This window comes from Hordeum vulgare, chromosome 5H, assembly GCF_904849725.1.
Source record: "Hordeum vulgare subsp. vulgare chromosome 5H, MorexV3_pseudomolecules_assembly, whole genome shotgun sequence".
NCBI lineage: Eukaryota > Viridiplantae > Streptophyta > Magnoliopsida > Poales > Poaceae > Hordeum > Hordeum vulgare.
This window is the reverse complement of record NC_058522.1, coordinates 326,035,465-326,107,553: the sequence shown is the minus strand read 5'-3', so window position 1 is coordinate 326,107,553 and position 72,089 is coordinate 326,035,465. Positions and strand designations below refer to the sequence as shown.

At 43.9% G+C, this 72,089-nt stretch overlaps 1 protein-coding gene across 1 annotated transcript; it reads right to left on the bottom strand.

Annotated features, from left to right (window-relative positions):
- Positions 1 to 47,397: 47,397 nt before the first annotated feature.
- On the bottom strand, positions 47,398 to 48,417 carry LOC123395005. The gene is made up of 2 exons (XM_045089914.1): positions 48,126 to 48,417; positions 47,398 to 48,011 (listed from the first exon to the last, which is right to left on the bottom strand). The coding sequence occupies exons 1-2, from the start codon at positions 48,184 to 48,186 to the stop codon at positions 47,782 to 47,784; spliced, it is 291 nt and encodes a 96-aa protein (XP_044945849.1). The 5' UTR covers positions 48,187 to 48,417; the 3' UTR covers positions 47,398 to 47,781.
- Between the last annotated feature and the right edge of the window lie 23,672 nt (positions 48,418 to 72,089).

Sequence of the window (72,089 nt, the reverse complement as noted above, 5' to 3'; positions counted from 1 at the left end):
TGGAGTTTTGTGGCTTCTCCTAATGTGATTTCCATGAAGGTTCCACCGGAGGCGGAGTCCAAGATATTTCTAGAAGCAAAATTCAAACGAGCGTAGAAGATTTGTATAATCATCCAAAGACTCAAGCCATGAGCGGGACAATTTCTAATCATCAATTTCATTCTCTCCCAAGATTGTGGAACATGTTCATGATCAAGTTGCTTAAAATTCATGATATCATTACGGAGAGAGATAATCTTAGCCGACGGAAAATACTTGGATATATAAGCATCTTTGCACTTGTTCCAAGAATCAATACTATTTTTGGGCAAAGATGAAAACCAAGTTTTTGCTCGATCTCGCAACGAGATCGGAAATAACTTCAATTTAATCACATCATTATCCACATATTTCTTCTTTTGCATATCTCAAAGCTCAGTGAAGGTATTAAGATGGGATGCGGCATCTTCACTAGGAAGGCCGGAGAATTGCTCTTTCGTAACAAGATTCAGCAAAGCAGCATTGATTTCATATGATTTCGCACTAGTGGTGGGAGCAATCGGAGTACTAATAAAATCATTATTATTAGTATTCGAGAATTCACGAAGTTTGGTGTTTTCAGTCATGGTGACTTCAGCAAACAGACAAGCACACAAGCGAACACAAAGCAAGCGAAAGAAAAGGGCGAACAAAAAAGGCAAATATTTTTGTAAATTTTTGTTTTTCAGAAGTGGGGGAGAGGAAAACGAGAGGCAAAAAAGTAAATTCAAGAGATGAGTTTGCGACACTTACTTGGATAAGCTTCACTTGATGCTCACCGGCAACGGCGCCATAAATTCTTCTTGCTACCTCTTGAGCTTGCGTTGGATTTTTCCCTTGAAGAGGAAAGGGTGATGCAGCACAGTAGCAGTAAGTATTTCCCTCAGTTTGAGAACCAAGGTATCAATACAGTAGAAGTATCAAAATGAAGCACCGATGTACCTGCACAAAAACAGCAAACTTGCACCCAACGCAAGAAAGGGGTTGTCAATCCCTTCACGATTGATTGCAAGGTGAGATCTGAAGGCGGAAAGTGCAACAAAGTAACAGTGTAGGGCTGAAAATATGATGTGAAGTAGACCCGGGGGCCATAGTGTTCACTAGAGGCTTCTCTCAAGATAGCAAATATTACAGTGGGTGAACGAATTACCGTCGAGCAATTGATAGAACCGCGCAAAGTCATGACGATATCTAAGGCAATGATCATACATATAGGCATCACGTCCGAGAAAAGTAGACCGATACTTTCTGCATCTACTACTATTACTCCACACATCGACCTCTATCCAGCATGCATCTAGTGTATTGAGTTCATGACGAACAGAGTAATGCCTTAAGCAAGATGATATGATGTAGAGGGATAAATTCATGCAACAGATATAAACCCCATCTTTTTACCCTTGATGGCAACAACACGATGCGTGCCTCACTACCCCTTCTGTCACTGGGCGAGGTCAACGCATGGTATGAACCCAAAACCAAGCACTTCTCCCATTGCAAGAATCATAGATCAAGTTGGCCAAACAAAACCCACAACTCGAAGAGAATTACAAGGATGTGAAATCATGCATACAAGAGATCACAAGAAACTCAAATAAGATTCATGGATAATCTGATCAGAAATCCACAATTCATCGGATCTCGACAAACACACCACAAAAGAAGATTACGTTGGATAGATCTCCATGAAGATCATGAAGAACTTTGTATTGAAGATCCAAGAGAGAGAAGAAGCCATCTAGTTACTAGCTATGGACCCGAAGGTCTATGGTGAACTACTCACGCATCATCGGAGAGGCAATGGTGTTGATGAAGAAGCCCTCCATATCCAAATCTCCCCTCCCACAGGGCACCAGAACGTGCCCCAGACGGGATCTTGCGGAGATAGAAGCTTGCGGCGGCGGAAAAGTATTTTCGTGGATCTCTCTCGTGGTTTTGGATTTTTCGGGGATTTATAGGCGGAAGAAGTAGGGCAGACGAGTCACAGGGGGCCCACAAGCCTGACGCGCCTAGGGGGCTTGTGGCCTCCCCTAGTGGCCTCTACCTTGGTTCTCACGCCCTGTGCGTATCTTCTGTTCCGAAAAAAATCTTTTCGGAAGTTTTATTCTGTGTGGACTCCGTTTAATATTCTCCTCTGAAAAAGGTCAAAAACACGGAAAAACAAGAACTGACACTTGGCACTGAGTTAATAAGTTAGTCCCAAAAAATATATAAAAGACATACAAAACATCCAAAGTTTGACAAGATAAAAGCATGGAACCATCAAAAATTATAGATACGTTGGAGACGTATCAACCCCCCCCCCCCCGTACGATAGTCATCCCCATCCCCTCAAAAAATCCCCATCCCCATCAAAGCGACGCGACCACCACATGCACAAACCTTAATCTGGTCGTTGCGAGCCGCCGCCCTGACCAAGCAGTTGCCCGCCGCCCCCTGACTGGTCGCCGCCTCGATGCTACTGGGTCACCACCAGCCCATGTTGCGGCACTACCTCACCTGGTCGCGGTCGTGCCTAGCACCTGCAACGCGAGCCTCCATCGCCTTGACCTGGCCACGATCGACGAGAGCACTAAGGGGTCGACGTTCCTAATGTGGCAACACCTCCATAGCTTGTGGCTCCCTCCTCCATCTTTCCTACTTGCTGGCTTGAAGCGACCATGTCGGTGATATACTTCGAGTAATTTGAGATTACCCAAACTCAAACCTGATTTTCAGGGTACCCGAATTGTTGGATACTAGCAAAAGGGCCCGTGCGTTGCAACGGGAGAAAAAATACCACACGCTTTTAATCTTTTTATAATCATTTTGATTTATTAAAATAATAAGCTAACTAACTAATGTAGTGAGTCATATCCTATTTTGTTGAGAAATCAACCCGTTCATTGCTAATTCCACCATGATGAGAAATTGAGCGGGACAAACAAAGCAAAACAAAGAGGCTACGTGAATTGATCAATGGACTGTTATCTTATTTCACTCATGGGGTAGAGAATGTGGGATCAGATGACAAACTGAAGGTGGTGTTCCATTCTCTGTCTCTACAAACAATACAATCTTACAGTCAATACATTCATTCATCAGCAAACAAATCCCCACAAAACAAAATTTCTTGTCGGTGCTTGGCACACGGTTGGAGGCATGAGGAGGGGATCTCACCAGATGATGAGCTCCTGCCGAAGGAGGGGATACGATGAGGGGAGCAAGGGTTAGGCGCCTCTATCTGGCCATAAGGAGTCGTCGTTGCCGCGCCATAACCTCGAAGTTCCCCATGTGAGCCATGGAGGCCCGCCTCCACCTGCAAGTACATCGCTCCGCCGCGCCTTATCCGTGCGCCGCCGCTTTTCTGCATCTTGCAGACGCATCATCCCCAGTCACTGTAGCTGTCACGTTGATTTGATCCAGAAGCTGTGCTCGAGCGCTGAAACGGGGCCAGCAAGCGGGCAGAGGTACGACCGCGGAGGCGGGTGGGTTGAGATCGACAATAGTGGTGGTTGAGGTCGGCCGCAGCGGCGAGTGGTGTGGCAGCGGCCTGGGCACATGCCAGGGAGGACCAGGGTCGACGCGATGCGCTCGAGCGTCGCAACGGGGGCAGTGAGCGGGCAGAGGTACGGCCGCGGAGGCGGGTGGGTTGAGATCGGCAGCGGTGGCGGTTGAGGTCGACCGCGGCGGCGAGTGGTGTGGCGGCGGCCTGGGCACAGGCCAGGGTGGCCCAGCGTCGACGGGAGGAGGCGATGCGTACAGGTATAATTTTTGCAGCGAATTATTTTTTTCCTTTTGCGTTGCAGATAAATGATGGAGCACGGGTTGGATAACAAAAATTACAGGGGCTTTTTTATAAAAATATCACGGTGGGTTTTCCGACGGAAGCAATAACCGCTTTATTATTAGATAGGTATAGATAAAAACTTTCAGGAAAATTTTGGGTGTTATTTTTAAGAATTTGAATTTCCTATTACCCGAATTACCCGACCCGAATTTTCGGTAAACCCGAACGCCGAGAGTGAGCGTCAAGCCGACGTTCATAGTTTGATCTCCCCATCAAAGTCAACTATCAGATCTCCCTTATACAAACTTTTCAGTGGCCCCTCGTCGAATAGAGTCCTGCCCGTGCTCGTCGACACATGTGTCAAACATGGTTGGAACTCGAGCATGAAAGTCAGATCACCATCGCCGACGAGCGTCCGCACGTCACGCAACTGCGTCTGGGTCAGCCATCAGGAGCGCACAACCACCAGATCGGCGTTGCGCCTCCGGAGTCCCGACTGAAAGCCGAAGGGGGGCGTAGCATAACACGAACCCACGCGACCGCTGGCCAAGTCGGATCCCTGAGGCCTTGTTTGGTTTCTCGAGATTTAAAGGGGTTTGGAGGGTATTCAAAGGGATTAAATCCCGTGCAAGTCAAAATTCACCTTAATCCCCTCCAATCCCTTCCAATCCCCTTGTTGGAGGGATTAACCAAACAAGGCCTGAGCGAGCTCGCGCCCCGACGTCGTCCTGCACCACCACCCGCGCGATTCCATAGTTCAAGGCGGCCACCACGATTCGATCAAACCGCTAGCCACAACTCTGTGCGAGCCACACCTCCCTCCCACACCTTCACTGCACCCTTGTTGCGCCACCGTGTCCACCACTGACGTCACGTCGCGCATCGCCGTTGAGAACCAACAGCGGCACCTTCTGATCGGATCGAGTTCCCATCCGCCTGGGTGTCCCCTACTCCCCTGACACCCGTGGACAGGCTAGAGGGAGGAGATCCACGACCGCCATCGTCAGCCGTGCATCCTTAGCCCGACGACATCCTCCGGCGTGACAAAGGGGGTGGATCGAAGGCGGAAGGTACTAGCGGCTGTGGTTGGAAGCTCCGCCCGTGTTGCCCGTGGGGTACACGACACGGGGCAAAACGGTTTCTCCTTTATCTTAAACTCGGAGAGGAATTTACTCTCCGGTCCCTGCACGAGCCAGCCAAGAATGCACACAGCCTTTTTAAAAAATATATCAATTTTTTTGTTTTGTGGGGCTTTTTAGTTTTGGTTGTGTGCATATTAACTGTCTAGAGGCCGTTTGTCACTCAATTTGATTTGTATCCTCTTGATGCTATCTTTTAAGTTCATAAAAATACCCTTCATTAAAAATGGTTGCTCTCATCACTAGTGGAAAACAGACCTTTCGTCCGGACCTTTAGTCCCGGTTGGGTTTGGGCTCGGGACTAATGTGAGCATTAGTCCCAATTCCAACGGCTATGAGCGGACGAGGGCATGACCGACTTTAGTCCCGGTTGAAATGGGACCTTTAGTCCGAGTTGGTGATACCAACCGGGACTAAAAGGGTTGCGGCAGGCTGGGGCCCCGGCGAGCCTTTTTAGTTCCAGTTGTTAACACCAACCGGTACTAAATATAGATCTTTAGTCCCAGTTGGTGATACATACCGGGACTAAAGTATCTCCTATATGAAGCTCTGCTTCTTCATGTCCGATTCCAAGCTTTCTCTCCTCTTTGTTTCCTTCCCCAAGCTCGAGTTTATCCTTTATTTTTGCCAAGATTTGTCAATATTGAAGGCACCCCATCTATCCAATGTTCTAAAAGGTTAGCAACTTCATCCTTTCATCTCTCATTGCTAGTTTAGCTTGTTTCATGCTCTATAAGTATAGTGATTTGTGGGTTTTGGTTTAGAAGTAATTATGTGAGAGTTTTATTTGATTTATATGCAATTTGACCTTAAATTAACTTCTTAGTTTGCATATGTGTACGTGTGGTTTACTTAGTGCCTTCCCATCCCCGTCCTCACCGCCGTCAATCGTCGGCGCTGTCTCGTCGCCGGCACCACCTTGGTGAGCCTCTTTTTTCTTATCCTTTTTGTAAAAAATTCTAATTTGTACGATTAAGATAGTTACTTGTATAATTTTCTTACTTGTATGATTTTTTATATATATAGTGTCATGGTTTTGATATCCGTCCCGTCGGCCTTCGTCTAGTTTATGATTCAGACTTGGTATATTATGTTTTATAACTATTTGTTTAATTTCTTGTTTATGACATTTATACCCATCAAGTTGGTATAGATATTTTTATCTAGGAGGTACGTGAACCGGAAATTGCAACCGACCCTCTTGTCGAGAAGATAAATTTAGTTGAAAAAGAAAACCATTATTTGAAAGAAAAGTTGAAAACAATTGAAAAAGAAAAGATGAAATTGGAGTTGTATGTTGTCGATGTAGTCGATGATCACAAGATCAATATGGATGCGATGCGCTTGAAGATTAGAAAGATTAGAAAATATGCCATTAATAAAGGGGCTTGTTATCATTATGTTGTTGGATCAATCATTACCTTAGTTGCGATTTTGATCGTATTTATTGTTGCATTTAAATGCTTTAGATAGTTGTATGTTGTTTTATGAGAAATATATATGTATGAACTTTATGTATATATTTTTGCAGTAATAACATTTGGTCACTACTCTACTTTGGTTTTGATGTGATGAACTTGTATTAATTTGGTCACTTCGATGTTGTGAAATGAAGATGAACTGCAATGGATGTACGAAGACCGAAGCTCTCATGAGTTCATTAATGGCCTGCATAATTTTATATGTGTGGCTAAGGCAAAAAAAGCAGAATGGTTTTATGTGTTGTCCATGTGGTGTTTGTAAGAATGATAAGGATTACTCAACCTAAAAAACCCTTCACAACCACCTGCTTCAGTGTGGTTTCATGTCCGGCTATAATTGTTGGAACAAGCACGGAGAAAGAGGGGTTATGATGGAAGACAATGAAGAAGAAGATGATGATGACAACTATACAATGTTCCCTGAATACGCTGATACAGCAACGGGGGAAGCTGAAGATCAAGAGGCACCAGATGAGCCTGCTGATGATCTTGGTCGGGCCATTGTTGATGCACAAAGAAAATTTGAAAGTGAAAAGGAGAGGTTGAAATTGGAGCGCATGTTAGAGGATCACAAAAAAATGTTGTACCCAAGTTGCAAAGATGACAAGAAAAAGTTGGTACCACACTCGAATTGCTACAATGGAAGGCAGAGAATGGTGCATCTGACAAGGGATTTCAAAAGTTGGTGAAAATGACAAAGAAGATTCTTCCAAAGGATAATGAATTGCCCGCCAGTTCGCACGAAGGTTGTCTGCCCTCTAGGATTAGAGGTGCCGAAGATACATGCATATCCTAAATACCGCATCCCATACCGCGGTGAGGAGTATGAGAATTTGAATGCATGCCTGGTATGCGGTGCATTGCGTTATAAGATCAGCCGTGATGACCCTAGTGATGTTGAGGGCGAGCGCCCCAGGAAGAGGGTTCCTACCAAGGTGATGTGGTATGCTCCTATAATACCAGGGTTGAAACTTTGTTCCAAAACAAAGAGCTTGCCAAGTTGTTGCGATGGCACAAAGAAGACCGTAAGAAAGACGTGATGTTGAGGGTACCCGCTGATGGACCGCAATGCAGAAAAATCAAGAGATAGTTCCCAGACTTTGTAGTTGACGCAAGGAACTTATGGTTTGCTCTAAGTATAAATGACATGAATCCTTTTGGGGGTCAGAGGTGCAGTCACAGAACCTGTCCTGCGACTCTATGTATCTATAACCTTCCTCCTTGGTTGTGCATGAAGCAAAAGTTCATTATGATGACACTGCTCATCCAAGGCCCTAAGCAATCCGGCAACAACATTGATGTGTTCCTAAGGCCATTAGTTGAAGAACTTTTACAGTTGTAGGATACAAAAGGAGTACGTGTGTGGGATGAGCACAAAGAGGAGGAATTTGACCTACGAGTATTGTTGTTTGTAATCATCAATAATTGGCCTGCTCTTGGTAACATTTTAGGATAGACAAACAAGGGATATAATGCATGCATGCACTATTTAGATGAGACTAATAGTATATATTTGAATAAACTTGCAAAAGGGCCCGTGCGTTGCAACGGGAGAAAAAATACCACACACTTTTAATCTTTTTTATAATCATTTTGATTTATTAAAATAATAAGCTAAATGTAGTCGGTCCTATCCTATTTTGTTGAGAAATCAACCCATCCATTGTTAATTCCACCATGATGAGAAATTGAGCGGGACAAGCAAAGCAAAACAAAGAGGCTACGTGAATTGATCAATGAACTGTTATCTTATTTCACTCATGGGGTAGAGAATGTGGGATCAGATGACAAACTGAAGGTGGTGTTCCATTCTCTGTCTCTACAACAATACAATCTTACATTCAATACATTCATTCATCAGCAAACAAATCCCCACAAAACAAAATTTCTTGCCGGTGCTTGGCACATGGTTGGAGGCATGGGGAGGGGATCTCACCATATGATGAGTTCCTGCCGAAGGAGGGAATACAGTGAGGGGAGCAAGGGTTAGGTGCCTCTATCTGGCCATGAGGAGTCGCCGTTGCCGCGCCATAACCTCGGAGCCATGAAGGCCCGCCTCCACCTGCAAGTACTTCGCTCCGCCGCGCCGCCGCCATTCTGCATCGAGAAGACACATCATCCCCAGTCACTGTAGCTGTCGCGTTGATTTGATCCAGAAGCTATGCTCGAGCGCCGAAACGGGGCAGCAAGCAGGCAGAGGTACGGCCGCGGAGGCGGGTGGGTTGAGATCGACAACAGTGGTGGTTGAGGTCGGCCGCGGCAGCGAGTGGTGTGGCAGCGGCCTGGGCACACGCCAGGATGGACCAGGGTCGACGGAATGCGCTCGAGTGCCGCAACGGGGGTAGTGAGCGGCGAGAGGTACGGACGCAGAGGCGGCTGGGTTGAGATCGACAACGGTGGCGGTTGAGGTCGGCCGCGGCGGCGAGTGGTGTGGCGGCGGCCTAGGCACAGGCCAGGGTGGCCCAGGGTTGACGGGAGGAGGCGATGCGTACGGGTATAATTTTTGCAGCGAATCATTTTTTCCTTTTGCGTTGCAGATAAATAATGGAGCGCGGGTTGAATAACAAAAAATACAGGGGCTTTTTTATAAAAATGTCGCGGTGAGTTTTCCGACGGAAACAATAGCCTCTTTATTATTAGGTATATATGTAAGAAGAATGTGTAACCGGGACATCGTCAATTTCTTCCGATCAGGCATCTCTTAAGAAAGAAAGGCAAGCATTTCAAAGGTGAGGTGGATCACCGAAAGAAGCCTCACCACCGTAGTGGTGATTATATATTTGATATGATGAAGCTTTAAAACTAATATTTGGAAACGGTCCTGGCGGACAATCTGTTCTGAATGAAGCTAACGGACACGCACCCATGTGGAAGACACAATCTATATTTTGGGAGCTACCCTATTGGAAATTCCTAGAGGTACGAAATGCAATTAACGTGATGCACATGACGAAGAATCTTTGCGTGAACCTGCTAGGCTTCTTGGGCATGTATGTGAAGACAAAAGATACACTCGAGGCACGGGAGGACCAGCAACGTATGAACGAAAAAGACGAAATGCATCCAAAGCAGTATCAAGGTCGTGCTAGCTATGCTCTTACCAAAGAAGAGAAGGAAATCTTTTTTGAATGCCTGAGCAGTATGAAGATAATGTCTGGCTTCTCGTCGAATATAAAAGGAATAATAAATATGGCACATAAAAAATTTCAAAACCTAAAGTCTCATGATTGCCACGTGATTATGACACAATTACTTCCGGTTGCATTGAGGGGGCTTCTACCGGAAAATGTTCGACTACCCATTGTGAAGCTATGTGCATTCCTCAATGCAATTTCTCAGAACACAATCGATCCAAAAATCTTACCAAGGTTACATAATGATTTGGTCCAATGTCTTTTCAGTTTCGAGTTGGTGTTCCCACCGTCCTTCTTTAATATTATGACGCACATCCTAGTTCACCTAGTCAAAGACATTACCATTCTAGGTCCTGTATTTCTACACAATATGTTCCCCTTTGGGAGGTTCATGTGAGTCTTAAAGAAATATGTTCATAACCATGCTAGTCCAGAAGGAAGCATTTCCATGGGCTATGGAACAGAGGAGGTCATTGAGTTTTTTGTTGACTTTATTCCTGATCTTAAGCCGATTTGTGTTCCTGAATCGCGACATGAGGGGAGACTGAGTGGAAATGGCACGCTAGGAAAGAAAGCAGTAATATGTATGCACATGCATTCTTTCACTCAAGCACACTACACATTTTTACAAAATTCCACCTTCGTGGCTCCATATATCGAGGAACACCTGGATATTGTACGTTCCAAGAACCCAGAGCAGTCTGACCCCTGGATTAAACGTACACACATGGCGACTTTTGGTGGTTGGTTGTAAACACATCTCATGAATAACACCATTGTTGAAGATGAGTTGTACGTGTTGGTCAAGTCACCATCTTCAACTGTATTGACTTACCAAGGGTACGAGATAAATGGGAAAACATTTTACATGATCTCCGAAGATAAAAGGAGCACCAACCAAAACAGTGATGTCCGTTTTTATGCGACATACAATAATGGGAAAAAGGACACATATTATGGTTACATAGAGGAGATATGGGAACTTAACTATGGAAGTTCTTTTAAGGTCCCTTTATTTCGGTGTAAATGGGTCAATCTGACAGGTGGCGGGGTAAAGATAGACCCACAGTACGAAGTGACAACAGTGCATCTCAACAATCTTGGGTATAGAGACGAACCATTCGTCCTAGCCAATGATGGACATGTCTACCAAACTGAGAAAAAGAAAAGATAAGGAAGCGAATACATCATACGATGAGCCAAAGCACCACATAGTTCTTTCAGGGAAAATAAACATCGTGGGAGTGGAGGACAAGAAATACATGTTAGAAGATTAGCATAAGTTTGATGAAATTCCTCCCTTCAAAGTGAACACTGACCCAAGTATCATGTTAACTGATGAAGATTCTCCATGGTTACAACACAATCTAAGCAAGGGACATCCGCAAAGAAAAGTCTTATACCCCAAGATCCCACTCTGGGATGTGATCGGCTTCATCGCCATCACTTTGCTACCCCTTTCTCATACTGGAATTTTTGTAAGAGCTAGGGCCTTTTGTCCTTTGAAACATTTAATTAATAAGTGCAAAATTACTTATGCAACTTCCTGTCAAAATTATACTATATTGTTATGCATTTGGTTTATTTTTCAATTCGTTATGCATTTTACAATGGATCAAGGGCCACTAGGTGCGGGACAAAGCTGCTCTTGCTGTCCAGGGTTGGTAAGGGAGGGGTTTCACCCACCAAAAAATGAGCTATGGCCAAGCAAAGTTTACTAGAGATGCAAGGTAACTAGGATGAGCTTTGGTAAAATTTTAAGATCAAGGGGAATAGTAAAAGGGGTTAAAATATGGTTTTACTAAATCACTAGAAGGTGTTTGATGCTATTTTGGGAAAGTAAAAGGGTTCTTCTTGCCTTGAGATTTAGCAGAATCAAAGGGTAGATGGAAATGAGGTTGATCACCCATTTTGGGATTATATGATGACAGTTGCCAATGTAAACTTTATAAACCCTAGAAATGGTTAAAATTAGATTTTCCTAGATCTGGTTATGCAAATCTATTCCCCTAATGCACCACTTGGTGTGCTGGCAATATTTGAGATTTAGAGCATGCCCAAAAAGTTTGGGACCAATTGAGGAAACTGACAATGCAAAATTTCTCAATTCTAGAAATCAGCAGAAAAAGGGTTTCACGGGATTTGGACAAGTGGATCTGTTCTCCTTGATGTACCACTTGGTGTGGATGCATTATTAAGGTATTAGAACATGTCCACAATGTTTGAGAATAATTGGAGAAACTTGGAAGTGTAAACTTGGTCAATTTAGACTTGGACAAAGATGTTTTAGGAATATTTTGGTGAATCAAATCAATTTGGATTGAGATGAAACTTGGCAAGGTCACCATATATACCATGTGTGACTTGCTAGAGTTTTCTTGGAATTATTTGAGAATATTTCTTGTAGAAATATTTCAAATACTTGAAATGAACAAAAAGGGTTTTGAAGGGATTTGTCCAATATTTTGAAATATAATGATAAAACACCTATTTAAAATATCCTACAAATTCCCAAATCAAACATACTGATAAAACACACTAATATTGAACAGAAGGAAAAAGATCATTGAAAAATCTTTTTTCAAACTAAAGTTATTCACAAACTAGTGATTCACACAAATTTCATAGAGTTCAAATTTAAACTATTAAAATTTGAGAACTACTCGCATTAATCGAAATTTGATAATTTTTGTGACCTAAAGCAAAAGATACACTCAAAAATACTAAATATTCTAAAAGTTGTTCAAAATAAAAAAAAAACATTTTTTTGTTTAGAAACATAAATAAGAAAAAAGAACCATTTAGTCCCGGTTGGTGACCAACCGGGACAAAAGTTCACTTTCCCGCGCATAATTTGGGCCGCCAAAAAGGTGGACCTTTAGTCCCGGCTGGTAGCTCGAGCTGGGACTAAAGTGTCTTTAGTTCCGGTTGGTGATACCAACCAGGACTAAATGTCACGCAGTATTTAACCGTTGCTTCTCCCTCCCCTCCATTTCCATCAAAACAAAGGAGATCTACGCCGCCAGCTCTCGCGACGCCGTCAAGCTGCCAGACTGCACCTCGACGTTCGCTCTCACCGGTCTTTCCCCTCTGCATGCCGCTGCGTGAGCTTGTGTCGACGCTCCTCCACACGCCGCCCGACCGCGCCCTCGATGTTTGCTCCCCCCGCTCTCCAGCATGTGCCACCGACCGAGCCTGCGCCCGACGTCTCCTTCGCCACACCGCCGACATCAAGGTATTGTATCATCTCCTTCCATAGTTCTAGTATTTTTTGTAGGATTTTTTGCATAGGATTTTTCGTAGGATTTAGATGCTCTGGAAATCGATAGTTCAATTTCATAGGATTTTTAATAGAATTTAGATGCTCTCGTAATGTAGTGTGGAACTCCTATAGGATTTAGATGTATAAAAAATGTAGAATGTGTATGAATAAAAATTGGTATTAAAACATATATTATGAAAAATGTGAATCGTGTATTTGATAGGTTTGTAAAAAAATATAGACATGTTGTGAGGGAAAAAATAGAAATGTGCAATTGCATGAATCTTAAGTCTTCATAGGTGAGGGGTCCCCGACGATCGTTGGTGAGGAGTCCCCCATGATCGCCGGTGAGGAGTCCCTGACAATTGCCCAAGTAGTCCTCGAGGATCGCCGGTGAGGAGCCCGATGATCGTCGGTGGAGTCCCCGACGATCGGCGGTGATTAGTCCCTAACGATCATCGTAGGAGTCCCCGAAGAACGTCGTCAAGGAGTCCCCAACAACCACCGCATCACGCCATGTCCCGGATGATGTCCGACAAATATATTTATTTTTACAGGAATTTGTTCTCCCATAGTTTATTAAATATGAATAGCACAATAAAATGAAAGTTCGTGCATAGGAATTTGTTTTCATACAAATTTGTTCTCGACGATGATGCCCGACCCGCATCCTCGTCGTCGACTCGGTGGCAACAACCAGTTTGAGAGGCGCCTTGTCCAGGATTGGGCTCCGCCGGGCAGGCACTCAGGGGTACTACCTTTCAGGGGGTTGATGACCCACAAGTATAGGGGATCAATCGTAGTCCTTTCGATAAGTAAGAGTGTCGAACCCAACGAGGAGCAGAAGGCTCTGATAAACGGATTTCAGCAAGGTAATAACTGCAAGCACTGAAAGTAGCGAGGTGAAACGTAGCAAGCAAAGAGTAACAAGTAACAAGTAGTAGCAACGGTGCAGCAAGTGGCCCAATCCCTTTTGCAGCAAGGGACAAGCCTGAACAAAGTCTTATAGGAGGAAAAACGCTCCCGAGGACACACGGGAATTTTTGTCATGCTAGTTTCATCATGTTCATATGATTCGCGTTCGTTACTTTGATAGTTTGATATGTGGGTGGATCGGCGCTTGGGTACTGCCCTTACTTGGACAAGCATCCCACTTATGATTAACCTCTCTCGCAAGCATCTGCAACTACAAAAGAAGAATTAAGACAACGTCTAACCATAACATTAAACTAGTGGATCCAAATCAGCCCCTCACGAAGCAACGCATAGACTCGGGTTTAAGCTTCTGTCACTCCAGCAACCCATCATCTACTTACTACTTCCCAATGCCCTCCTCTAGGACCAAATATGGTGAAGTGTTATGTAGTCGACGTTCACATAACACCACTAGAGGAAAAGACGACATACAACATATCAAAATACCGAACGAATATCAAATTCACATGACTATTATTAACATGACTTATCACATGTCCTCAGGAACAAAAGTAACTACTCACAAAATATAATCATGATCATGATCAGAGGTGTAATGAATAGCATCAAGGATCTGAACATAAACTCTTCCACCAAGTAATCCAACTAGCATCAACTACAAAGAGTAATCAACACTACTAGCAACCTTACAAGTACCAATCGGAGTTGCGAGACGAAGATTGGTTACAACAGATGAACTAGGGATTGGAGAGGAGATGGTGCTGATGAAGATGTTGATGAAGATGCCTCCCCTCTGACGAGAGGAGTGTTGGTGATGACGATGGCGACGATTTCCCCCTCCGGAAGGGAAGTTTCCCCGGCAGGATCGTCCTGCCGGAGCTCTAGATTGGATCTGCTCAACTTCCGCCTCGTGGCGGCGGCGAAACCACGAAAAAGCTCTCGAATAATTTTTTCTGGACCAAAACCCTTCATATAGCAAAAGAGGGGGGCTAGTGGGCCGTCAGGGAGCCCACAAGCCCCCACTCCGCCACCAGGGGGTGGCGGTGGCAGGGCTTGTGGCGCCCTGGCAGGCCCCCTCCGTTACTTCTTTCGCCCAGTATTTTTTATATAATCCCAAAAATATTCACGTAACTTTTCAGGGCATTTGGAGATGTGCAGAATAGTGGACTAAGATGTGCTCCTTTTCCAGTCCAGAATTCCAGCTGCCTGAATTCTCCCTCTTCAAATAAACCTTGCAAAATAAGAGAGAAAAGGCATAAATATGGTACCACAAAGTAATATAACAGCCCATAAAGCAATAAATTTCAACATGAAAGCATGATGCAAAATGGACGTATCAACTCCCCCAAGCTTAGACCTCGCTTGTCCTCAAGCGAAAACCAAGTTCCATAAACATGTCCACATGTTGAGGGATGAAGGTGTCGATAAAACATAATACGGACAAGAGGGCATCATGATCACACATAGAACAACAATGCATCATAAAGATTCTTATGGGAAAGTAACAATTCCTTCACAAAGCAAAGCATGAAGCAAAAACCTTACCGAGAAGTAACCAACAACAGTCCATAGTCATTGAAGCAATTGCACACAACATCAGAAAGAGTCAAATAAGAGCTTGTAAGGCAAACCCACACACTTAATCATCTCTTCGTTTTCCACAATTGTTACAACTCACGTGGTACTCATGGTGTCAAAGTTTCAGCTGGACAAAGAGGAAGATAGGGGCTTATAGTTTTGCCTCCCAATGATTTACCGCAAGGGTAAAGTCAACAATAATAAAGCATAAGTACTCAACTCCAAGTTGATATATGAATATAGATCTTTCCCAAGCATGTGACGGTAGCCAAGACAAAGGAAAAATAGGGAATTGGTGAAGATCACCATGACTCTTACAAGGGCAAAAAGTAAAGGTACAAGATAGGCCCTTCGCAGAGGAAAGCACAGGTTGTCATGCGCTTTTGAGGTTTGAATGTGTGTCCTCTTAGTGCGGAGGAACGCCACTTTATATTGCCTCCTGTGATAAAGAACTTTATTATGCAGTCTGTCGCTTTTATGTCTTCCTCATCACAGGTTCGTACAAAGCTTATTTTCCACACACTAATAGATCATACATATTAGAGAACAATTTTTATTGCTTGCACCGATGACAACTTACTTGAAGGATCTTATTCAATCCGTAGGTAGGTATGGTGGACTCTCATGGAAAAACTGGGTTGGAGGTTTATGGATGCACAAGTAGTATCTCTACTTGGTGCGGGAGTTTTGGCTAAAATGAGGTGGAAGCAATCGTCACATGCTAAGGGATTTCTAATCATATAACATTGTTTGGAACCAAGCAAACACAATTCATTATGTTGTCTTCCTTGTCCAACGTCTACTCCTAAGCATGTAATAGTTTGGTGAGTGCTCACAATTGTAAAAAGTGTCTAACATGATATATTTATATGTGAACCTATCTTTCCTTATTACTTCTTATTAATTGCAAAAATGACTGAGGTCTATGTTGATTTATTCTCAACAAGTTTCAATCATCATACGTGTCATATGTGAAGCTATCACTTTCCATAAGATCGTCTCATGATCTTTCATGCTATCGTTCTTTTCATACTTTTGATCATGGCACAAATCAAAGCCCTTGACTAAGATACTCTTTATTATATAGCTCGTAAGCTCGAATACATTGGGGGAGAGACAAAAGCAAAAAACTCAGACTAAATACTATAGACTTATTCCTCTAAGAGAAGAAATAAAAACTGAAAAGGAAAGAACTAAAACAAAGGTAGAAGCAAAATATATAAAGGTGATACAATACCAGGGCAACTCCCCCAAGCTTGGCAGAAGCCAAGGGGATTGCTCATACCAATGCTTAGTTGTCTTCCTTTGGTGGTGATGGTGGTGGAGTTGTTGGCGTTTTCTGATCCTCCGTCTTCCAAGGCATAGGTACTCCATCATGGCAGGACGAATGAGTCGCCAGAATCCTCAAATCTGTAGCCAACCTTATTGATTTAAATCTATATTCATACTCACAGTTTTGGTTCTGCAGGTCATAGATTTGGCCCTGAAGTTGATCAACCCTGTCATAGAGCCTGGAGAGATGTTTCCCAATGTCAATAGCATCTATCTTGTGATTGCTAGTGAACTCCGTGATCATCATGTGGTTGGCGTTGAGTCCACACTCCACCATCCCTTGGCACTTGAAGACTTGTTGCTCCATTGCTTCGAGCCTCGTCTCCACGCTTCCGGTCTTCTTAGGCCCCTCAACATCACGGATGTGCAACATCCCCTCGCTCATCTTGATAGATTGAGGGTGTATCAGCACTTCCGTGAGGTACGGATTGATGACCTTCTCGAAGATCTTGTCTTTAGGAGCGTTTGGGGAAGTCATGGTGATCTAGATCTGTCACAGAAACAAGCTCGAAACGAAAAAAGAAGAAAACTGCACGATACGGAGATCAAAACCTTCGGGCGAATATATATTGTTTTTTCTGGACCAGAAGGTGTGCTCCGCAAGAAAACGGAGTCCGGGAGGCACACGAGGTGCCCACAAGCTTGCCCTCCGCCACCAGGGGGGTAGGGGCGGTGGGAGGGCTTGTGGCCGCCTCGTTCGCTCTCCGGACTGCTTTTTACTTTTCTAATTTTCCAAAAAATCCAAAACGGAGGAAATTTCCTATTGGAAAAGCATCGGAGTCCAATTTCTTACCGAAACAGATACCTCTTCGTTTTCAGGGTCTGAAACAGGCTGATAAACATCCCTTACGTACTCCTCTGGAGTTATGACATTGATGACATTTGTCTCAACATTTATAGGAGTACCAGAGATGTAATGCTTGATTCTTTGCCCATTTACCACTCCAGGAAAATTTCCTTCCATGTTATTGATTTTGATGGCATCGGAACGATATACTTGCTTGATAACATAGGGACCTTCCCATTTAGAGAGAAGCTTGCCTGCAAAGAATCTCAAACGAGAATTGTATAGTAGGACATAATCACCTACATTGAACTCTCATTTTAGTATTCGTTTGTCGTACCATCTCTTAACCTTTTCCTTGAACAACTTGGCATTCTCATATGCGTGGGCCCTCCATTCATCTAATGAGTTGATATCAAACAGCCGTTTCTCACCGGCAAGTTTGAAATCGAAGTTGAGCTCTTTGATTGCCCAATAAGCTTTATGTTCCAGCTCAAGAGGTAAATGACAGGCCTTACCGTAAACCATTTTATACGTGACATGCCCATGGGATTCTTATAAGCAGTCCTATAAGCCCATAGTGCATCGCCAAGTTTGCTAGACCAATTCTTTCGAGATCTATTGACGGTCTTTTGTAGGATCAATTTGATCTCCCTATTACTCAATTCCACTTGACCACTAGACTGAGGATGATAAGGAGATGCAACTCTATGGTTGATATCATACTTAGCGAGCATCTTGCGGAAAACACCATGAATGAAGTGTGAACCTCCATCAGTCATCAGATATCTAGGGACTCCAAATCTTGGGAATATGACTTCTTTAAGCATCTTAATAGAGGTATGGTGATCAGCATTTTTAGTGGGGATAACTTCTACCCACTTAGTGACGTAATCCACAGCAACTAAGATGTGAGTGTACCCATTAGAACTCGGGAAGGGTCCCATATAATCAAAGCCCCAGGCATCAAATGGTTCAATGACAAGTGAATAGTTCATAGGCATTTCTTGACGCTTACTGATATTCCCTATTCTTTGGCATTCGTCACAAGACAAGACAAACTTACGGGCATCCTTGAAGAGAGTGGGCCAATAGAAACCTGATTGTAATACCTTATGGGCAATTCTATCTCCAGCGTGGTGTCCTCCGTAGGCTTCGGAATGACACTTCTGCAGGATTTGTCCCTGTTCATGTTCAGGCACACAACGTCTAATAACACCATCTACTCCTTCCTTATAAAGGTGAGGATCATCCCAAAAGTAGTGTCTCAAATCAAAGAAGAATTTTTCTTTTGCTGATAGGTGAAACTGGGTGGTATGTATTTGGCTACGATATAGTTTGCATAATCGGCATAGCACGATGCACTATGTGAAGTGCGGATGACATTTAATTGCTCATCAGGAAAGCTGTCATCAATAGGTAGTGGGTCATCAAGGACATTCTCTAGCCTAGACAAGTTATCTGCTGCAGGGTTATCAACACCCTTTCGGTCAACGACGTGCAAATCAAATTCCTGTAGCAGGAGAACCCATCTGATCAGCCTAGGCTTAGCGTCCTTCTTCTCCATAAGGTACTTAATAGCAGCATGATCAGAGTGAATAGTGACTTTGGAGTCAACTATATAAGATCTGAACTTTTCACATGCAAACACGATTGCTAAAAATTCCTTCTCCGTAGTGGCATAGTTTCTTTGGGCACTGTCTAGAGTTTTACTAGCGCAGTGGATAACATTCAACTTCTTGTCTACTCTTTGTCCTAGAACATCACCAACAACATAATCACTAGCGTCGCACATGATTTCAAAGGGCAAGTTCCAGTCAGGTGGTTGAACAATAGGTGCGGTTATCAAAGCCTTCTTAAATATTTCAAAGGCTTCCTCACAATCCTCATCAAAAACAAAAGGAACATCCTTTTTGCAAGAGGTTGGTAAGAGGCCTAGAAATCTTAGAGAAGTCTTTAATGAACCTTCTATAGAAACCAGCATGACCCAGGAAACTTCGTATACCTCTGATATCTGTGGGGCAAGGCATTTTCTCAATTGCGTCAACCTTAGCCTTATCAACTTCAATGCCTCTTTCAGAAATTTTGTGTCCTAAAACGATACCTTCATTAACCATAAAGTGGCACTTCTCCCAATTCAAGACAAGGTTGTTATCTTCGCATCTCTGTAAGACTCGATCAAGGTTGCTGAGGCAATCATCAAAGGAAAACCCGTAAACGGAGAATTCATCCATGAAAACCTCGACAATCTTTTCACGAATGTCAGAGAAGATAGCCATCATACATCTTTGAAAGGTGGCAGGTGCATTGCATAAGCCAAAAGGCATACGTCTATAGGCAAAGGTACCGAAGGGGCAGGTGAAAGTGGTTTTCTCTTGATCAGATTGTGCAACAGGTATTTGCGAGAAACCTGAATAACCGTCTAGAAAGCAGAAGTGTGTGTGCTTTGATAGCCTTTCTAGCATTTGGTCGATAAACGGCAAAGGATAATGATCTTTCCAGGTTGCCTTGTTCAGTTTCCGGAAGTCTATCACCATCCTATAGCCAGTAATAATTCTTTGTGGGATTAGTTCATCCTTATCATTAGGAACGACGGTCATACCTCCCTTCTTAGGTACACAATGTACTGGACTTACCCAATCACTATGAGCAACATGATAAATGATTCCTGCTTCCAGAAGCTTTAATATTTCTTTTCTAACGACCTCTTTCATCTTAGGATTTAATCTCCTTTGATGATCACCAACTGGTTTAAAGTCAGAATCGGTTTTAATCTTGTGCTGACATAGAGTGGGACTAATACCCTTAAGATCATCAAGAGTATATCCAATAGCCGCACGGTGCTTCCTCAGAGTTTTTAGTAACTTCTTCTCTTCGTGCTCTAAGAGGAGAGCACTAATAATGACAGGATATATCTTCTTCTCATCAAGATAGGCATACTTAAGAGTATCAGGCAACTGTTTAAGCTCGAACACAGGATCAACCTTTGGTGGGGGAGGATCCCCAAGCAGTTCAACAGGCAGATTATTCTTGAGAATAGGATATTGTTCTAAGCCAATTTTATCTATCTCATCTCTCTCCTCCATATGCATATCATTTTCATGCTCAAGAAGATATTGCTCTAAAGGATCCGTAGGAGGTACGGCAATAGAGGCAAGAGCAATGATTTCATCTCTACAAGACGACTCTCTTTCATGGGGTGGTCTTCCAAACTTGGAGAAGTTAAATTCATGAGACACACCCTCGAAACTAACAGTGACGGTCTGCTTAATGCAATCAATGTGAACATTGACAGTGTTGAGAAAGGGTCTACCAAATATGATGGGACAAAAGCTATCTTGTGCAGTACCAAGGACGAGGAAATCAGTAGGATACTTCGTCTTACCACACAGGACTTCTACGTCTCTCACAATTCCCACAGGGCAGATAGTGTCTCTATTAGCTAGCGTAATAGTGACATCAATGGGTTCTAACTCAGCAGGTGCAATCTCATCTTTGATTTCACCATATAGAGAACGGGGTATTTGTCACGCCCAAGATGCGACCCTATCCTCAATTTGGCACGAAGGCCTATTCAGGGATAGAAGCGCATCTTGTCGTGTTGCAAGAATGGATATGTACTGAAAAGAAGAGATATAAATATAGAATTGGCTTACACTCGCCACAAGCTACATCAGAGTCACACCAGTACATTACATAATCATCAAGAGTAAGAGCAGGGTCCGACTACGGACGAAAACAAACGACAAAAGAAGAACGACGTCCATCCTTGCTATCCCAGGCTGCCGGCCTGGAACCCATCCTAGATCGAAGAAGAAGAAGAAGAAGAAGAAGAAGAAGAAGAAGAATAAGAAGAAGAAGAAGAAGAAGCAACTCCAAATGAACAATCAACGCGCTCGCGTCAAATAACCTTTACCTGTACCTGCAACTGGTGTTGTAGTAATCTGTGAGCCACAGGGGACTCAGCAATCTCATTTCCAAAGGAATCAAGACTAGCAAAGCTTAATGGGTGAGGTATGGTTAAGTGGTGAGGTTGCAGCAGTGGCTAAGCAAATGTATATGGTGGCTAACTTACGAGTACAAGAAATAAGAGGGGGAAGATCTACGCCTAGCGGACGTGAACTACGGATGATCAAATGAATGATCCTGAACACCTACCTACGTTAGACATAACCCCACCGTGTTCTCGATCGGAGAAAGAACTCACGAAAAAGAGACAGTCACGGTTACGCACACAGTTGACATGTTTTATTTAAGTTAACTTCAAGTTATCTAGAACCAGTGTAAAACAAAGCTTCCACGTTGCCACATAACCGCGGGCATGACTTTCCGAAAGATTTAACCCTGCAGGGGTGCTCCAACTATTCCATCACAAATTACCACAAGCCGCATAGAAATCCTCGATCACGACACTCGCGATCTCGTCGGATTCCTTAGTGGAAAACCTCAACTCTGAGATTACCCAAAGCATCACCGGAATCCCGATGCACAAGATATCTCGTCAAAAGTAAAACTAATCCAGCAAGGCCGCCCGTCAGGTCGACGATCCCGATAGGAGCCGCGTATCTCGTTCTCAGGACACGACGGATGGAACTAGCTACGAGTGCCAAACCTCGAGTTTCCTCGCGGTGGCCCCGCAGGCAGACCCTTTGGGACCAACACCATCAGCACTGGCCCCCCTGTTTATGTAAAATTATTCCTCGGGTAGCGCTAACTCCCTATGCATTTCAGTGTTATCAAAATTATTATGTTGGGAAAATGTAAAACCAATGTTGGGCCTTGCCAGACCAGCTTTAATCTAAAACGAATTATCAAGGGGGTCCCCATAACAACCCCAATCGTGTTAGGAGCGCTCAATTATGGAACATAACACCGGTAGCCGGAAACTAAGATGGCAAAGGTGGAACAAAACACCAGGCTAGAAAGGCCGAGCCTTCCACCTTTTACCAAGTATATAGGTGCATTATATTAAATAACATTAATAGGGTGATATGACAAGGAACCCATGTTTTCACATGGAAGCAACTGCACCTGCAACTAGCAACGCTAACACAGGGTTAAGCAAGCGATAACATAGCCAATAAGTGGTTTGCTAGGTTGAACAGGTGGAAGGTTTCATGGCATTGTTGAGAGGCTGATATTTAACATGTGGTAGGCAACGAGACATAAACGATAGAAGCGGTATAACTAGCATGGCAATGATAGTGATGGTATCTGGGGAAATGATCATCTTGCCTAAGCTCCCGCTTGGAAGAAGAATGTCTCCGTGAAGCAGACGAACCGACGTAGTCGAACGGGTCCTCACAATCCGGCACGCTGCGGAACTCTATCGAGACGAAGCAAACCAGAAACACAAATCAACACACGGAATTCACCACACAATGCACAACACATATGATGCATGAGCAGCTGAACACATGCAAGTCACGGCATGAAAATTCACGACAAACAATCACTACACATTAAGTGAAGTTCAATATGCAACGAGTTGCATATTGACGAAACTCCATGTTAATTATTTAATTCTATCCCGAGTAGATACACGAAAATATTAAATGTGATTAAACATGACAAGAGGTGAAGCGCAATTAATCTACCTATCTAGGCATTTTAAATGAGGTCGGAAATGACATATAGCACCTCCGAGACGACCTCACATGTTAATTTACAATTCTGTCCAGATCTGAACTAATGCATTTAATTAGTTGTTAAACAGAAAAACAAATAGGTTCACGTGATTCTACACGTCATTTCAAGCAATCTACACATAAAGAACATCTCCAACGGAGCTACGGATCAAAAGTTACAAGCACCGCAAGATATGATGGCATGAATGCATTATGTGTGCAACGGCGGTCACGAGCACTTCAAATCATACAACCAGCAAGATAGAATGATACTACACGAGATTCTAAGAAAGTTCCATATAGGGCACGACCAAATCGCAGCTACGGTTCAAAAACTACGGGCAAAACAAGAAATGACTACAATCTGCCAAAATCAGCCACATAGCATTTTCTACGCCCCACAACTACGAGCTACACAACTCCGATAAACTCAAGCAAGGCATGACACGAAAGAGATCCGGAGACGCGTGACCTCGACGAGGGAACAGATGCCTCGGGTGGAGCTCGGGAGGCTGGCCATATGGGCTTCACGGTGGGCCGCGCGCGGGCTCGGGCGGGCCCGGCGGCTGGTGGAGGAGAGAGAGAGCAGGTGGGAGGCGGCTAGGGTTAGGAGGGGCACGGAAAACGAGGTGGAGAGGGAGTGGCTGTCTAATTAATGGCATGGGGGTCTATATATAGACAAACGGGGGGGGCTAGGTTACCCGAAATCGCGTTCCGGATCCAACTGCGGGGTCGGATTCGAACGATCTTGAACGCGGGACGGGATAAGTGGCCGTGTAGAGTAGGTTAGCCGGAGATGAGAGGGAAAACGGGCGGCGCAACAGCACAATTTTAAAACACCGACGAACATCCGACGAATAACCGAAGACGGTGCCGCTATGGTCGACCGTTCGGGTACCACACGGACTCCGATCGCGACGAAATTCGACAGGCGGCCTGGCTATATTAAAACAACACCGCACGTCAAACCTCACCCCAATCATAGAAAGTTTTACGCACACTTTAAAAACAGGGTTTCGACGGTGCCGCGGGCGCGTGCGGTCGGGCTCAGAACGGACAACGACGAGAACCGGCAACTAACAACGGATGCAAGTTTTTGAAAACTGGCGGCAACGGAATGCCGATGCAATGCCGATGATGCGATGATGATGCGACAAAAGAAAATAGACACACGACGAAAACGGAAAGAAGGGGGGAATCTTCTGGAACGCCGGCATCGGGCTGTCACAACTCTCCTACACTACAAGAGGATCTCGCCCCGAGATCCAAGAATGAAAGGGGGGAGAGGAAGAGAAAGAACAAGAGGTAAAATTTAGTCGCTTCTTTGACAAACGAGTGAAACCAACGATCCTTGAAGGTTGCAAAGCGATGAGGAACGATATGAGAAAAGAAGCAAGAATTCATGGAAAATTTCGGCAGCACTTCGCTAGGAAAATGGAACAAAAAATTCGACAAGGTGGAAGAAATAGACAATATTCATAACAAACAACTAAATAGAGCAAGTGAACACCATGATCTAGGTAGAACAACATAATAGACCCAAAAGAGCAACATCACAATGCCACCGGAACAATAGAATAGGCACTAGCTCATACGGAAGAAGATAATGAAGAGAGAATGACAACTACTAACTCTAATGAACTTGGCAAGCATCCTTGCAAGAAGAATTGGACAGAGTTGTTGGAAAAAACAACAATGAAAATAACAAGATAGTAGTGGGCTTATGGAAACCTTTTCAAACTAATGAAGTGACAACCATCCACTAACAGAAACAAGGATTGATTGGGAGAAACAAGATATGAACAATTTCTTACACCAAGAGGATACATTGAGAACTTGGATCAATGATAAACACCACAATAGCAACATCCTTAGACAAGCTTTAGGTGAAGTCCAAACCAAGATAGCTCAATGAAGAAATCATGGGTTGAAATATCTCATGACCATAGAATTGGTGCATTTAATTATCTTATACTTGAAAGGCAATCTCTTCGAGGCTCCTACACTAACAAGAAGGCTATAATACCACCTCAAAGGATAAAGGAAGAACAAATGCACTTGGAAATGCAAGAGAAAGGATACTTGAGGTTCTCCAATAAGAATCTTGAAGAACACTTGAGAATGGATTGAAACCTTGATGAACCACCATGAAGGACCTCCGTATACGAATGAATGATGCAAAGATATCAAGGTAGAAAAGAATAAGATTATGACCTTGACAAGATTTAGATGAAGCACCACAAAGAGATACTTAAAAGAACTTAGAACTCCAAAAAAAAGATAAGCACCTGAGAAAAGAATTGAAACTATGAGCCACTCCGGAAGAAGAAATCAGATTACTATGATCAAGAATAAGAGTTATGTTATGCTTATCCTTCATCAAGTCTAATTGATGACAAGCAACGGATTTAGCATACAACTTATTATTCTTGAAGGAATCTTAAAGAGATAGAGAGATAAGCACCACTTGAAGCAAAATTGAATGAAGCACCGGTAAGAATTCACAATTGAATGGGAACACCGCGAATTAATGGAGATACATGAGAATGAAGAGATCATGATCCACCTGAAATAAAACTAGAAAAATGCACCGGATAAACGAGAGACGAACGAAGAGACAACTATGGAGAAGAATTGAGGATGAAAGCTGAAAGCTGAGAACGAAGAATCTTCTAAAATGATGGCCGTCGGAGGATCGAGAATGAAAACAACTCAGAAATGCACCGGATAGCAAGAAAGGGATTACTCATGATTGGAACAATTAAGATGACGACACCAAGCTGAAATGATGAATCTGCAAGAAAATGAACCAAGATTTGAGAGAAACGCTCCTTCGAGTTACAAACTGAGAATGATGACGAGAAACAACACCAAGAATTACTGAGACCTCCGGAACAAAGAAGAATGAAATGTTGAGCCAAATATGAGAATTAATTCGAATAGATTTTGGAGAAGGGATATGACTGATGAAATTCATACTTACATCATAGTTGAAAATAATTAATGATCTCCGGGAAAAGATTAAAAGAGCCAGGAAAGATCCTGGGAAAGAACCTGTGGGTTATGGGCCCACTCAAAGAAATCACCATTGACAAGATTGCTAGAAAGATTGATATTGCACCGGTATAACGAGAACTAGATGAGGTTGGAACCTCGAAATAATTAAAGAATTGAGAACAAGAATTCTGAGATAACTTCAACGCTCCGGATAGAATAGAGAGAAATGACAACAAGAAGATAGACTGACAAGAATTTTTCACATGGGAAAAATTACAAGGATGAATAGGATATAATGAACACAGATAATTAAATAGAATTCACCAGGAAAATAACAAGACTGAATAAAGATGAACATGAAGCTCCTGAGAATCTTCACAATGAATCACCGGGTAAGAGAGAAAAGAACAGATAGCGAAAGCACCATGAAAAGAAAACTCTTGGATGAAAATCCAATCACTGAAAAAAGGGGTGGGAGGGCGGGGAAAATCAAAGACGACTTGGAACAGATGAGATGAACTCCGGCATAAAAGAGAGAATGATCTTGCAAAAATTGGAGAGGATTGAATTCCCTGAAGAGAAGCACACCGATTGAAAAAGAATTGATATGACGTCTCCGGTTGACAAAATTGATAAGAAAATTGATTGAGCAAAAGGATTAGCACTCTCATATGAATATGAGAACTCTGCTTAGAAAAGATCTGAAATCACCACTTGACATCGAAGCAACTTGAAAAACCATATTCCAACAAACAAAGGGTGAGGCTTATGAAACAAGCCAGAACAAACTCATGAGAAAGATTTCGTCCGATATATTCGTGGACAGGAATTCCCTAGATGTCGAACCCCAACCTAACATCATGCATTTGTTGGAAGATTGTCCTGAAAGAAACTACTTGAATTCCCACCTATGAATTCCCGAAATATCTGGTCATGCAATCTGGTACACGGATACAAGGAGTAATATCACACAACTCCTATACTAACCCGTCACCTGTATCACATCCGTCAACACACAACCAGAATCTCGAACCTTCATCTACAATAGACCCTCGTGATCACAACGATACAAAGTATGGCAGTACTCCCGAACAATCTGCACCAGTACTGGGGACATCGGGGTTATCTCGCCACTACTAGTATTGAAGCAATTACGAACATCCTTCGTTCTGAGATACTAAGAAATCTGAATGATAACGATGTGCTCAAGAATCCCCTGGAGCTCAACTCCCCTGAAACTTAAAGCAGATAGGAGGCACCAAGACAGAACTCCGTCACATCGGCATCATATAGATTCCAAAAATATCCGCGTGATCCTAAATTTTTTTTGAGTGGGAAGCAGAGTAGAATAAATTATTACGTCAAGATTCCTCACCAAAGCATAGAAGAGGAGAAAAAAGAATCCTACTCTCCGATATATAACTAGACTCAAATAGTTTTTCACTAGACTCGACTCGGCCAAGTTCGATCAATCAAGGGGGCTCCTAGGTCGGTACTGCTCTGATACCAACTTGTCATGCCCAAGATGCGACCCTATCCTCAATTTGGCACGAAGGCCTCTTCAACGATAGAAGCACATCTCGTCGTGTCACAAGAATGGATATCGTTACAAGTACATGTACTGAAAAGAAGAGATATAAATATAGAATTGGCTTACACTCGCCACAAGATACATCAGAGTCACACCAGTACATTACATAATCATCAAGAGTAAGAGCAGGGTCCGACTACGGACGAAAACAAACGACAAAAGAAGAACGACGTCCATCCTTGCTATCCCAGGCTGCCGGCCTGGAACCCATCCTAGATCGATGATGATGAAGAAGAAGAAGCAAATCCAAATGAACAATCAACGCACTCACGTCAAATAACCTTTACCTGTACCTGCAACTGGTGTTGTAGTAATCTGTGGGCCACAGGGGACTCGGCAATCTCATTTCCAAAGGTATCAAGACTAGCAAAGCTTAATGGGTGAGGTATGGTTAAGTGGTGAGGTTGCAGCAGCGGCTAAGCAAATGTATATGGTGGCTAACTTACGAGTACAAGAAATAAGAGGGGGAAGATCTACGCATAGCGGACGTGAACTACGGATGATCAAATGAATGATCCTGAACACCTACCTACGTTAGAGATAACCCCGCCGTGTTCTCGATCGGAGAAAGAACTCACGAAAAAGAGATAGTCACGGTTACGCACACAGTTGGCATGTTTTATTTAAGTTAACTTCAAGTTATCTAGAACCATTGTTAAACAAATCTTCCATGTTTCCACATAACCGAGGGCACGGCTTTCCAAAAGATTTAACCCTGCAGGGGTGCTCCAACTAGTCCATCACAAATTACCACAAGCCACATAGAAATCCTCGATCATGACACTCGCGATCTCGTCGGATTCCTTAGTGGAAAACCTCAACTCCGAGATTACCCAAAGCATCACTGAAATCCCGATGAACAAGATATGTCGTCAAAGGTAAAACTAATCCAGCAAGGCCGCCCGGCGTGTCGACGATCCCGATAGGAGCCACGTATCTCGTTCTCAGGACACGACGGATGGAACTAGCTACGAGTGCCAAACCTCGAGTTTCCTCGCGGTGGCCCCGCAGGCAGACCGTTTGGGACCAACACCATCAACACTGGCCCCCCTGTTTATGTAAAATTACTCCTCGGGTAGCGCTAACTCCCGATGCATTTCAGTGTTATCAAAATTATTATGTTGGGAAAATGTAAAACCAATGTTGGGCCTTGCCAGACCATCTTTAATCTAAAACGAATTATCAAAGGGGTCGCCATAACAACCCCGATCGTGTTAGGAGCGCTCAATTATGGAACATAACACCGGTAGCCGGAAACTAAGGTGGAACAAAACACCAGGCTAGAAAGGCCGAGCCTTCCACCTTTTACCAAATATATAGGTGCATTAAATTAAATAACATTAATAGGGTGATATGACAAGGAACCCATGTTTTCACATGGAAGCAACTACACCTGCAAGTAGAAACGCTAACACAGGGTTAAGCAAGCGGTAACATAGCCAATCAGTGGTTTGCTAGGTTGAACAGGTTGAAGGTTTCATGGCATTGTTGAGAGGCTGATATTTAACATGTGGTAGGCAACGAGACATAAACGATAGAAGCGGTATAACTATCATGGCAATGATAGTAATGGTATCTGGGGAAATGATCATCTTGCCTGAGATCCCACTTGGAAGAAGAATGTCTCCGTGAAGCAGACGAACAGACGTAGTCGAACGGGTCCTCACAATCTGGCACGCTGCGGAACTCTATCGAGACGAAGCAAACCGAAAACACAAATCAACACACGGAATTCACCACACGATGCACAACACATATGATGCATGAGCAGCTGAACACATGCAAGTCACGGCATGACAATTCACGACAAACAATCACTACACATTAAGTGAAGTTCAATATGCAACGAGTTGCATATTGAGGAAACTCCACGTTAATTATTTAGTTCTATCCCGAGCAGATACACGGCAATATTAAATGTTATTAAACATGACAAGAGGTGAAGCGCAATTAATCTACCTATCTAGGCATATTAAATGAGGTCAGAAATGACATATAGCACCTCTGAGACGACCTCACATGTTAATTTACAATTCTGTCCAGATCTGAACTAATGCATTTAATTAGTTGTTAAACAGAAATAAAATAGGTTCACGTGATTCTACGCGTCATTTCAAGCAATCTACACATAAAGAACATCTCCAACGGAGCTACGGATCAAAAGTTACAAGCACTGCAAGATATGATGGCATGAATGCATTATGTGTGCAACGGCGGTCACGAGCACTTCAAATCATACAACCATCAAGATAGAATGATACTACACGAGATTCTAAGCAAGTTCCATATAGGGCACGATCAAATCGGAGCTACGGTTCAAAAACTACGGTCAAAACAAGAAATGACTACAATCTGCCAAAATCAGCCACATAGCATTTTCTACGCCCCACAACTACGAGCTACACAACTCCAATAAACTCAAGCAAGGCATGACACGAAAGAGGGCAAGAAGCACTACAACAAACAACTAACAACAACTAGCATGGCAGCAAGGAACACTAGGAAAAGAAGTCACAAAATGGCTTCCCACACACTATTTCAGACTTAGTGAAAATTACACTTCATGAAAGTGCAGTTTTCGATCTGAAGCCATATTGAAAGCAGCAAAACCTATAGCTACAGGACTCCAAATGGAATGAAAATTTACAACATGCTAGAGAAACATAAGGGGTACAACTAACTCCATTGGACCAACCTCAAAAGAGCTACAGATCAAAAGACACAAGCAAGACAAGACAGCAACAAAATATAACAGATTTCAGACTTAGAAATATTTCAGCACGTCCAAATCAGCACTATTTCTAGCAACTTGAGGACAATCAAACCACACCTAAACATGCATTTCTATTGCAACCAAAATTACCAGGGGATAGACAAAACATCCAAGAACAACTACCTAGTTGACAACTTAATCAAACGAAGTACGGAATAAATCCTACGAATTAAACAAAAGGGCATCACGACAAAATATCGCGCGAACTAACTTGCTCAAAAGCTAAAACTAATTGCACAGAAAAATCCCATTGATTTTTCTACCCCGAAAACATGTAAAATATGTGGGGTTGCACAACAAAAATAATGCCACACGAAAATGCGATAAAATAACCTATACACGGGAAAATAAACTACCGGCAAACCCTACACGCAAAAATACCAATGACCACTCTAAAATACATGGAAAATAGGTTCCTAAAACATGGGCATTTCTACTACGGCATACGAGCAATCCGGACTTGCACGAAAATTAAATACGGGGCGTATCCTATTAAATCAGCACGTTATTCTAGGCATCTGGCACGCTAAACGACGTCAAACAATTATGCATGTTGCAAAAACGTAATCTACGCGTAAAACTATACGAAAACCATGTACTACACGTTCCGATCCGACTAATGGAATAAAAGTTACGGGCGTATTAATATACGACTATTTTCCGGATTTTAATTATTCTGAAAACTCCTAAATTACTAACGGGCCGACTCGTGGGCGCAAAACACTAAGAAGCGCACGCGGCGCTGGATAGGGGCGGGACTCACCTGGGGCCATGGGCCAGGTCGGGGGAGAAGGCGACTGGGCCTTGCCTTGGGGGCGAAGGCGCGGCTAGGGACCTGTGCCGGCTCGGCGCTAGAGAGGGCCCAGGAGCGGGAGGGGCGACGCACGAGGGCGGTTCGTCCTCCTCTGTCCCGAGCAGAGGGAGGCGGCGGCTGCGCCATGGCAGCGGCGCGGAGGCCAAGCTCTAGCATGTCACGGGAGACGGGGACGGTCGGATCTAAGAGGGGAACCCCGGATCCATCCATTCCCAGAGTCGGAGGAGCATGAAAGTGCAGATCGGCCAAAAGGGCGAGCTGCTCCTCGAGCCCTTGCGGCTGGCTACCGGAGGGGAACACTGCAGGCCTGCAGGCCACAGCGGCGGAGATGCGGCAACGCGGGGCGGCGACCGGAGGGCGCGGCGACTGCGGCTTGCGGCCGGCAACGGAGATCCGGCGACGCGTGACCTAGACGAGGGAGCAGATGCCTCGGGCGGAGCTCGGGAGGCTGGCCAGATGGGCTTCACGGCGGGCCGCCCGCGGGCTCAGGCGGGCCCGGCGGCTGCTGGAGGAGAGAGAGAGCAGGTGGGAGGCGGCTAGGGTTAGGAGGGGCACGGAAAGCGAGGTGGAGAGGGAGTGGCTGTCTAATTAATGGCATGAGGGTCTATATATAGACAAACGGGGGGGGGCTAGGTTACCCGAAATCGCGTTCCGGATCCAACCGCGGGGTCGGATTCGAACGATCTTGAACGCGGGACGGGATAAGTGGCCGTGTAGAGTAGGTTAGCCGGAGATGAGAGGGAAAACGGGCGGCGCGGCAGCACAATTTTAAAACACCGACGAACGTCCGACGAATAACCGAAGACGGTGCCGCTACGGTCGACCGTTCGGGTACAACACGGACTCCGATCGCGACGAAATTCGACATCCGGCCTGGCTATATTAAAACAACACCGCACGTCAAACCTCACCCCAATCAGAGAAAGTTTTATGCACACTTTAAAAACAGGGTTTCGACGGTGCCGCGGGCGTGTGCGTGTGCGGTCGGGCTCAGAACGGACAACAACGAGAACCGGCAACTAACAACGGATGCAAGTTTTTGAAAACTGGCGGCAACAGAATGTCGATGCAAGCTGATGATCCGAATGATGCGATGATGATGCGATAAAAGAAAATAGACACACAACGAAAACGGAAAGAAGGGGGGAATCTTCTGGAACGCCGGCATCGGGCTGTCACAGTATTGCACAAACACTAGCTCCCATATCACATAAACCATGGTAACAGTGATCTCCTATCTTGACAGAAACAACAGGCAAGCCAACTACAGGTCCGTGTTTGTCTTTCGCGTGAGGTTTAGCAATTCTAGCGGAGTCCTCACAGAATTTGATAACATGCCCTTCTATGTCTTCGGCTAAGAGATCTTTGATAATAGCAACACTAGGTTCAACTCTAATCTCCTCACGAGGTGCAAGTGGTCTAATGTAACCCCTACGTATCATAGCTGGAGCTTTAGAATAATCCTTTATCCTAGCAGGGTATGGTGGTTTCTTAGTGTAAGCACAAGGAACAACAGGATCACTAAAAGCAATGACTTTCTCCTCAACTAGATTGGTTTTGGCTATGTTGCTTTCTAGAGGACGATGATATTTAAACCACTTCTCTTTGGGAAGATCAACATGAGTAGCAAAAGATTCACATAGAGAAGCTCCCATCTCACAGTCAAGTCCATACTTAGCGCTAAAATCTCTAAAAGTGTTTGTGTCAACAAAAGATTAAATGCAAACAAACTGGAAATTCATACCTGACTCCTTACCTTCCTCCAGCTCCCAATCCTCAGAGTTGCGTTTGATTCGTTCCAATAAATTCCACTTGTGATCAAGATCCTTCTTCATAAAAGAACCGGTACAAGAAGTGTCAAGCATGGTACGATCTTCATGAGAAAGCCGAGCATAAAAGTTTTGAGTGATGATTTCTCTCGAGAGCTCATGATTGGGGCATGAATATAGCATTGATTTAAGCCTCCCCCAAGCTTGATCTATGTTTTCCCTGTCACGACGCCAAAAGTTATAAATAAAGTTCCGATCACGATGTACTAAATGCATAGGATAAAACTTTTGATGAAATTCCAATTTCAACCGATTGTAGTCCCATGATCCGGTATCATCACATAGCCTATACCATGTCAACGCCTTATCCTTCAAAGATAAAGGAAAGACTTTCTTCTTTACCTCATCCTCGGGCAAACCTGCAAGCTTAAATAAACCACAAACTTCATCTACATAGATTAGATGCAAGTCTGGATGTGAAGATCCATCTCCTGTAAAAGGATTAGCCAGCAGTTTCTCAAGCATACCCGAAGGAATTTCATAAAATATATTTTCAGTAGGTACCTCAGGTCGAGGAACAACTCCTCGTGCTTCCGTTCGTGGTGAAGATACCCTGAACAAACTCCTCAAAGGAATAGTTTCCATAGTGACAAGTGACAAAAAATTTCAGCACAATACAAAAATGTTTCCTTACCAATTTCCACTTACCAAAGGCGCTTCACTCCCCGGCAACGATGCCAGAAAAGAGTCTTGATGACCCACAAGTATAGGGGATCAATCACAGTCCTTTCTATAAGTAAGAGTGTCGAACCCAACGAGGCGCAGAAGGCTCTGATAAACGGATTTCAGCAAGGTAATAACTGCAAGCACTGAAAGTAGCGGTAACAAGTGATTGTGTAGCGAGGTGAAACGTAGAAAGCAAAGAGTAACAAGTAACAAGTAGTAGCAACGGTGCAGCAAGTGGCCCAATCCCTTTTGCAGCAATGGACAAGCCTGAACAAAGTCTTATAGGAGGAAAAACGCATCTGAGGACACACGGGAATTTCTGTCATGCTAGTTTCATCATGTTCAAATGATTCGCGTTCGTTACTTTGATAGTTTGATATGTGGATGGACCGGTGCTTGGGTATTGCCCTTACTTGGACAAGCATCCCACTTATGATTAACCTCTCTCGCAAGCATCCGCAACTACAAAAGAAGAATTAAGACAACGTCTAACCATAGCATTAAACTAGTGGATCCAAATCAGCCCCTCACGAAGCAACGCATAGACTGGGTTTAAGTTTCTGTCACTCCAACAACCCACCATCTACTTACTACTTACCAATGCCCTACTATAGGCCCAAATATGGTGAAGTGTTATGTAGTCGACGTTCACATAACACCACTAGAGGAAAAGACAACATACAACATATCAAAATACCGAACGAATATCAAATTCACGTGACTATTACTAACATGACTTATCCCATGTCCTCGAAACAAAAGTAACTACTCACAAAACATAATCATAATCATGATCAGAGGTGTAATGAATAGCATCAAGGATCTGAACATAAACTCTTCCACCAAGTAATCCAACTAGCATCAACTACAAAGAGTAATCAACACTACTAGCAACCTTACCAGTACCAATCGGAGTTGCGAGACGAAGATTGGTTACAAGAGATGAACTAGGGATTGGAGAGGAGATGGTGCTGATGAAGATGTTGATGAAGATGCCTCCCCTCCGACGAGAGGACTGTTGGTGATGACGATGGCGACGATTTCCCCCTCCGGGAGGGAAGTTTCCTCGGCAGGATCGTCCTACCGGAGCTCTAGATTGGATCTGATCAAGTTCCGCCTCGTGGCGGCGGCGAAACCATGAAAAAGCTCCCGAATGATTTTTTCTGGACCAAAACCCTTCATATAGCAAAAGAGGGAGGCTAGTGGGCCGTCAGGGAGCCCACAAGCCCCCACTCCGCCACAGGGGGTGGCGGTGCCAGGGCTTGTGTCGCCCTGGCAGCCCCCCTCCGGTACTTCTTTCGCCCAGTATTTTTTATATAATCCCAAAAAAATCCACGTAACTTTTCAGGGCATTTGGAGATGTGCAGAATAGTGGACTAAGATTTGCTCCTTTTCCAGTCCAGAATTCCAGCTGCCTGAATTCTCCCTCTTCAAATAAACCTTGCAAAATAAGAGAGAAAAGGCATAAATATGGTACCACAAAGTAATATAACAGCCCATAAAGCAATAAATATCAACATGAAAGCAAGATGCAAAATGGACGTATCAGGGGCGCATCTTGACGAGGAATCAGGGTCTCGTCGTCGACCCGAAGCTTCTTTGGTGGCAGTCACGCGGGCCACTATAGGTGCAGACGGAGTCGGCCCCCGAGGAGGTGGTACGTAGGTGTGTCAGGAAGGAGGACGAGCATGTCCGTTGCTACATGGTTGCGTTGGACGTCAGGTTCTCCAATACCTGGCTATTTCTTCAGGAATCTCACCCGAGCTATAATCATGTGATGATACCTTCTCTTTGGGTGTTCACCGCCCGTGCAGTACAACGATAACTCTTTGTTGGGTGATCAGTTTGATTCGGCGAGATGTATTATTGATATTATGTGATATTATTGTTGCATTAACAGGATTATTGGAGATGTATAAGTAAAATGTAATCCTCCTCACTATCGTCCCTAGCCCCTCAGATCGAACCTCGTCGACGGCTGACTATACTATGATTCGGTTTTCTCTTATTCAATGCATTCTAATTTAAAATACTAAATTGTTTTATCTTTCTTCTAGATTAGTTAAGCCATCGACGAAAGCGGCGGATACCATAAAGATGACATGTTCGGTATCATACACTCCTCCCCAAACCAAGAGAATGAACGACATGACAACTCAAAATTTCTGAACGAATCCGGTGACGGACTTGAGCAAGAACCAAGAGACGAAGAAAATGATGGCGAAGAAAATATTAGACAATTAACAAAGTTCGGCGAGGTATATAGATATATTTATAAATTAATGAAGTCGCAGAAGATGCCGAACCGATTGCTCCTCATGAGAATTCCCATAAATTTATAAATCAATGCGGAGTTATTATTAGGAACCAAATCCCGATCACCATTCGAGAATGGAATAAGCCAAAGGTTGATCAATGAGTTAGTTATGTCAACCAAAGATTGAAACATTTGCTTTGGGATATGGTCATGCCACATTTCAACCTACCACATGGTCTCACAGATAGACAACTGTTAAAAGTCAAGAAATGGCTCTTAAGAAGATGGCCACACAATTCCAGACCTGGAAGAAAAGGTTATATAGCGACTACATCAGAGACAAAAAGAAGACTCTAGAATTGAGTGGAGCACTAGAGAAGATAAAACATTATTGGGAAGAATTTCTCTAGTATAAGGAATCAGATGAAGCTCTCGAAAGGTCAAGAAAAATAAATAACAAAAATTATTATCACCATGTTCTAGGGACATGTGGTTACAAGAGAGTTATGCCTAAGTGGGAAGCATCTGAGGCCAAGATGGTTGCAAAAGGGGTCACTCGAGCTACAACAAGTTGGCCTCAGAGGTCCAAGACTTGGTTTTATGCGCATGGAGGAAAGTTGGACCCACCGACATGGTTGATTATTACAAAGGCAAATCTTAAAACCGCCTCAGATGCTATAATTAAGACAGTAGAAGATGGTAAAAATGGGGTGTTCCAGCCCGAGAGAGAGAATGGCGAGATTATATGCACCCTGGGAATCCTGAACACGGAGGATGAACACGAGGCAAATGCGTTGTTCCGTAGGTTCGGGAGTTTTTGAGTGCAATGACCCTTATAGAAGCCATCGGAGGAAAAAGGAAGCAGGATGCAGACTGTATTCATAGGGTAGAAATAAATAACGAGGAGTTATTCCGCATAGTAAAACGACAGTAGGAGAAACTAGACACAATTAGCTAGCATAGGGCGGCATCTCTACGGTAGGAGAAAGCAGATCTAGCATTGTATGATACTACCGTCCCATCTATGCGGAAAAGCAGCGTGGGTTCCACGGGGGTCCTGGCCGATGATGTGTTGCTCGCTCGCTACCCCGCGGATGATAGAAAAGAGAGGACAAGTTGTGAGCTACACTAGAAAATGAAGAGCGTATCCATGAAGGTGGCGGTCGGCTTTGCTTTACCGAGTGCACGTGGAGCAACCATCCATGTCAAGTCAATTCCAGTCGGCTATGCTAAAGTCGGGGTGGATGAAGTTCTGCTGGGATATGAGTCACTAGAGCTTGACATTTGTGGAGGTGAAGGGGAGGAGAGACTGGGAGAGGTTGCACATTGTGTCATTTTATGGAGAAAGGAATGCATCGTGTTTCCAAACTTGGCGTCAAGGCTACTGACTCCCCAGAGTAGCAATACACCTCGATCTCTGCCGCATTAGCCGACTCCACCCCACACCGAGATCATCGACCCCAGTGCGAGTCCACGTCAATCTCCGGCGCGTCAACCGACTCCACCCCCTATGTCCCATGACGAGAAAAAGTGGAAGACCACCGCTCCATCGACGACTAATCCTATTCAGAACAAAGCTACAAAGAAGAAAGCTAAAGGCGAGCCTCCTACCAAAAATAAGTTAGCTTACGATATGACTAACGAGGAACTGGACAATGTCGTGGCTTCCGAAGTGAAAGCCCATTTTGCACAGAATCCATCGCCGCCGCTAAAGGAGAAAATACCTGAGAAAATAATAGACCACTTTGTGGAATTTCTCTAGCAACCCCATCACATGTGGCGAATAGGCCATCATACTATGACTGCTCTGTTAGAGTATTACATAAAAAACAAATGCAGGAGTTGAGACCTACAGATGGTAAAAAAGCGGGAAAACAGTTCCCCAGCTCGGAGAACATGCAATGCAATCGACCCCCCCTGCTCAAGGTGATGAGAGATGCTGCTATAGACATCAGTCTATGTTTTAATCAACCCCGAGGCATCGAGGATATCCCCGTGGCTGAAGTAGCACAACGATATGTCGTCGGGCAACCTCTTGTCAAACTTGAGCAGGTCCCGCAGCTAACAACACAAATGCGAAGATTGCATGAGTGATACATGTAAGAAGTTGCCAATGGGTGATTGCACCTCATGGTGAAATTCAAGGAAGAGCATTACTTCTATGAAAACAATCTATACATTGAGTTTGAGGAATTGTTTCAGTCATACAATCAAGACGCACTCCACAAATCTATCGTTAGTTGCTATTGTGTGTAAGTGATTTCTTTGTGTAATTGAAGTCTCTAGCTCAACTCGTTCATTTCCTATAATTAACCTCACTATATTCTTTTGTACGCTATTATGCGGAATGAAGATTCTCGAATGCACAAAAGAGAGAATATATGCCATTGGGTTCATTAACCCATATACCCTTAATGAAAAAATGAGATAAGTCTACCCTCAAGACTCAGATAGGAACTTGCTAAGGTTCATAAAGGCACAAAATACAAAAACAGAAATACTATGGCCTTACAACTTCAAGTGAGTGTTACTGTCTTATACTACAAATTCTATTTTGCTTACTCGATCTTAAGTATAGTTCATGAGTCATTCATGCGTGTTTATATAAATGTGCGCACGCTGCACTAGATGCGGCTAAACCTTAGAGTTGGTGCTGGAATTGTTGAAGTTGAAGACTCACTAAATAAAAATCCCAAAGATTACGCCAACGTAATTAAAATGCTCCACATGTCATTTCAATCTTTATCACACTAGCTATATCGACCTCTTTCGTTCATTTCCAGATGTCAAGTAATTAATAATTTCTTTATTCATTTTGTTTGCCGAACAGGGTTTGAAAATGGTTCATAAAAGAGGTTAGGGGTGAATGGCAACCAGAGCTGCGTTGGAAAGTGGTCAATGTAATTAATTAAGTAGTATTAGCTAGGTCCGCGCATATCTTTAATTCGAGTTTCAATACCATTATCTTGCTTGATTATTATCTGATTGAATTCTATTCTTGCAAAGTGCATGAGCCAGCAACAGGGGACTAATTTGTGCGCATACTACGTTTGCAAGAACATTGGTATGGCTATCGAATGTCGGCGCTTTAATGAACAACAATGTCAGGTATGTAAACACTATTCACAATTTTTTATGATGATCTAATATATATATAAGTAATATATTTATATTGATCTCCTTTGTTTAAGGATTGATGAAATCCGAAAGAAGCTCCTACCAGAGAATTGTATACGAGAAATTCAAGAGGAAATTGCAGGATTTTTCCTTAATGAGGTCATACCTAGAAGCGGAGAATAACATTACATGTAATGATCTCCAAATTGTATTGGAGAAACTGTGTATATACCAAATTATATATATATATAGGGTGCAGAAAAAGTTATTCTTCCGCACATGTAATCTTACGACTGTTTTATAAATAAATTATATTTTCAATAAATAGTTACATTTATATTGATCCACTATGTAAAATTTGGTATAAGAAAACAAATATGTAAACCATAAAACCAGAAAAAATTGCATTTTATGTATATTTTACACTATGTTTTTATGTTCGTAATTTTACATAAAAATAATAATTTTTACGGTGATTATATATTTTCTTACGATCTCTTTTTACATATAAAATATGATAAAATTAACGGAACGTAAAATTACGGTGCATTGATGTTAAAATAAAGGGGAGTGAAGAATAACTATTCTTCACCCAGGATGACGAATAGCGCGACCATATATATATATATATATATATATATATATATATATATATATATATATATATATATATATATATATATATATATATGGTCGTAAGATAAATTATGTTTGAGGAAAGTAGACCAAGATAAGAGAGGCAAGACTAGAGGACACAAATATTATCTGAAGCGTGTGTGCTAGAACAGAATAAATCTAGATCACATACTAGACCAAAAAACTATAGTAGAAACTTAAATAGAAAAGACACGAAAACATACTGAGTAGTGATAGTAGCATTAGCGTTGACGTTGACGGTGTTGTCGCCCATGTCGTCAAAGAGGTTGACGACGTCGGGGAAGAAGTCGTCGTTGGGGAAGAAGTCGTCGATGTTCGTGTCATCCATGATGAAGAGGTTAGTACTCGTGAAGAGCGATCCTTATCACCCTTCTATCGTGTAGAACTCAAATAGGCGGGGTTTTAGAGACCTACTGACCCAAACTGTGGTGCACGCCGCAGGCCGGGATGGAGAATAACCTATCAGTGGCTCAGAGCTTTGGAACTGGATGGCGTGAGGAAAGTGTTAGTCTATTTTGTCTCTCTCGAGAGGAGTGACCTCTCTTTTATAGGCACAAGAGAAGGAGGCAAACACGCAACGAAGCAAAAGAGGGAGACGAAATGAACATGCGATAGTCGAAGGGTGCAACATTCATATTCATCTCCACTACAAGAAAAACTTTTCAACTTCCGTGTGACCTTTCATATACTAGTCATGCGTGGCAAATATTTAGACATCGGCTCGGATCATTCTCGCAAACCCACGGTGTGTCGTGACGAGGCATGGCGTGGCGTGGCGTCGCGGTGGAGGAGGAGCGCGCGTGAATGCCTCTCTTATTCTTATCCTCATACATGTGAGGAAACATCCTCACTTATAAGGAGGTCCAACTCCTACCAAACTAGTAGTGTGGGGCTAAACTTTAGTCCCACCTCTTGCCTTGCACGAATGGGCTAAGTGGCCCCCTACGATTTATTAGAAATTCTAAATCTGGTTTTTGGGCTGACCCAAAATATGTCAAATTCCAGCATTCCCCCACCAGATCCTAGAGGCATACAAAATTTATCTTTGGTTCCAAAACACTCTTTATATACCTGTGCTGCACTGGAGAATGTTAAGTTGAACTTCCACCTAGAACTCTATGCTACATTAGTAAGCAACTTGAACAGTGGACTAAGCATGGAACTGCAAGTTTTCTACGAATCTAGCTTCACACAAAGCCTTGATCTCCATTGGGCTACCGTCGGACTTCCCCGTGGGTGGAACTTATGCGTCATACTTCGAGGCCTTTCATGAGTTTATCAGAGAGCATCCTACTCTCATAGATTGTGACTGTAACAATGAGACTCATATAGGTGTGCTCTTGAAAAGATATTCTGTAGAACGGACGTTTGGGGCACCTAGGTGCCTGGGCACCTTGCCTATCCATCGTTCGATCATATTTGGCGGCTGATATGGAAACCAATGTAAATGTCTCAATTAATAGGTAATTTGGCAGGCTTTAATTATTTGACCATCTCATGCATGCCGGTCACGTGATAAAAGGCAGATCATTTTATATATCATAGGGAATAAAAAATAACATTCATTGTATCCTTATATCACATTTATTGATTCCTAGAATAAATTACTAGGTATGTATATATCGGTGTATGTACATAACCTCTTTAGTAGGCATATGCATACATGCGCATATATAATTTCATTAGTAGGTATATGCATATCCGCGTATGTACATAATTTTTTCACTAACTACAAATTATAACAAATCATTGGGTATACATATCAGCATATGTACATTATTTTGTTAGTAGGTGTATCATATCCACATATGTACACAATTTCATTAGTAGGTATACATATATATCTGCATACGTATATCATTTTTTACTAGCTACAACCAAGAATAAATAATTAAAAATATATAACCGCGTATGTACATAGTTTATTATTAGGTATTATATGACATGGGTATATCTCTACGATTTGGAGTCTATGCATAATTTATTAGTTTTAAATAATAAAAATATTTTGTCTTGAATACCTAATGAAATAATCAATGTGTATGTATATATATATATATGTGGTCATCGATGCGTAAAATCTTTATTCACCGACGTGAAACGTTATGCGTACATGCATGTATACCTTGATCTAAAAAAGATGCATGTAAACATGTATACGTCTTTCCTTTTATTTTCTTATTCTCTCTCCATCAATTAATGTGTGTTTTAATTCTTTCCAAATCAGTAAATGCCAATGAATTGACGTGCAAACTATTTAATGCTAGGTGCCCAGACACCTAGGTGCCCCAAACAATTTACCTATATATATAGGGATTGACTATTCGTCACACTAGGTGAAGAATAGTTATTCTTCACCCCCTCTAATTTTACATTAATGCATAGTAATTTTATGTTTTAATTTTTTTTCTTATTTCATTCATAAAAAGAGACCGTAAGAGAAATATACACTCATCGTAAAAACTATTTTATGTCACGTAAAATAACAAACATGAAAACATAGTGTAAAATATATATGAAATACGATTTTTCTCATCTTATGACCTATATTTTTAATTTTTTTACATCAAATTATATATCAACCTATCATGCAGATTAGGAAAGTATTGTATCTTCTTGGAGTGGTATTATTAATAGTAAGGATACTCTCCTCTTAGTTGACTAACAACTTGTCTACCACATCTAATTCATGGGATCTCCGGTCACATAGAATAGGTTGCCACTATTAACAACTCATATTGTGGGTCTCATACCCATCTCCTTCGATGCATTATCTATCACATTATGTGATGGACCCTTAGTAAAAGGATCCGCCAGATTTTTAGACGTTTGGATATAATCCAATGCAATAACTCCAGTTTTTCTCATTTTTCTCACAGACTTTAACCTTCTCTAAACATGTCTTGATGACTTCATGTTATCCTTTGAACTAATCACTTTGATGATCACAATTTGATTGTCGCAGTTCATAAGAACACACGGTATATGTTTCTCATCAACCAGTAAGTCATTGAAGAGCCAATGAAGCCAATCAACTTCGTCCGTAGCTGTATCTAGTGTTGTGAGTTGTGCTTCCATTGTTGACCTTGTTAAGATGGTCTTCTTACAAGATTTCCAAGAAACAATGCCACCTCCATGATTGAATACGTATCCACTCATGGCCTTTATCTCATCATCATCAGAGGTCCAATTTGAGTCACTATACCCTTCAAGTACCTTTGGGTACCCAGTGTAGTGAATTCCATAACTCGTAGTGCCTTTCAAATGACGCGTAATTCTCCCAAGAGCTGTCCAATGAACATCTCCTGGTTTTGAGAAAAATCGGCTCGGTTTGCTAAGAGCAAAAGAGATATCAGGTCTCATAGCGCTGGTTAAATACATAAGAGAGACAATAATCTGAGAGTATTTCAATTGATCTCTAGCAATTCTTCGGTTCTTTCGAAGCAACTCACTAGCATCATATGATGTTGGAGAGGGCTTGCACTCACTATAACCAAAGCGACTCAAGATCTTTTCCACATAGTGAGATTGAAGCAATGTAATCCCACCATCATCATCTCTCAACAGCTTGATGTTCAGAATATCATCAGCTACTCCTAAATCCTTCATCTCAAAATAACAAGATAGGAAATCGTTGACCTCCTTAATAACATTAAGATTTGTTCTGAAAATAAATATGTCATCAACATACAACCAAAGGACAACTCCCTCGCCGCCACCATGGCGATAGTACACACATTTGTCAGCTTCGTTTACAAAAAAGCCTACAATTGTTAAAGTTATTTCAAACTTCTCATGCTACTGCTTAGGTTCTTGCTTAAGTCTATACAAAGACTTCAAAAATTTGCACACCTTTCCTTCCTGACTGTCCACTATAAACCCATCTCTTTCTTCCATGTAAATTTCCTCTTCCAACTCTCCATTTAGGAAAGCAATTTTAACATCTATTTGATGAACAAGAAGACCATGTGAATCAGCAAGTGAAAGTAGTACTCGAATAGTGGTCAGTCGAGCCACAAGTGAGTAAGTATCAAAAAAGTGTTCACCTTCATTTTGAGTATAACCCTTGTCCACGAGCCATGGTTTGTACTTCTCAATAGTACCATGAGGCCTAAGCTTCTTATGGAATACCCATTTGTACCCATAAGGACGATCAAATATCTCTGAAGTTCCATTTGCCAAGATGGAATCCATCTCACTATGGACCGCTTCCTTCCAGTAGTAAGCATCTTCAGATGCATAGGCATCTGAAATAGAACTGAGGTTTCCATCTATGAGATAGACAAGAAAATCATCACCAAAGGACTTTGCAGTCCTCTATCTCTTTATCATTTTAGGAGTCTCATTATTGTCCTCCACAGGATCTTCAAGATGTTGCATTGGAATGGTAGGTTCAGAAATTACAACTACATCTCAACTCGATGAACTAGGTAACTCCTGGTAGGTTCAGAAATTACAACTACATCTCAACTCGATGAACTAGGTAACTCCTGATTTGATGAGCTACATATATCCTTCATGGGAAAGATATCTTCAAAGAAAGTCGCATCATTCAACTCCATGATTGTATCGACATGCATGTACAATAGTTAAGATTTTACAATCAAGAATCTATAAACAATGCTATGAAGAGCATAGCCCAAGAAAACACAATCCACAATTTTTGGGTCCAAGCTTGCACTTTCTTGGAATTAGTACATTGACTTTGCCAAGCAACCCCAAGTTCATAGGTAAGAGAGTTTTAACCTTTGCTTCTCCCACTCCTCACATGGAGTTATCTCTTTGTTCTTCGTGGGAACTCGGTTTAGGACATGACATGCAGTCAACATCGCCTCCCCTCACCATGCCTTGGAGAGACCAGATGTGTCTAACATGGCCTTAACCAAATCAGATAGAGTACGATTCTTTCTTTAGGCTACCCCATTTGACTGAGGTGAATAGGTAGGCCTCCTCTCATGTATTATACCATGTTCTGCACAAAAACAATCAAATTCATTAGAAAAATACTCTGCACCACGATCAGACCCGAGCCTCTTGATTTTCCGATCAAGTTGGTTTTTCACTTCAGCTTTATAGTTCTTGAAAAGAATTAAAGTCTCATCTTTTGACTTCAAAATATACACATAGCAGTATCTAGTGGAGTCATCAATTAACGTCATAAAATATTTCTTTCCACTTCTGTCAAAACACCATTCATTTCGCAAAGATATGAATGTATGAGTTCTAGTGGCACAATATATCTTGTTTGTGCAGTTGTATGAGACTTACAATGTTGCTTAGCTTGCACACATACTTGACACTTAGATCCCTTGACAACGGTGAAATTAGGGATTAAGTTCAACTTCTCTAGATGCGTCATACAACCAAATTTAACATGACAAAGACGTGAGTGCAAGACAATTGATTCACTATTATTGTTGCAAACATGATTCACAACTTTATTACAAACATCTCACAAGGATAGTCGAAACAAGCCTCCTGATTCATAACCTTTACCAACAAAAGTTTCATACCTGGATATTACAAATTTATTGGACTTGAAGACAAGCTTGTAGCCATCTCTACATACAAGATATCCGCTAACAACATTTTTATTGACGGAGGGGACATAATGCACATTCTTTAGCCGCACGATCTTCCTCTAAGTGAACTTCAGATCGATCGTGTCAACACCATGAACGGAAGCACTTGAACCGTTGCCCATCAGCACGGAAGTAGTCCCTGCGACCTGATAAGAAGAAAGCATGGAAATATCACCGCATAGATGCACATTAGCACCCGTGTCAATCAACCAATCAGGGGAACGACATACTTAGAGAATAGCAGGAAGTATACCATACCCAACATCCTTCATATCAGTGTCACCAATGACAATACTGGCGATCGTGTCGCCTTTCCCATGTTGACGCTTTTCATAACGATTAGGGAAACTAGGTGCCCAATCATCAGGATCTCCGCAGACATGACAAGCACCTTTCTTCTTGTCAGTCTTCTTCTTGAAGTTGGCGTGTTGCGAAGCCTTGTTCTACCCATCAAACTTTCCCTTACCATCAAACATGCCCTTGTTCTTGAACTTGTGGTGCTGGGAGTTTTTCTTCTGTACCAGATTGGCACTGGAACCTCCCGCAATACCTCGACCATGTATGTCTTTTGCTCTCGCCTTTTCTTCCACATCAAGAGTACCAATGAGATTCGGAACGGAAAACTCCTGCCTGTGATGCTTCAGAGAGGTAGCAAAGTTCCTCCACGAGGGAGGAAGCTTAGTGATGATACCTCTAGCAATAAACTTATTCGGTAACATACAATTGAAGTGCTCAAGTTCTCTAGCAAATGACTGTATCTCGTGATCTTTCTCAACCACTGAGCGCTCATCAGTCATCCTGTAATCATAGAAGTATTCCATGATATACAGCTCAGTGCCGACATCCGAGACCCCCAAACTCGGCCTCGAGTGCTTCCCACATATCTTTTCCATTGTCAATTGACGCATAAGCATCAACTACATTCTCACCAAGAACACTCAAGAGAGGAGCCTTAAACAAGGTATACGTTTTTTGAAAAGCTTCTTCCTATTGAGGATCAAAAACTCCTTCAGGTTTGCCAAGAGTGGCATCATAGGAGCTCATGGTTTGAAACCATAGAACGACCCTCACACGCCACCTCTTATAGTGCACATCCTCAAACATAGAAGGCCTCATGAAAGCAACAAAATCACTCGGGATAAATTGCCTATAATAAGGATTTTGAATTGTTAAAAATATGAGCAATTTACCGAATGATTTAAAAGAGATAAACAATAGATAAAACATGATCATTATAACAAAGACAAGACTAGTCATGCAGACTTGAGAAAAGTAGACCAAGATAACAGAGCCAAGACTAGAGGAGGCAAAAATCATCTGAACATGTGTGTTAGAACAAAATAAATCTAAAACAAATACTAGACCAAGAAACTTAGCATTAGCTTTGGTGTTGGCGTCGGCCATGTCGTCAAAAAAGTCGTCGGCGTTCGTGGCATACGTGATGAAGAGGTCAGTAGTCGCGCAGAACGCTCCTCAAAAACCTTATCACCATTCTCTCGTACATAACTCAAAAGGTGTGCTTTCGAAGGCCTATTGTTCCGAACTGCGGTGCACGCTGCATGCCCGGATAGGGAAGAACTTAGCAGTAGCTCAGAACGCAGCGACGTGAGACGAAGCAAAAGAGCACGCGTGAATGTCTCTGTTGTTTCCATCCTCATACACGTGGGATAATATGCTTTCTTATAAGCAGATCCAACTTTCTACTAAACTAACAATATGAAAGTAAGCTTTAGTCCTACCTCTTGCCTTGTATAAATGGGCTAAGTGAGCCTCTAGAATTTATTAGAAATTCTGAAACTTGTTATTGGGCTTACCCAAAATAGGTCAAATTCCAGCAGACCTTACCTTACACTGCATTTGTCATGAGTATCAATTCTGTGCAACTGAAATTCAATTGCTAACTCCTCTCTTTTCTCTGCTTTCTCCCGGGATAGATTCTTCGTCCAGATCCAGTTGACATGGTCCCTTGGAACGGATAATGTAACAACCACGGATTCCACGATTCTTTTCTCATTACTAGGCCGGCCTCGCTTCTCACTGTATGCCGGACAGTATTAAAACTTGGATAACTCAGGCGACTCGCTGTTGTTTATTCAATCAACGTCATCCAGATACACATAATTCTATCTACTACTAGTACTACAATCGACAAGGCATCGCTGGGTTTCTTGGTTCCTTCGATAATAGAGAAGGGGGAATTAATCCTACCCCCACCCCATCACACCTACTAGATGATGGAGACAACAATGGCACTTGCTGGATGGATAGTACAAAGTAGATAAGATAATCCCGCCTTCCTCGCTGGATGGATTAGGACAAATGAGCGGCGCCACGTCACGGGCTATTAATTAACTGGTGCTAATTGGTCGTCATCATCATCGTCTGGTCTCGATCCACGGCCGGCCGGCCGGCCGGCCGTGATCCGAACGTCTGATCTGCTAGTAGCTCCACCGCTCGTTCTCTTGGCCGTCATCGCCGGTGGCCGCCGGCAGCTGCGAGTAGAAGTCCAGCTCGAAGCACCTCGCTTCCTCCTCCCTCCGTTTGACGGTGTAATAGTGGCGCGCCAGCGCCGCTCCGCCGAGCGCGGCAGCGACCGTGAATCCCGCCGCTTTGCCCCGCCGCCGGCCGCACGCCACCGAGGCGCCAACCGCCGCCGTCCACATCGCCCCTGCATCCAACCAAAATTAGTAAATACCTGGTCTCACATCACAATTACGTCAAAACACCGATCGGAGACGGGAGATCGCGGGAGGAAGGTGGGGTCCGAGAGGCTGAGACTGACCGACGGTGGCGAGCTTGTGCTGGTCCACCCAGGACTGCACCGACGAGCTCATCTTCTCCATCTCCGGTCGACGAGTTCCTGATTTCTTACAATGATTCTCGGATGACTTTCTCTGGGAATGGGGAATTGGATGGGATCAGCGGGTCAGGTTGGTGGCGTATTTGTAGCTGCGCAGAGCGCCCACTGGCTTCTATTGATCGTGAGCTGAAGGAAAAAGATAAATGAAACCAGTGGCCCAGCCACCAGTTTCTGTCGCGGTTTGCTTTGTTGGGTTGCCCCTCTATTCGGAGGTAGCCCGAGGTTTTATGAGGCCCTTCTTATCCAGGTTGCTCGTCATCACGCCAACGACTTAGAAAGTATCTGACAAAAAAAGCTCCACGCCTTGCTTTATAGGTAAAACACATATCATTATACAAGCCAGCCGAAAATAATGGTGTATAAAATAAAGGAAACGTTCTAATTCACTCGGCTGATTTCTCGTTTCTGTAAATCGCCTCAAAAGATTGACACGTGTCCTGTGGAAACGATGCACCGCACTGCCCCGTAACCTTATCCTTTTCCCAGTCTAAGTCGTCCTTCCTCTCAATCGGAGCATCCGATCCCCTCTCTCCCCATTACCACTACAACCTTGCTTTCTTCTCTTCCCGAGCTCCTCACCTCTCCCACCCCCAGTCGACAAGCTGCTGCTTCTACAAGGGGTCCCGTAGCGCTGCGATGGCTACCACTCGACGAGGAGGCGTACCTGCGAGGGGAGCAATGGTGTGCATGGTGTGGGTGGCATCACGAGATCCCGCGGGGCTGCGTGTTAGTGGCCACCGGAGCTGCAGACGACGATGGTGTTGGAGGAGGAAGAGACGAGCATCGCAACATCCCTCCCCCAAAGCTCCGTCGCCTCTGTGTGCTGCGTCACAACATCTTGGCCGCCATCGGGTTGTGTCACAACATGTGACATCGTCGTCGCATGATTCACCACAACACCCCGTCACCGTCACGTGAATCTTTGTCGACGCCTGTCGGGTGCTGCGGTGGAGCTTTGACGGGGGCGGACGTTGCTGCGATGGAGCACGACCGTGCGGTGGTGGAGACTCTGTAGGGAAGCTCCGCCGGCGGCGACGTGGTGCTACGATGGAGCACCACGGTGTCGGTGTTTGCGCTGCAATGAAACGTCGTCGAGATTGTGATGAAGGGCCGTCGAAGCTAGAGTGAAGCGCCGACGTTCGTTCGAGTTCCGGCGAGGTTGCAATGAAGCTCCGACGAGGTTGCAGTGAAGCGCCCGGACGGTTGCTGGAACTCCTGTGAGGTTGCAATGAAGCTCCGACGAGGTTGCAGTAAAGCGCCCCGGCGGTCGTCGGAAGCTCCAGCGAGGTTGCAATGAAGGGTCCGTCGGTGCTGCCATGGGAGACTATTGCGTGCTGCTGCTATGGGAGCTGTGTGGTGCCTCCCGATTCTGCGGCTGGGAGCATTTGAATCGGATGGATGTGGAGGCAGCTTAATTTCGTAACAAATAAACCGGTTAATTTGTAGCAGTCCTCATAAAATAAATACGGAAAAAATAAAAGAGGAGAGAAGAAGGTCTCATTGCGAGCGACAACAAAACAAACCCAAACATATATGAAAGTCACATGAAAGATACATGAAAGCCTGAAGGAGGATAGGTTATCATGAGCAACCGAGCCGCGGGCTCCTTGAACTTCTTAGTCATGTCATGGACGGAGGACCTATCCCGTCATCTGCACAGGGGTCTTCAAATCTATAAGAAATCACATAATTTATAGATCACATCACTAAGCATGGTCGTAAATATATTCTCAATAATAAGTTTATTCCTAATACACCATAACGTCCAAACCAAGGCTCAAAAATTGATCCACATCAATCTTCGGGCCTGACCCGATCAGGCAGATGGTAGGGGGAAGAACTGAGGGAAGCTCGTAGGATACCATCCATTGTCCCGAATCTTCCTAGGAGCACTCCAAATAAACTGGGCGGACACATAGTAAAAGAAGATGTGATCACTATCTTCAACAACATAAAAAATGGGACACATACAAATTGCTGGCCCATTACGTTTGCAAACTTGCTCACCCAATGGTAGCTTGCCCCTCACTAACTGCGAGAGGAATATCTTGATTTTAGGTGGAGGCCTAGTTTTCCAAATTTTTGTAAATTTCTTCGGTCCCTGATGAGCCGCCATCCAATCATAGAGGGACTTAATAGAATAGCAACCTTGCGGGTCAAGCTGCCAATGAGTGGAGTCCCCAAGCCTCGACAAAGTTGTGTTTGCAAGGCTAGACCACAACTGTGCACATTCAGCAGCCTCATCCGGGCTGAAGGAGCGACGAGACAACAACCCATTACCCTCATTTTGCACGACTAGAGAAACCGATATGGTTGGCTAGTTAGTAATCACTAACAAGGCCGGGAATTGGGCACGTAATTGGTTGGCACCGGCCCAACAGTCCAACCAAAACAGTGTATCAACACCTCACCGAACCATCAATGCGGTCCCTAGAAGGAAGCAAGGTTTAAGAGCCTATATAGTCTGCCAAAACTAGGATTCCCTCGAGTGTGTGCACATGGAGAATGAATGGCCCCAAAGATACTTAGCCCTAATAAGGTCTAGTCACAAGCCACCATCACCCCGAACCATTCGCCGAATCCATTTAGTTAGAAGGCAAATATCTACTCCCTCTTACCAAAATATAGGTCGCTGGGAGTAGATTCCGACCAGGTGAAAATGAGCAAATTGACTTTTATGCCCCTAATGCAAATTCTGAATCAGCCCTCTTCTTCATCGCGTCTTCCACCTCCGCCTCCGCCCCCGCCCTCACCTCCGCCCTCTACCCCCGCCCTCCACCTTCACCTCCCCCTCCACCCGCACCCTCCAGCTCCACCTCCGGCCACCACCCCGCCCTCCACCTCCGGTTGAGAGGGCGGCCATGGCCCGCAGGAAGGCGAGGCGCTTGAGCAGGAACCAGAGGCAGCACCGCCCGCACCTGCGGAGCGGCCGCCACGAGCCATCGTCGGTGGGTTTGGGGATTTGGACGTAGCTCCAGATCCACTGCGAGCCATCGCCGGTGGGTTTGGGGATTTGGACGTAGCTCCAGATCCACCGCTGCGCAGCCCGACACCGCTTCAGATCCGCCACTCTGTAGCTCCACCACCGCTCAGCGCCTCCTTCATCCAGATCCAGCGCTGGCATACCCACATACACGGCCCTGTGGAGTAGAAGCTCGTCGCTGACGCAAAAGATTTGATTTTTCTTTACCTCCGGGGGGTTAGTGGAGGCGGAGTGATGGAGATAAACTGGAGGTGGAAGAGGTAGAGGCCGGTTACGGGGAGAGGGAGAGGCCGGCGGGCGACGGGGAGAGGGGGAGGCCGGTGAGAGAGGGAGGTCGGCGAGCGACATGGAAAGGGGGGCGGCGAGTGCGAGCGAGTAAATGCGGACAGTGCGGCTGGGCGAGTGAGCGACGCGGGGCAAAATTGGAAAGTGGGGATATTTAATTACTGGACAAAAATTGAACTAAAAACCTCCAACGACCTACATTTCGGAACAGAGGGAGTATTCGTTTGGTAGACGTGATGCTTAGACCCTCTGGTCCTTAGGCATTCATATGCCACTCCACTTGACCATATGATATGTTTGTTTGTTGGCCTCTCCTTGCCAAAACAACCTAGATTGTTATTTGTCCACGTTGGCGTGAGCCGCATGAGGGAAGTGGTATAAGCCCATGTCGAACAACGAAGGCTAACCATAGACGAGGCAATGAGAACTAATTTTCTAGCCTTGGAAGTCAACCTACCCTGCCACGGGTTGATTCAGTGCTCCACCTTCTCCACCAGTGGACGCAGTTCCATCATGCTAATTCTCCCGTCACTCACACGGAGACCCAAATAGGCAATCAGGAATGCCCCCAACCGGCAATTGAGGTGGTTGGCAATGCCCTCCTTCTCCATGTCAGAGTAGCCCATCACCAACACTTCACTCTGCGCGAAATTGATACTAAGCCAGACATCTCCTGGAAACATAGTAGAAGGGACTTGAGGTTGCTAATATCCTCCGTGGTCCCCTCCATCATGAGAGTAGTGTCATATGCACATGGTACAAGCGAGACACCTCCTCCAGCAATAAGGTGGAGTACAACCCCATAGAGGTGGCCAGCTCGCCTGGCTGCATCTACAATAGCGTCCAGATCGTCCACTGCCAAGTTAAACAAAAAATTGGTGAGCTCGGATCCCCTTGCCTCACACCTCGTGAGAGCTTCAAGAAGGGCTTGGTTTCGCCATTAATGTTAATAACAAACTAGTTTCGTGATCCGGGTGATTGATGAGTCCATATTATGTGATATTTTTTATAAGTATTTTGTGCCTACATGTTAGGCTGTAAGGATTTTTATCGCGTTCGCGCACCTCTTTTGTTGATTTCTCCCAGGTAACATTTTTTGGACCATTTATTATAATATGGAGAATATGCCCAGATATGGTACTGAAATCATGTATTTAATGTGATAATCAACTACGATAAAAGAATCAAGCAATGATGCCAAAGCAGAAAACGTCACACAGCCTCGAGAGCAAAGGACGACATTTCATACGACCGTACCCGCTCGTATTGGTGGTCGTACGGCGCACTGCCGCCTCCGCCTCGTCAATATTTCCACCCTGTAAAATTGATCGGAGATCAGACGCACACATCGACCAAAAAACTCGTCCAGAAGGAGGAACCCTTGCCTTCGAAGCCTCCGGGGGGAAGGAATCGACGTGGAGGAGGCCGCCACCTCCACGACCATCATTGGGAGGACTTCAACATCATCACCAATTGTGACACCCCTGGATTCATGCTAGAGTGATCATTGTAATTAAGCTATAGTAAACATGAGGTTAAGCTAATGCTTTTGCTAAATAGTGTTTGATCAATTTGAATCATATCTCATTTCAAACTCCACCACTAAAAGGGATTCAAATTTAATGTGATAAATAAAATCCTCAAACATAGTGGGAAAATTGTTGAGCAGTTAGAAAATATTACAAAAAAATAATATTAAGGAAAACAACATCACCAACTTGCTAGTGTGGACTCTAGCATTTTAAAATAGAGCCCAAACATTTTTTAAATGCCCTTTTTAATTTATGGAAAAGCCAAACTACTTCATTTTGATCCCAAACTTTTTATGGCAGTGCTATATATTGCAAGATGAATAATGGACCAAGTGCCATATTTTTACAAAATATTTTTGTTACTAAAATAAAAACAGAAACAAATGAAAAGAAAAGCTAAAAGAAAAAAAAAGTAGAAATGAAAAAGGCCTAAGTGCACTCTGCACTTAGGCCTTCCAGTCCAAATGGCCAGCCCAACCAACTCGCCCAGCCCAGCTCGACCCCTATCATCCTCCTCTGTTCACCAGAGGAGACGTGGGCATGACAATGCATGCCGTTGGCCAAGGCTGACACCGTGGCGGCCGTCCGCTGGCTCTTCGACGGCGATAAGGCCGTCCCTAACCTCCAGGACGCCTCGGAACCCCAGCCCCCTCGCGTTTCTCCCCCTTGCCGCTTTCCAAGCTTGCCCCCTTGCCCCCCACCCCCCGCTTGGAACCGCGCTGCCGTCGCCATGGCCGCTACATAGCCTCCCTACCGTTGCCATGGTCGTTGCGTAGCCGCAGCCATCGGCCCTCCCATTCCTCGCCAACGCATCCACGTGCTCCGTCTCTCTCCGATGCTTCTTCCTCACACACGGGATCGATCCCAGAGCCACCACAGCATCACCATCGCCCTTTCTTCCTCCTCGGACGCCGCCGCTCACCACTGCAATTTCGGCCACGTCGCGCCCTTCCCGAGACCGCTTTGCTCCTATACAAGGCCGAGGTGAGCCCCCTGTAGATTCCCCTTTTCCTCCAGTCTGATTCCAGTCGCATCACCAGTCCTCACTGTCGCCGGAGCTCCGCTGCTGCTACTTAGCTCCATGCCATTGCTCCAGCACCCCTCGAGCTTAGACGAGCACACCAACGTGCTCGTGGCCCTGCGTAGGTGTCGCCTGGCTCGTTAGAGGGTCGAACCCGAGCCCGTGTGCTCGATCCCCTCGACCCTGAGCTCTGGCAGCCGCCGCGAGCTCGATTCCGGCGAGCACCGGCCACCCCAGCTCCTCTTGCTAGTCGGGATGGAGGCGGGCGCACCCTAGATTTCCAACGCGCCAAGTCCCAAGCCTGCAGGGCCTCTGTAGGCAATTTTCGGCCAACTCGAGCGCCCCTCCGTCGCGGTTTTGGTCACAGGAACTTGCTCTGCCGCCGCCGTCGATGTGGCCGAGTTGGGGCCACCCCCAGTGACCCTGCCAGTGGGCAATGGGGCCCGAGTGGACTGGGTTGACCCCCAGTCAACTGCTGACTCAGCAACCCCAGTCACGGACTGGCATCCCTACTAATTAACCTGTTAGTTAATTAAAATAATCAATTTAAACTAAATTGGCATTGACATATGGGGTCCCACCCCTTATTAGATTAATTTAAACACCCTCTTAAGTAAACTAGGTATGACAGGTGGCTCCCTGCTAATAAATCAATTTTTAGGATAAATTAAACCATTGGTTAACCCTTTGTCTATGACAGCTAGGCCCCATTGGTCAATTTTACTAGTTAACAGTCCTGTTGACTGCTAACATCATCATGATGTCATGATGATGTCAAAATAGCATTTGTGAATTAATATTAAAGCAAGGAATTTCAGAATATTGTTAAAACTTCAAAAAATCAATGAAATAATCAATAAGTCAGATGAAAATTATTTATACATGAAAGTTGCTCGCAAAAATCCCATGAATGTGAATACGTTGTCCGTTCATTTGTCACATGCTCCTAGTATGATGAACACGAACATTTTAACGTTAGGATCGTGTGTCCGGTAGTAGCCAGAGACCTGGGGAATATCGTCAGATATTTTCCCGTTGCGTCCATAATGTGTAGTACCGTGTTAGCTCATCCCTAGCACTGCTCATTGCCATGTCATGCATCGTGTTGCATCTGCTTGCTTTTATTTATTGTTTCTCCCCCTCTTCTCTCCGGTAGACGCTGAGAATATCACTATTTTTGGGTACTACTATGCCACTGATGACGAGCCTTTTGTGGGAGAGCAACAAGGCAAACAACCACCTTGATTATCCCTATATCGCCCATTCTTTCTTCCTCATGCTTGCATTAAATTTTACTACTATTATACATATCTCCTATTCTGATGCATAGCATGTTTTTGTTAGACTGCTATTGTACCCTACTGCATATTAAATGCTTAGTGTAGGTTCATTACTGATGTCGAGTAACCCCACTTAACCCCAGCTACCCCTGCTTCATCATCGAAGACTCGACGACTTGCAGACTCGGAGACTCGAAGACTCGCTCATCCGATCAACAAGACATGATCCATCACATCACCTCACACCCCTTAGTTGTACAAATCTACATATCTAATATCAAGTATCAAGGGTGATACCTCGTAATGTACTCCTGATGTTAACTCTATAGTTAACCACAGGTGGATTACAGAGGGTGATTCTTCCTTTGCCACTTCTGATAATGACTCTGTCGTACAACCCCTCAAGCGTGGACCATTGAGGGTGATTCCTCCCTGGTCACCTTGACGATTACATCCATTGGAATCTGTCGAGGGTGATACCTTGGATTCCTCTAATGTTATAGACACACAGTTACTTTCACTTTACTACTGGGACATCATGAGATGTGTTGAGCGGGTGGATACTCGCGTGATTGTGACGAGGCATGGACAGGCATTCTTGGCCCTTGCCACACATCCTCGAGACGGGGCGACATGACTACATATCATGGTTCATTGATTGTCACGTAGTTAACAAAACATTAATGGGTTGGGTATTTGATCTGAGTTGGTCGATTGACCTATAAGCACTAACCTTCACGCGGGAACAATTATGGGTACTCGGCGTCGTTGTATCAGCCGAAGCTCTTCAGACGTCAGCATTGGAGCGGCGGGCACCCGAGGTGTCTGCACAAGCATTGATCTTGTATAAGAGGTGCCAAGACTGATCTCGGCCCCCCTCGCAACGTGCAGGAGTGCAAACGGCGATGGGCCCAAGACCCATGCATGCATAGGGTTTAGTCTGGCGGGCTGACCTCTCTTTTGAGCCTAGGTAGGGCTACGACATGTTGATCTCTCGAGGCCGGTCATGACCGAGGAAAGTGTGTTCGGTCAGAGATTATCGAGTGTGTTGGGAAATGGGGTTCACCCCTACAGGGGTGATTCAACAATTCGAATAGCTGCGTCCATGGTAACAGGATGACTTGGAGTTGTATCCCGACCTAATACAACTAGAGCTGTGACATAAATTGAAATGTTGGCTCCAAGATTACTTTCTCACATGGAGTCGAGGAAGGATCTCTCGGCATAGTCAATATATTTTCTACAACATAATTATTACATGTGTGTTACTCATCTACACTCTCCTAATGTTGTAAGACACCGAAGATGCTAGTCTTTGATAGGACTAGGATCTCCCTCTATTCTGGCATTTCTACAGTCAGTCCAAAGATATAACCCCATTCCTTTGATACTGATGCATACTTAGCATAGTTCTGATGTCAGTCTTGCGAGTACTTTGGATGAGTACTCACCATTGCTTTGCCCCCCTTTTCCTCTTGATACGATTGCCACGATCCGATGACGGGGCCTAGGAGATGGATGATCCCGCCGACGACTACTACCCTGATAGAGCCTACTACTACGTGGAGGCCGCTACTGACCAGGAGTAGTTAGGAGGCTCCGAGGCAGGCGGACTTTGTCTTTTCGATCCATGTTATGTTTGTGCTATCCTTCTTAAGGCAAAACTTGATGACTTATGTCTTTACTCAGATATTATTTGGTTTCGCTCACTCGTGTGTATTCGAGCCCTCTGGCTTGTAATATGAAGCTTGTATGACTTTAATTTATGTCCAGAGTTGTGTTGTGATACCTTCCTGTGTGTCCCTAATCTTGATCGTACGCATTTGCGTGTATGATTAGTGTATGATTAAGTTGGGGGCGTCATAAGTTGGTATCAGAGCCGACTACGTGTAGGTAACCCCTTTTCAAACTTCTTGGCTGAAGTTGAGTCTATTAATTGAAAACTTTGACTAACATTGTTGTGTGGCTTATGGGCCCTGATACGTCTCCAACGTATCTACTTTTCCAAACTTTTTGCCCTTGTTTTGGACTCTAATTTGCATGATTTGAATGGAACTAACCCGGACCGACGCTATTTTCAGCAGACTTGCCTTGGTATTATTTTTGTGCACAAATAGAAGTTCTCGGATTGACCTAAAAATTTACGGAGAATATTTTTGGAATTAATAAAAAATACTGGCAAAAGAATCTGCCAAAGAGGGGCCACCCCCTGGCCACAAGCCTGCAGGGTGCGGGCCCCCCTAGGTCGCGCCCCTGGCTTGTGGGGCTCCTGAAGCTCCACCGACCTCGTTTCCACTTCTATATATTCCTATCCGGGGAGCACAAAAATCAAAGAGAAGAGTTTATCACGTTTTACGATTCGGAGCCGCTACCACCTCCTGTTCTTCCTCGGGAGGGCAGATCTGGAGTCTGATTTGGGCTCCGGAGAGGGGAAATCGACGCCATCGTCATCACCAACCATCCTTCATCACCAATTTCATGATGCTCTTCGTTGTTCGTGAGTAATTCCATCGTAGGCTTGCTGGACGGAGATGGGTTGGATGAGATCTATCATGTAATCGAGTTAGTTTGGTTAGGGTTTGATCCCTAGTATCCATTATGTTCTCAGATTGATGTTTCTATGACTTTGCTATGCTTAATGCTTGTCACTAGGGCCCGAGTGCCATGATTTCAGATCTGAACCTACTATGTTTTCATGAATATATATGTGTTCTTGATCCTACCTTGCAAGTTATAGACACCTATTACGAGTTATGATCCGCATACCCCAGGGTGACAATAACTGGGATTCTTTCCGGTGATTACCATAGTTTGAGGAGTTCATTTATTCACTAAGTGCTAATGCTTTGGTCCGGTTCTCTATTAAAAGGAGGCCTTAATATCCCTTAGTTTCCTTTACGATCCCGCTGCCACAGGATGGTAGTACAAAAGATTTCATGCAAGTTATTTTCCATAAGCACGTACGACTATATATGGAATACATGCCTACATTACATTGATGAATTGGAGCTAGTTCTGTATCACCCTATGTTATGACTATTGCATGATGAATGCCATCCGACATAATTATCCATCACTGATCCATTGCCTACGAGCTTTCCGCATATTGATCTTTGCTAAGTTGCTTTTCCGTTGCTACTATTACAATCACTACAAAACTGCTACTCTCACGTTTGCCACTATTACCGTTACTCCCATATTAGTTTGCTACTAAATACTTTGCTGCAGGTATTAAGTCTTTTAGGTGAGGTTGAATTAACAACTTAGATGCTAATACTTGAGAATATTCTTTGGCTCCCCTTGTGTCGAATCAACAAATTTGGGTTGAATACTCTACCCTCGAAAACTGTTGCGATACCCTATACCTGTGGGTTATCAAGACCTTTTTCTGGCGCCGTAGGCGGGGAGCGTAGCTTTATTCTGTGAGTCACTTGGAATTTATATTTGTTGATCACTATGATGAATTTTAAAGACACTAAAACCAAGATCTACCCCTCAACTATGAGGACAGGTAAGGAACTGCCATCTAGCTCTGCACTTGATTCACCTTCTGTTATGAGTAAATTTGCGACATCACCACCTGCTACTGAATGAGATATGTCACAAGTAATTGATGATGCTACTTCTTCTATGCATGATACTTATGATGATACTTTGCTTGATACTACTCTGCCACTTGGTGAATTTCTTGATGAACAAATTGCTAGAGTGAATGCTGAATCTGATAAAAATATTGAAACTGAACACTATGGTACACCTGCTAGACCTAGCTCTCCTATATATGAATTGTATGATATACCAGAAGGTTATGTTATGGAAGGAGAAGTAGCTAGGGAATTTCTCGCTTGTAAGGATAGAGATGATCTTAAGAAATTGTTGTGCAAGTGGAAGGAAAAATCTTTGAATGCTAGAATGCAATATGATCCCAAGTTTGCTACTTCACCTATCTGTGTTACTGATAAGGATTATGAATACTCTGTTGATCCTTAGTTGATTACTTTGGTAGAATTTGGTCATTTTCATGGTTATGAATCTGAAACTGTTGTGGCACATCTTACTAAATTGAATGATATAACCACCCTATTCGCTAATGAGGAAAAGATTCGTTATTATTATATTCTTTAGTTGTTTCGTTCTCATTAAAGGTTGATGCTAAGATATGATTTAATTCTCTTGCTCCTACTTGTGTGCGTAGTCCCGACGATATGGTTTATTATTTCTCTGAAAAATATTTTCTTGCCCATAAGAAACAAGCTGCCTTGGAGGAAATATTTAACTTTGTGCAAATTGAAGAAGAGAGTCTCCCACAAGCTTGGGGGAGGCTTCTCTAGTTACTTAATGCTTTGCCTGATGACCCTCTCAAGAAAAATGAAATACTCATTTATAATGGACTAACCGATGATTCTAGGGACCACCCAAATAGTTGTGCTGGTTGTGTTTTCAGGGAACGAAACGTCGAACAAGTTGAACTACTATTGAACAATATATTGAGCAATGATAATGATTGGACTATTCCTGAACCACCTCCAAAGAAAAGAGGTGTCCTATTCCTCAGTCCTGAAGATATGCAAGAGGCAAATAAATCTATGAAAGAAAAATGTATTAAAGCTGAAGATGTTAATAATCTACCACCTATTGAAGAAATACATGGCCTTGATAACCCGACACAGGTAGTAGAGGTAAATTCTCTTCGTAGATTTGATGAAGGTGATACTCCTTATAATAAGTCTGCCAACCAATGATTGGATGAATTTGAAAACTTTATTGTTAAACAAGAAAATTTCAATGCTTATGTTAGTAGACAATTGAACCATAGTGCTTACATACTTGATCGATTGGGTGAAAATATGAGTAGTACTGTCAATGATCGTACGCTTATTAGTAAACATGCTTCCATGGTAACTACTCAAGTAGAACAAGTACTTAAAGCACATAATGATTACTCAATGATATGATTAGTAAGAACAATGATCATTCTGTTAGAGTTATGACTAGAGGTGGTAAAATGACTCAGGAACCTCTGTATCCCGAAGACCACCCTAAGAGAATTGAGCAAGATTCTCATAGTATTAGTATTGATGCACCTAGTCCTTCTAATAAAAGGAAAAAGAATGACGATAGGACTTTGCATGCTGCTAGTGAACCTCTTGTAGAGTCACATGAAAACCCAAATGATATCTCTATTTCTGATGCTGAGACACAATCTGGTAATGAACATGAACCTGGTGATAATATTAATGAGGACTTTCATGTTGATGCTCAACCTAGTAATGATAATGATGTGGAGATTGAACCTGTTGTTGATTTTGATAACCTACAACCTAGGAACAAGAGATATGATAAAAGAGACTTTGTTGCTAGGAAGCATGGTAGAGAGAGAGAACCATGATATTATGAAAATGTCTCCTTATGCCAAGTATATGAAAGATATTGTTAGAAATAAAAGAAATATACCGGAAGCGGAGATCTCCACTATGCTTGCTAATTATACATTTAAGGGTGGAATACCAAAGAAACTAGGATATCTCGGAGTACCTACTATACCATGCTCTATTAAAGGAAAATATGTTAAAACTGATTTATGTGACCTCAGAGCTGGTGTTAGTGTTATGCCTTTCTCTTTATATTGTAGACTTGATTTGAATAAGTTGACGCCTACTGAAATCTCTGTGCACATGGCTGATAAATCAACTGCTTTACCTATAGGTATTTGTGAGGATGTGCATGTTGTGGTTGCAAACGTTACTATCCTAACTAACTTTGTTATCCTCGATATTCCCGAGGACGAAAATTTGTCAATCATCCTTGGTAGTCCCTTTCTGAACATTGCAGGGGCTGTTATTGACTGCAATAAAGGCAATGCCACTTTTCATGTTAATGGTAATGAGCACACGGTACACTTTCCGAAGAAACAACCTCAAGTTTATAGTATCAACTCCATTGAAAAGGTTTCAACGATTATTATTGGAGACATGGAAATCCCTCTCCCTATTATCAAAAAGAAATATGATATACTTATTGTGGGGGACATGCATATCCCCATTCAGGTAACCTAGTGCTATTTGAATATTCTCTTGTTTCATGTCATTCAGAAAAAGTTTGTCAATAAGACTTGATCAACCTTATTGATGGATTCTTTTTGACGGGCATCAAATGGATGAATTTAGAAAGCACAGTATTGTGTACCCAACTCTTATTTTCTGTTCCTTAGCTTTAACTTAGTAAAAATACTATTATTTCTTTGCTTTCCCGTTTTATCCATGCAATAGAAAAATGACCTGAAAATACAAGTTCTCAGAATGCCTTGAAAATTTAGTATAAATTTTTCTGGAATATTTAAGAATTTTTGGCACTAATAATACATAAGGGGGCTGCATCAGTGGGCCACAAGCCTGCAGGGCACGGCCACCCCCCTGGCCACACCCCCCTAGCTTCTAGGTCCCATGTAGATCCCCTGCACTTATTCCACTACCCATCCACTTCGTCTTCCTCTAGAAAAAATCCCACCATTGCTCAAACCCGTGTTTTAGCTCATCTTGCTGCCATTTTCGATCTCCTTGCTCAAAGCTCCACTTGCAAAACTGTTTTAGGGGATTGTTCATCGGTATGTGACTCCTCCAATGGTCCAATTAGTTTTTGTTCTAGTGGTTTACATGTTGCAATTTTTTGTTGCTATGGTGACCTTGTTCTTGAGCTTGCATGTCAAATTTGTAGGGTCCCGGGTAGTTTTAATGCATGATATAGCTTCTATGCACTTGTGGGAGTAGTTTCTATAAGTTTTGATTTAGTTTTATTCACCTTTATTTAGAGTCACTAAAGTTTTTAGAATTATTTTTCAGAGAAAGAAATGATGAGGAGATTGTTGAGAGGCTCTTCAAGCCGGGGTTTTAAAGAAAATGAAAATAAGAAGCCTAGATACAATATTCCTCGCACCGCGGAGGTTCGACCATGTGAGTGGCCAAGTGAGGCATTCTTGAGGGCGGTCGGAATTTATGAAGAATTCTATTATCTACCAGAAAATGCAGGCATCAACGACTTCGTCAACGATAATTGTGATCAGTATCTCCTACGTACTAATACTTTACTGCAAATTTTTCACTTTTATCCTAGGAAGAATCCTCCCATGATAAAATGTCATTTATATGATGTGCCTAAGGAAATGTCACTTCACGATTTTTGCAATGTTTGCAAAATACCCTTCGAGGGCAGCAGCAGTGAACCACGTCCTAGAGATATGGATGATTTTATTCCCACAATCACAGTAGGGGAAGAGAGAGGGGTGTCAAAGGCAAGAGCAGGCAACGTGCACTTTCCTATTCTATGCTATTATTCATTATTTGCGGGAAGATGTTTAGTTGCTGCGACGAGAGTGGAAGCCTCAGTGCTCCCGACCATGCTATTATGCGCCATGCTTTACTTGCTGATATAACTTTTAGTCTGGGTGCTATAGTGGCCCAATGATTGAACCTAAACCGTTTGATGGACCCTATATTTGGAGGTATATATGCATATTGTTTAGCTAAACACTTTAAGATACCTATTGGGCTTGACGAGGAAGAGGAAATGCTACTTCCTGTAAGATATTTAGATTATGATAGGATGGTAGCACATGATTTTATTAAGAAAGATAATGGTAAGAGGCTGCTTTACAACTTAGTATTTAGTCAGGGTATGATGACCCACAAGTATAGGGTATCAATCGTAGTCCTTTCTATAAGTAAGTGTCGAACCCAACGAGGAGAAGAAGGCTCTGATAAACGGTTTTTAGCAAGGTAATAACTGCAAGCACTGAAAGTAGCTGTAACAAGTGATGGTGTAGTGAGGTGAAACGTAGAAAGCGAAAAGTAACAAGTAACAAGTAGTAGCAACGGTGCAGCAAAGTGGCCCAATCCCTTTTATAGGAAGGGACAAGCCTGAACAAAGTCTTATAAGAGGAAAAACGCTCCCGAGGACACACGGGAATTTCTATGATGCTAGTTTCATCATGTTCATATGATTCGCGTTCGTCACTTTGATAGTTTGATATGTGGGTGGACCGGAGCTTGGGTACTGCCCTTACTTGGACAAGCATCCTACTTGTGATTAACCCCTCTCGCAAGCATCCGCAACTACGAAAGAAGAATTAAGTCAACGTCTAACCATAGCATTAAACTAGTGGATCCAAATCAGCCCCTTACGAAGCAACACATAGACTGGGGTTTAAGCTTCTGTCTCTCTAGCAACCCATCATCTACTTACTACTCCCCAATGCCTTCCTCTAGGCCCAAAGATGGTGAAGTGTTATGTAATCGACATTCACATAAAACCACTAGAGGAAAAGACAACATACAACATATCAAAATACCGAATGACTACCAAATTCACATGACTATTATCAGCATGACTTATCCCATGTCTTCAGGAACAAAAGTAACTACTCACAAAGCATAATCATAATCATGATCAGAGGTGTAATGAGTAGCATCAAGGATCTGAACATAAACTCTTCCACCAAGTAATCCAACTAGCATCAACTACAAAGAGTAATCAACACTACTAGCAACCATACAAGTACCAATCAGAGTCACGAGACGGAGATTGGTTACAAAAGATGAACTAGGGTTTGGAGAGGAGATGGTGCTGATGAAGATGTTGATGGAGATGACTCCCCTCCGACAAGAGGAGTGTTGGTGATGACGATGGCGACGATTTCTCCCTCCGGGAGGGAAGTTTACCTGGCAGGATCGTCCTGCCGGAGCTCTAGATTGGTTCTGCTCAAGTTCCACCTCGTGGCAGCGGAGAATCCACGAAAAAGCTCCACCGTGATTTTTTCTCAGACGAAACCCTTCATATAGCAAAAGAGGGGGGCCAGTGGGCCACCAGGGTTCCCACAAGCCCTGTTGCCGCGGCCAAGGGGGTAGGCCGCGGCAACCAGGCTTGTGGGCCCCTGACAGCTCCCCTGACACTTCTTTCGCCCAGTATTTTTTATATATTCCCAAAACATTCCACGTTGATTTTCAGGGCATTTGGAGTTGCGCGGAATAGAGGACTCAGACTTGCTCCTTTTCCAGTCCAGAATTCCAGCTGCCGGTATTCTCCCTGTTCAAATAAACCTTGCAAAATAAGATAGAAAATGCATAAGTATGGTACCACAAAGTATAATAACAGTCCATAAAGCGATAAATATCAACATGAAAGCATGATGCAAAATGGACGTATCAACTCCCCCAAGCTTAGACCTCGCTTGTCCTCAAGCGAAAACCAAGACCCATTACATGTCCACATGTTTAGGGATGAAGGTGTCGATAAAACATAATACAGACATGAGGGCATCATGATCACACATAGAACAACAATACATCATAAAGATTCTTATGGGAAACTAACAATTCCTTCACAAAGAAAAGTATGAAATAAAAACCTTACCGAGAAGTAGCCAACAACAGTTCATAGTGATTGAAGCAATTGTAATTTATCATATCATCAGAAGGAGTCAAATAAGAGCTTGTAAAGCAAATCCACATACTCAAGCATCTCTTTTGTTTTCCACAATTGTTACAACTCACATGGTACTCATGGTATCAAAGTTTCAGTTGGACACAGAGAAAGATATGGGCTTATAATTTTGCCTCCCAACCATTTACCTCAAGGGTAAAGTCAACAATAATAAAGCATAAGTACTCATCTCCAAGTTGATATATGAATATAGATCTTTCCCAAGCATATGACGTTCACCAAGAAAAAGGCTAAATAAGGAATTGGTGAAGATCACCATGACTCTTACAAGGGCAAAAAGTAAAGGTACAAGATAGGCCCTTCGCAGAGGGAAGCAGAGGTTGTCATGCGTGTCCTCTTAGTGCGGAGGAACGTAACTTAATATTGCCTCCTGTGATAAAGAACTTTATTATGCAGTCTGTCGCTTTTATGTCTTCCTCATCACAGGTTCGTACAAAGCTTATTTTCCACACACTAAGAGATCATACATATTAGAGAGCAATTTTTATTGCTTGCACCAATGACAACTTACTTGAGGGATCTTATTCAATTGATAGGTAGGTATGGTGGACACTCATGGCAAAACTGGGTTGAAGGTTTATGGATGCACAAGTAGTATCTCTACTTGGTGCGGGAGTTTTGGCTAATATGAGGTGGAAGCAATCGTCACATGCTAAGGGATCTCTAATGAAAGGATCGATATGGTTGACTAGAGGGGGGGTGAATAGGCAACGACCACTTTTTAAATAATCTTAGCAAGTTAGGGTAAACAACATACGGGTTCACAAATATTACAACAATGGGGTGAACCTTAATGAAGCTAACAACGAGAGCTACTAAGACAAGTAAGAGATAGACAACAACATAAGCATACACAAAGTAAAGGTTAGAGATAACCACAAGTGGAACCAATGGAGACGAGGATGTGTTACCGAAGTTCCTTCCCTTTGACAGGAAGTACATCTCCGTCGGAGCGGTGTGGAGGCACAATGCTCCCTAATAAGCCACTAAGGCCACCATATTCTCCTCACGCCCTCGCACGATGCAAGGTACCGTGATTCCACTATAGGTGCCCTTGAAGGCGGCGACCGAACCTTTACAAACGAGGTTGGGGCAAACTCCACACAAAGCTTGGAGGCTCCCAACAAGACCACGAAGCTTCACCACAATGGAATGTGGCTTCAAGGTGACCTGAACCGTTTAGGATGCTCAAACATCCAAGAGTAACAAGATCCGCAAGGGATTGGTGGGGGAATCAACTTTTCTCTTGGTGGAAGTGTGGATCTAGGCCTTCTCAACCAATCCCTAAAGAATCAACAAGTTTGATTGGCTAGGGAGAGAGATCGGGCACTTTTGAGCTTAGGGAGCAACAATGGAGCTTGGGAGGGTAAGAGATAGGGTTCCACAGCTACAAGAACTCTTTATATAGTGGGGGGGGGGAATCCAACCGTTTTCCCACTCACAGCCCGTGCCTAGCGGTACTACCGCTGGATGCAGCGGTACTACCGCTGGCACTCCAGCGGTACTACCGCTAGCTGCAGCGGTACTACCGTTGGCACTCTAGCGGTACTACCGTTGGCTGCAGCGGTACTACCGCTGGGCCCCTGGTAGTGCATAAGCACTACCACCGCCAAGAAAGTCTTCGCAAAAAGGTCCGTCCACGTACAACCGCTAGGCAGGCAGTACTAAGCTCCTGGAGCGGTACTACCGCTGACCAGGGGCGGTACTACCGCCAGCTAGCGGTACTACCGCTGGCTGTAACGGTACTACCGCTATGGCTAGCGGTACTACCGCTAGGGCCAGCGGTACTACCGCTAGGCCCAGCGATACTACCGCTGGGGGACCATTTGCAAAGAAGAAAGAAACACCAAGGCGGGAGCCACTCCAACGTTCCCGGCAAGGGGGAAAATAGGTGAAGTGTGCGCGTGCAAGATTGATTCCACCCAAACCTTTCCACTACGGTTCCCCTCTTAATAGTACGGCTTTCCTATGACTCAAATAAAGTGAATCGTAGAGAGCACCGTGCTTTTGTTCCACGAAAGAGGGGGCGAGTCGTCTTGTGCCGTTGACGTGTGTTATCTAAAATCTTAACACACACGGTTAGTCCTTTGCGGTACTGTCATCAATCACCAAAATTACTTAGGCATAAACTATGCCCCAACAATCTCCCCCTTTTTGGTGGATTGGTGACAATACCGGATTTGCACAGAGAATAATATGAGAACAAAAAGATAGAGATATATGAAAATAAGGAGCATATGACTCACAGCATATGATGGAAATAAATCTCACACAAGTTCATGTCTCACGAAAGATAGCAAAATAGAAGCAAAACAAGTTCGAAGCAAAACACGAAAGATAAGCAAAGCTAAGCAAAGTTCAACTGTCAAAGCAAATCCAGCTCCTAGACTCTCTCCCCCTTTGGCACAAGACACCAAAAAGGGGCACACCTAACGCTACAGGTGGTTACTCCTCATCCTCAGCATCGCGAGACTCGTCCGTAGCCTCCGGATCGTCCTGCTCCTCTTCATTGTCCTCTTCCTCCTCAGCGCCAGACCACTGGTAACCTTGAGCCCACATCCAAGCAGCCTCTGGAGTGATGTCGTCCTCTCATCCGCTGGAGATGTCAACATCAAGTGTCCTCAGGACATGTTTGTGCCTCTGACGGTTCTCCTTCTGAGCCACGTGCATCTGATACTGGCCCTTAGCATGCATACAGAACAGAGTCTTCATCTTATCTTGCAGTTTCATGGCCCAAGATGGCATGGCAGAAGAGCGGGACTGAGAGGTGGTTCCTCTGTCAGCAGCAGTCTCTGTATCAGTGTCCATGTGCTGAGATGAAGTTGACGGGTTGGCCCATTTGTCCTTGACACGAAGCATGACAGGATCGTGCACAATGTAGTCAGCCTGAATGTATAACTCCTCCTGCGGATAGGTGTCTTGCCACTTCTGACGGATATAAGCAAACAAGTAGGGCCCTTAGATGGGAACCTTGCGCATCATGATGCAGTTCCAGAGCTCAGTGAACATCACATCAGAAATATCAAGAGGGGCAGACTCCTTAGTCATAGCCTCCTCACAGAGCAGTAGCATCTCAGCCAGAGAGCCATGTACCTCATCGAAGTTGCCAATGCGAGGAAAGAGGGTGTTGCGGACGATCCGATGCATGATGTCCAGATGCCTGGGGAGCACACCTTTCTTCACATAGAGTTGCTGCAATCTATCCTTGGCGGAGGCCCTATCAGTGGGAGCGGCAGCATGAGGACGCGACCCAAGTGGAGTGTCAGCTCCCTGGAAATCAACCTTGAGGAATGCCATGAATTCACGCCAGGAACCGGTCATCTTCTAAGTCCCAGTCATCCACACCATGGAGCGCTCGTCATCAGGAGAGAAGTGAACCGTGACATAGAACTGGGCAACAACATTGGGGTCAAAGTCTGTCTTGAAAGAGATGATCTCCTTGATGCCCAGTTTGTCAATCAGAGAGAGAGCATCACCAAAGTAGTCCATGTTCCGCTGAAGGTGAGCCATGTCAATCCACTGAACGGGGACAAAGTTCTTCTTGAAGTGGTTGATGATATCACGATAGATCCTGCAATGATCCCTTGCCCAAACATGCTCGACATTCTTGATCACAGCCCGCTCTTGGAGATAGTGGTTTTGGTTGCGGAACCGCAGAAAGTCCTTAGGGGGCATGGTGCGAACGTTGAGCTCCTTGTCCTTGTGAGCGTTCTTCTTGAAGGTCTGCTTTTTGGGTTGCAGACCTGAAGTGGCGGAGCCCTCTGGAGCCTCTAGATTGCGATAATGCTTGGACTGTGTGTCCCGTGGGGGGTTCGAGCGGTGAGCACCACCTGTGACACAAAACACACACCGAAAAAGAGCGACAAAAGGAGTCAAGGCAATGAACAAGAAAAGGCAGAAAAGTAAACACTCATTGCCAGACACATGAAAAGAATACACAGAGAATCCTCCTGGCGGTAGTACCGCTGGGGTCCTGGCGGTAGTACCGCTCGGGTCCTAGCGGTAGTACCGCTACCCCTGGCGGTAGTACTGCTGGGGTTTGATTTTCAGATCTGAAATATGAATAGAACCCATAGAGATGGCTACAAGGATTTTACGAGGGCCATGGGCTGTGTATGAACACTAAGAACTCCACCACAACCCTAATCACATGAGGATCACAAGTACCATCTAAATAAGCACATGCCTAGTCAAGAGAGTGCAAGTTTTAGATCTAATCCAAACATAGTCCAAGTGCTTGATCTAAAACATGTAAATCCTAGGGCGTGGCAAAATAAAAGCACAGATTCATAGGACCTACACTCCCCTTGAATATCTCCTTCATGCCATCCAAGAACAAGGCACAATATCAAAGACATGGATCCAAACCACCAATGCTCTTAACCCTAGAACAAGAACATCAACCAAGAGAAGAAGGGGAGGAGCTTTACCGGGGTCCATGGCACTTGGAGGAGGAAGGAGAAGTGGAGCAAACCCTCCAACTCAACGGAGAGAAGGGGCTCCACGAATAGAGATCGAAATAGGGGGAGTTCGAGGTTGGGGAGGGAGGAGCCGCGAGGAAGAAGAAAGAGGCAGAAAAAACGGGCTCCCCTCCTTTATATAGCCCAAGGGGTACGGGCCAGCGGTAGTACCGCTGTGGTCCTAGCGGTAGTACTGCTACCTGGCGGTAGTACCGCTGGCTGCAGCGGTAGTACCGATGGGGTCCTGGCGGTAGTACCGCTCCCCCTGGCGGTAGTACCGCTCCCCCTGAGACAGCCCTAAAAATGTCCTAGTTAGGTCGTGGTAGATTGGGATCCTGGCGATAGTACCGCTGGGGTCCTGGCGGTAGTACCGCTACCCCTGGCGGTACTACCGCTGGGGTCCTGGCGGTAGTACCGCTACCCCTGGCAGTAGTACCGCTGCAAATGTCACCACGGGGCCTAGGAGAAGAGAAGAACATGGGCAAATGACAAGTTAGTGAAAAAGAAGATAGCACCAGCAAGATATACTGACTTGTCATTTTATATCCTTTCTTCTGTATGAGAGAAAGGTTGGGGGGCGGTGGCCGAGGCCACCTATGTTTGAGACAAAGGTATGCCACCGCAAAGAATTATCCTTGGGTTCATGACCAATGCTCGTCTTTGAAGCACGAGTGCCATTTGACAATGGCTAAAGTGAAAGACTAGATCGATTTATGCATAATGGGGGGAGGAAAAGTTCATTGAGAGAACAACACTCCCCCTATGTCCATGCCTACATCTAGAACAAGATAGAATGCATAGTGAGGTGCAACGTGCCTAGCTTCAATCCACATTACTTGAATCAATGATATTTAGCTCATGCCTTAACTCCCGGAACCTTGCTTCATCTAGGGCTTAGTGAAAATATCTGCAAGTTTCTCTTCAGTGTGGATGAAGTGAACCTCAATATCACCTATCTTGATATGTTCACGAATGAAGTGATGGCGAATATCAATATGCTTGGTTTTTCTATGTTGCACTAGGTTGAGGGGAATCTTGATAGCACTTTGATTGTCACATAGAAGAGGCACTTTGTCACAAGTGACAGCGTAATCCTTTAAAGTTAGCCTCATCCATAGCAATTGTGCACAACAACTTGCAGCTGCCACATACTCAGCTTCGGTGGATGATAGAGAGACGCAATTCTGCTTCTTCGAAGACCAACTTACAAGTGAGCGATGAAGGAATTGGCATCCTCCAGAAGTTGAATTCCTCTCCACACAATATCCTGCCCAATCTGAGTCAGAATAGCCAACTAGATTGAAGTTTGCTCCTTTAGGATACCAAAGGCCAAAGTTTGGGGTATGAGACAAATATCGAAACATTCGCTTAACAGCCATATAATGACTTTCTTTTGGTGCGGATTGAAACCGTGCACATATCCCTACACTCAACATAATATCCGGTCTAGATGCACAAAGGTAAAGGAGGGATCCAATCATGGAGCGATATACCTTTTGATCCACTGCTTTACCATTGGGATCACTGTCAAGCTTGCATCTTGTTGGCATGGGGAACTTGACCGGTTTGACATCTTCAAGCTCGAACCGTTTGAGCATGTCTTGAGTGTACTTGGCTTGTTTGATGAAGGTCCCTTCTAGGCCTTGTTTAATCTCGAACCCGAGGAAGAACTTCAACTCTCCCACCATGGACATCTCAAATTTCTCAGTCATTAGTGCAGCAAATTCTTCATTGAAGGAAATGTTAGGAGAGCCAAAGATAATATCATCCACATATAGTTGGCATATGAACAAATCCCCTTTAACCCTCTTAGTAAAAAGAGTGGGATCTATCTTCCCAATTTCAAACCCACGATCTTGTAACAACTCAGTAAGATACTCATACCACACACGTGGGGCTTGTTTAAGGCCATAGAGTGCCTTATTAAGTTTGTACACATGATTGGGGAGCTTGGGATGTTCGAATCCCGGGGGTTGTTTGACATAGACCAACTCAATTAAAGGACCATTAAGAAAGGCACTTTTCACATCCATTTGTTGTAATTTGAAGTTATGATGAGAAGCAAATGCAAGCAACATGCGAATAGATTCTAGATGAGCAACAGGGGCAAAGGTTTCACCGTAGTCGATACCCTCGACTTGGGAGTAGCCTTGAGCCACCAATCTTGCCTTGTTTCGAATCACAATCCCATTGGCATCTTGCTTGTTCTTGAATATCCATTTGGTCCCGATGACATTATGTTCCTCCGTTGGCCTTGGAACTAAATCCCACACTTGGTTGCACTCGAAGTTGTTAAGTTCTTCATGCATGGCCATAAGCCAATCCTCATCATCGAGCGCTTCCTGTACTTGTTGAGGTTCACAATACGAAACAAACGCGTGATGCTCACAATAATTCCAAATCTGTTGACGGGTGGATACTCCCCTTTTTAAACTGCCAAGTACATTCTTCATAAGATGTGACTTGACTCTCAGCTTGTTCACAATCTTGGCTGCTCGATGCTCCAAGAGTTCTTCATTGGATAGCGGGGGAGCATCGACTTGTTTACTTTGCTTGCCCTTGCGTCTTGAGCCTCCCTTGGCACCAGCTGTTGGTGCTGTAGAAGGGAATTGTGAGACAGTATCCTGATCATCTTGACTTTCGACTTGAGCAGGTTCACTAGTTTGATCTTGTATTTGTGGTTGCTCTTGATCTTGATCTTGTGCTTCTACTTGGTATGGATCTCGTGGTTGCACTTGATCTTGATCATGAGCAGGTTCGGAGTCTTGGGTGAGTGCTTGAATATCATGAGACACATCATCATTGTTGGGCAATTTATCTTGACCTTGAG

Bases quoted from the DNA above. Each gene is read 5' to 3' on its own strand.
- LOC123395005 (XM_045089914.1), bottom strand. From the start codon at position 48,186: ATGGAGAAGATGAGCTCGTCGGTGCAGTCCTGGGTGGACCAGCACAAG. The intron at 48,012-48,125 runs GTCAGTCTCAGC...GGTTGGATGCAG, and splicing joins GCACAAGCTCGCCACCGTCG to GGGCGATGTGGACGGCGGCG.